At 35.3% G+C, this 72,089-nt stretch overlaps 1 protein-coding gene and 1 pseudogene across 3 annotated transcripts; both read right to left on the reverse strand.

Annotated features, from left to right (window-relative positions):
* Positions 1–1,038: 1,038 nt before the first annotated feature.
* On the reverse strand, positions 1,039–57,852 carry FAR1 (fatty acyl-CoA reductase 1). Of its 2 annotated transcripts, XM_079103756.1 has the most exons (12): positions 57,713–57,852; positions 33,160–33,354; positions 30,392–30,567; positions 24,754–24,933; positions 22,084–22,261; positions 21,113–21,157; positions 20,873–20,991; positions 19,925–19,992; positions 18,271–18,442; positions 10,441–10,570; positions 4,554–4,681; positions 1,039–3,903 (listed from the first exon to the last, which is right to left on the reverse strand). In XM_079103756.1, exons 2-12 carry the CDS (start codon positions 33,346–33,348, stop codon positions 3,741–3,743), a joined length of 1,548 nt encoding a protein of 515 aa, XP_078959882.1. In that variant the 5' UTR covers positions 33,349–33,354; positions 57,713–57,852; the 3' UTR covers positions 1,039–3,740. The 2 variants fall into 2 exon arrangements, with proteins under 2 accessions (XP_078959882.1, XP_078959883.1); XM_079103757.1 differs by lacking the exon at positions 57,713–57,852 and having other exon boundaries at positions 33,160–33,355.
* Positions 57,853–63,307: 5,455 nt separating this feature from the next.
* LOC306640196 (protein-L-isoaspartate O-methyltransferase domain-containing protein 1-like) lies at positions 63,308–65,402 on the reverse strand (annotated as a pseudogene). Its single transcript has one exon. The product of its transcript is annotated as a protein-L-isoaspartate O-methyltransferase domain-containing protein 1-like (transcript).
* Between the last annotated feature and the right edge of the window lie 6,687 nt (positions 65,403–72,089).

Raw genomic sequence — 72,089 nt, forward strand, 5'->3', positions numbered from 1 at the left:
AGAAAAAATATCTTAAGTATTTTGAAGAGAATAAATAGGAATAATTATATAGATTGATAATTTTAAACAATTTTAAGTAACTCTCTACCCTCTGTATAAAATTGTAAGTCTTAGAGATAATCTGTGATTGCTGGCTAAACACGAAACAATTATAGCCATATTCCTCTGAGTTACAGCACACAGTAAAGACATTTAACTCATACCACTTTCAGTTTTTCTAAGTAAATGCTTTTAGTCATCAACTTGCAAAAGAGCACATCAAACAATATTACTCAAGTTTTTCTTTAATTAAAAAACCAAAGGAATTGACAATTTTGCACAACTGCATTCAATTGACAAAAAGATGATTTGTTTAGGATTCTTAGGGGTAGCAGAGATGCTAAGACAAATTCATTCTATCACTGGAAAATTGTTAAGACAAAAAATATTAATTTAATTAAGAAAATATTTCAAAAGTCTATCACAGGATGTTAATTTAAACTCATTTATGTATCAAATTACACAGCATACATTCCTTTCTCTTGCAAAGAAAGTTTTTCTCAAAGCAGAGTAAATTAACATGAATGGTTTCAAGTTTTGGCTGGGAGTCGGCCTACAAGCGCATGCTTAGAAGGCCAATTTACACTCAGCTGAACCCCAGCCTGATGCACTTTCCCCTTCTTACCCCCAAAAGGTTCAGTCTGTATCATTGAGTAGTTCCTTATATGGAGTCAGATCAATTATTACAAATGTACCCAAACTAACAGGATATCATTCAATGTGAAGGAGAGTAGCTGGAGTCTAATGACACCCTGGTGGTCTCCTGGTTCTGTTTTTAGAAAAACAACCTCATTCTAGCTAATATACAAAAATAATACTTTAACAAAAAGTGTTCACTTGGCATATATGATTTCCCTAAAATGCTGTGTGAGCAACTACATCTTAGGATGTAAGAACTGCTAAGGACACCTAAAGAAGACAAGGAGTCGAAGAACTGCTTCCTGTAATCCTAACCACATTATCTCAGATAATTTTCAGAACATAAAAATACAATAAAACTATAATGGAAATAGAGGGAATCATTTATTACTTTTTGGTTTACAAACAAAGGCACCCAATAATGCTTCTATTTACTGCTTATAAAAGATTATCTGTTTACAATTAAAACAAAAATTACAAAACAAAAAAAATCCTGAATCAGTTCCTGCAGACAAACACAAAGAAAGGGGAGAAATGAGTCCCCCCCACCTTCCCTGCTTCCAAGCTTTATTACACAAATTCAAAGAATCTTAATTCTATGCCATCCTTAGGTCAAAGAACAACATATTTCCATGCTTCTCTGCACTGAGATGTAGGACATAGTGTTGCCAGATCCAATTTAAATAAAGTCACAATGACATAACAATTTAACACACATATCCCAGTTAAGAGTGAAAAATGGGAAACATCTAAAATGTTTTTGAATACAGTTTTATCAAATGAACTAAATGAAATAAATCTATTTTATAAACTGTCCTGTTAAATGAGTTTAAGAAAATACAAACAGAACTAAAAACATTGTCTACAAAATGATACAAAGAGAACAGATTTCTAAAATCTTTGAATCTGACTTAAATCCAAAATCTAGTTGATGGGGATTAACAATCTATATACTCTTTATACTAACAAAGTCCCAGGATGACATACTTAATTTATCCATTACCTGTCTTTTGACACAATTCCAAACAAACACACAAAATTAATACAGTGGCCTCAGCACCCTCCCAGTCATATTTAACTTAAATTATAAGAACAATAAAACAGGTCAGAAGACACACACTCCCTAAGCACTTCACAGGCCCGCCCAAGTTGCACCTGATGCTCTTGTTAGACACAAAGAAAATTCATCTAATTCTAGGTATATTTGGCAGAAGTACAAAACTCATACAAATGTTAGCATGTTTTCAATATGTTATGGAAATATATTTGGAGAGATGAAGTACTCAATGTAAATATGAGGGCCACCTTAAATCCAAGGCATCATTATTTATTCCGTTTTCACACTGTCATGGTCTCTCACACCTTATACAAGGTATGGTCCTGGACCAAAGACTTTAGTATCATTCCAAAGAATATATAGCTATTTACATACATTTTTTTTAAAATAATGTTTAAAAGTTTTACTACAGAAAATCTGGCTTCAACATGGAAGCATTTTTCTTTTTTAAGATTATACACCTGCATGGAAGAAGGTGATTTCCTTTACATTTAGTTTTCCACAATATCAAAATAAACTTCTTATACATTGCATTTAGATTGAAAAAGAAAATTGAGAAGCTATATGTAATGTTTTACTGTGAACTGACCCCCTTTAAATGTATTCACAATACATTGTTGATGATTTAAATATAGTACAACTTGATCAGCTTAATTAGAACAGTGTTATGCTGAACCATCTGTTAAACCAAATATATGTTAAAATAGTAAACTACTATTGCAATTTAAAGGGAATTACAATGTATCATTAAAATATACATCAATTTTCTTGCTATTACTTGTTTCTATAATGCATTTCTTTCTAAAGCTAAAACCACATGCAGAAAAAATAAATGATATCTTCAAACTCATTCAACAGTTTGCTACTTCATATGGTATGTAAATAAAGTCCTTTATTTAATTTTATACACATTTTGTATTATTTTCTTGAAGGAATTCAGCTTTCAAGGTCAAAATTAGTATGTGTTTACTTACACACAAGGATATTTTCTTGATGTTAGTACTAGCTGCAAATACATTGTTCCATAATAATGCGCTTTCAGATCTCATTTGAAAGGTAGTACAAGCCTTTTAAAAGTCCTATGATAAAATGGATAAAGGAAGGAGAACCAAAGTATGGTGAATCCTTCCCTACTCCCACCTCCAATAAAGTCTCAAAAAATCCTCTTGCTTCAATGTATGAACACAATCTCACAGGATTGATTTTTGTTTGATCGAAATGTGGACAAGAAAAAAAGTACTCCTATTCTTTTTGATACACAGTTTGAATGAATTTGTTTTTTGCTGTCCTTCAAATACACACAGCATATATTGATATGGATTTTCAAACCCATTTAGATTCAGTGGGTTTTTAGAATATACAGCCTTCTCATTATAAAGCAACTGCTTACTTATAGAAAAATGATATGCACTGAACATTTAATCAGAAAGAGAAAAAGAGAACATGTTTTCATGTTTGATACCATTCAATAACTTATAGGATGAAGTGAAAATAGTTTGGCTGTAGTCTTAACAAAACTAAAACCCACTTCAACTGATGAAAAAAAAAGAAATCAAACACTGAAGAATCAAATATCTACCAACTTAGCTAGTATTACTGTCCAAATAAATGCTATCCATTGCACTAAACAGTAGAAATTATAGGTTAAGAAATTATATGTTAAGGCATATTTTAATTAATATGTCCCAAAATTGCACAGTTATACTGGTCAGGGTTCCTATTTTCCTACCCTTGCCCTCACCCTATCCCTTTCTTTCCAGGGATCAAAATGTTAGGTCATGGTTTTGGTGGCTATTATATTTGAGCTGGCATACCACAGTGTGTTCACTAGGTTTTGTGAGCATAAACATTAAAATGTTACATAAAATGTACCATATTTTACTCCATACCCCAATCTAAGATGGTTTAATGTCTTGACAAAACGAGAGATGACTTTTGTACATTTTACATTTTGTGCATTTAGACCACCATATGCATAGATGTTCTAAAGCTAAATTCTTGGTCTTCAGTATCTCATAGTGCTGGATGCTCGAAAGTATGATAGAAACTTGTAACAAAGACTAACTACAAAGTACCAGATGTTTCTTGCCATTTGTGATCTTGCAATAAAAATGCGCCAGATCAGGATCACAAGGATAGTATTGAAACCATAACGAATGTTCCGTAACCTGAAAAACAAATGGAGAGATATTCTAGACAATATTTTCTACAATAAAACAAAGTACCCATGGGTTCAATCTGTAATACCACACACACAAAGCGGACATCCTTAAGTTAGAAAGTTAGCAGAATTCAAACTAACCTGACTATGAATAACCTGCATAGTAATAAATCAAAGTATTACCTCTATTAACTAGGAATATAGCAAAGACTTTTCATAATAGTCTATTTAGAATATAAACTTATTCAACGAATGTTACTGAGCATCCCTGTGTGCACATTACTGTCCTAGGCATGAAGAATATAACTGAAGGTAAAACAGATACATGCCTTGAACTTCTGGAGCTTCCTAATGATCTAAAAAGGCTTGCTCATTATATATACCATAGTATAGACAAAATACGATAAGCCTTTTTGACATCTTTAGTTGCTTTCAAGTTTTAAGTAAACTTATCCTTCATTCATAGTATATACATTGATGAAGGCAATAGGTTTCAATAGTTTAATGCCAAATCAGTACCGCTATTAGTTCCAACCCAAAGGTAAAAACTTTTCCTAAATATATTATTAATATATTTTAGATATACCAATTTACCAAAATATTTGTGTAATATTTCATAAGAAAGACAAGATGCAATCAAACCAATATAAAACTTACTTGTTCAAATGTTTTCTAGCTGCAGGAAGGCCAGACATTTCTTCATTCAATACATATTTCTTAGTTCCCATGCAATAGTTTTCTATATATTCTGCCCAATGTAATTGCCGTACATCAATATTGAAGGTCTATATTAACAATAAGTTATTTGTTATTTTCCTGAGTCATTTTTCTACAACTAGTCAAAAATTCACTTTTTCTAAAAAGCAATCCCAAATAACAAGATTACAAAATATTTAAACACAGTATTAATTTTTCCTATTGTTCAAATACATCTTTACATTCCTATTTTATTTCTAATTCTTTTCTATCTGCACTCTTTCTTCTCTTCCAATATATCCTTATGTACCACACAGATTAATTTTCCTAGAGAATACTTTTGACTTTAGAGAAAAAAAAAAACATGTTATGAAAGCTGGTTTAGGACTTTAGATAACATTTACTAGATTATTCAATTGAAAAGGACAGATAAATCCAGAAAAAGAATCTTCACAGAAATACTATTTCATGACAAAATAAGAGAGCTGTCTATTGCTCAGTGCTCCTAGCATGGAATGGAATAATTTCTTTGGAGTGACAGGGAGATTTTCCACTTCATACCATTACTTACCTAAAAGAAGGTAAGTTGGGAGGGGGAGTTTAAAATGCTACTATGAATTAATTACTAAAATATGAAAATACAGAAACACTGCACTAAGATGAAAGTCTTAACCTAGGAGAGAAGAATGGGTGTGGAAGTGGGTATATGATTGTCCCACAGGAAGAAAGAAAAAGAATGGAACAGAAGCGGTATGTAAGAAGACAAATGATGAAACATCAATACAGATTTAAAATAAAAATCCACCATATATACATACATATCTAGGCATCTGAGCATAAGTCCCAAAAAGGCCAGACAGATGACTATTGGATTACTTCTCACTAAAAACAATGGAAGTCAAAGACTGAGATGTTTTCCAAGTGCTCAAAGGAAAGTATAGCTAACATAAAAATCTTACACCAGTGGAAATATCCTTGAAAAACAAAGATGAAATAAAGATGTTTCCCAAAGAATAAAACCTGAAACAATATGACATGAGCAGAATACCCACAGTGAAGGAACTATACTAAAGAGGATTCTTCAGAACAGGAGAAAGATTCCAGATTGAGTCTACAAAGTCTGGAGATAGAAGAAACGAAGACCAGTAAAAGGGCAATTATTCTGGTAAATCATATAGTTACTGCATAGACTATGCTATAGTTTGAATGTGTCCCTCAAAAGCACATGGTGGGAACTTAATATCCAATGCCATGGTGTTGGGAGGTGGGGCTTAGAACAAGGTGATTAGATTATTAAGGTGCTACCCTAACGAACAGATTAATACTGACAATAAAAGAACTTGAGGCAGAAAATTTGAACTCTTGCCCTCTCTTTGCCCTTCCATCATTTGATGACACAAGAAGCAGGCCTTCACCAGATGCTAAGCCCCTTGATCCTAAGAATTCCCAGGCTCCAGAACCATACACCAACTTCTGTTTATGATAAATTACCCCCCTTGGGTATCCTGCTAGAGCAACAGAGACAGACTATAATAAAAATAATAACCTGTGAGACTTAACATAGAACTGAATGATGTAATAACAATAGCAGAAAGGCATTGGTCATTATCAGAGAAATGGTGCAAGTATCAATTTATAGTAGGCCTCGCTAAATTATGCAAAGATACTGTAATCTCTAGAGTAAACTACTAAAACAACTGAAAAAGAATATATTCTATGTAACTTATATGGGAAAACATGAAATTGTGGAAAAAATATAACCTAAAAAATGCAAAAAGGAAAAAAAGAACTTAGAACAGCTATGACACATAAAAAGTACTGAAAGATTTAAATAGAAAATTATCAAGAATTATGTTACCGACCGAGTTCTCCAATAAAGGGTCAAAAATCAGACTGGAAAAAAAAAAAAAAAAAAAAAAAAAAAAAAAAAAAAAACCTAAGTACAAGCTCCTTGTAAAAAACATTTAAAAAATAAGGACACAAACTGGTTGCACATAAAAGAATAAAGAAAGACATGCCATACATTTCTATACATTTCTACAAGTAATGTATGAGGATGCCCATTTGCCTAGGGCCTCTTCAGACTAAGGTGTTAGAGTGCATTTTTTGTTAATCTGGTAAGTAATAAATAAAAACTTAGTCTAGTTTTAATTTGACTTCCTCTATTATGAGAGGTTATCTTTTCAAATGGTTAACAATCGTCTTCTATAATTGTGCATCTTTAGCCCATTTTCAAAATATTTATTGACTCACCCCCCACTATTTCTACATAAGCATTTTATGTAGTAGAAAATGCATACTAAAATCATAGAGATACCACTATACACCAAAGTGGCTAAAATTAAAACTAAAATTTACACCAAGTGTTATGGAGAATGTGATTGACAGCACTTAAAATATAAACTAACAAACATTTTGGAAAACTCTATGGCCTTATCTACTAAATTGAACATACAAATGCCTTATCACCCAGCAATTCTATTTGTATATACACACCCTACACAAAGGTGTGCAGATGAGCATAAAGAATGTTCATAATCCAAAACTGAAAATATTTAAATGTCTATCAAAAGAAAAATGAAAAAAATACTGTATGACAGATACCACTGTAAAGTCAAAAATGGGTAAAACTAACATACAGTATTAGAATTCAAGAGTTATTACCTTTTGGAAGAGAGAGGAGGTAAAAATTGGGAAAGGGCATTAGGGACATCAAGGGGTGACAATATTCTAGTTTTTCACCTGGGTGCTTACTTGCTAGTAACCCATTAAGCAATATGAGTTATTATACATTGAGCATGGGGTGGAGGGAGGTGGAAAGTGGAGGAAGGAGAAAGTAAATGAGTCAACAAAAGCCACAAATTTTTTAACCTGAGAGTATCTCTAGGATCCTGATGACTCAGACCTCTTTGAAGGTTTTAGGCAGAGAGGAGGACTAACCATACAGCATATGTTATGTAAGTTAAGGAGTCTTAGAGAGAATACCCCTGCAAAATGATCAAAACCCATAAAGCTATATCCCTCAAAGCAAGGGTAAAAAAAAATTAAATTACCACATTCAGAATGAGCTCATGTCATACACAGACAGAACAGGCTATATTTACAGATGTTCAATACGGAATCTATTATTCACAGGTGGCTAGTTCAAACTGAGATATACCAGAGTACTAAATGCACACTGGGTTTCAAAGTCTCAACATGAAAAAAACAAAGCAAAATGGACTTTAAATAATTGGTAAATTTTTTGATATGTTCAAATGATACTTTTGATACACTGGGTTAAATCAAACTTTAAAGTTAAATGGGCCCTAAGATTCCATCTCACCCCAATTAGAATGGCGATTATCAAAAATACAAGCAACAGGTGTTGGCGAGGATGTGGGGAGAAAGGTACACTCATACATTGCTGGTGGGGCTGCAAATTAGTGCAGCCACTCTGGAAAGCAGTGTGGAGATTCCTTAGAAAACTTGGAATGGACCCTCCATTTGACCCAGCTATCCCACTCCTTGGCCTATACCCAAAGGATCTAAAATCAGCATACTACAGAGATACAGCCACATCAATGTTCATAGCTGCTCAATTCACAATAGCCAGACTATGGAACCAGCCTAGATGCCCTTCAATTGACGAGTGGATAAAGAAACTGTGGTATATATACACAATGGAATATTACTCAGCCATAAAGAATGACAAAATTATGGCATTTGCAGGCAAATGGATGAAATTGGAGAATATCATGCTAAGTGAGATAAGCCAATCTCAAAAAGACAAGGGACGAATGATATCGCTAATAAGTGGAGGATGACACATAATGGGGGGGAGGGAAGGGTTAGTGTTAGGGTTAGAGTTAGGGTTAGGGAGGGGGGCAAGTATGGAGGAAGAAAGTACTGTATAGAGGGTAAAGAGGGGTGGGAGGGGTGGGGGGAAGGGGAAAAAATAACAGAATGAATCAAACAACATTACTGTATGTGGATTTATGATTACACAAATGATATGCCTTTGCGCCATGTACAAACAGAGAGGCAACATGTATCCCATTTGTTTACAATAAAATAAAAAAAAAAAAAAAGTTAAATGGGAAGAAAAAGGAAGCTGACACTGAGTGAAAAAATAAAAAATAAAAAATTTCCTTTGGAAATGAACCAGCTCTATAGTCTATTTAAGACCTGAATTAGTTATGCTGAAATCTAAATACTTTATAGTGGCCCTGGCTTGTTAATGCTGCCTGGCTAGTTAGTGCCCATAGTCAAAAGGCTAGTGCAAAAATTTATTTTCAAAGGCAAATAAATTCTTATTATAAACTGCAGGTGCAACCTATGCCTCAAAAAATTCCAAAAGAAATTCTCAAGAAATATGAATTTACAGGAAAACATACAACAATGAAAAACAAAGAAACACGGTGCCATGAGTGAGATTCAGCTCAAACATAGTGGCAGAATCAGATACTGTCCATCCTTCAGGTTTGAATTATCAGGGAGAAAATTTAGAACAATTATGTTTAATATGTTCCAAGGAAAAAATTCTATAGGCTATTTAAGAAATATCTGTAAGATTAAAAGGTAAGTTGAGGGGCTGGAGTTGTAGCTCAGTGGTAGAGTACTTGCCTAGCATGTGTGAGGCACTGGGTTCAATTCTCAGCATCACATAAAAATAAATAAATAAAATAAATGTTTAAAAAATAAATAAAAAGTAAGTTGAACTTGTTAAAAAGGAAATATAAAAACTGAAACCCAAACTTCAAATAAATGGTTTAGACACAGCTGTGACTGCCACGGATTTTAAATAAATCATTTAGATTTCAGCCCAGAAACAAAATGTGAAATTACAGTTAAAAATCTGAAGGCATAATGATCTAACATATAATAGGAACTCTGGAAAAAGATAAGAGAATGGTGGTGTTTGAAGGCAATATTTGAAGAAACTACTGCTACATATTTTACCAACACTGCTAAAAGATACCATCTTCAGATTCAGGAAGCCCAACCAAAGCACCCAGACACATTCATGGTGAAACTGCAGAACATCAAATATAAAAGGAAAACCTGGACATGAGCCAGAAATAACAGATCTTTTATAAAGGAAGAGCAAATTACTGACATTTCAATAGCAATAACAGACTATAAAGAGTAAGTTACCTTTAATGTGCTGAGGCCATGGTACAAAACCTAGTAGTAAGCTAAGTAAGTGTTAACCTCTAACAATCCCCTACCTAAACTATATTATAGTATTCTAAATTTATTTCAGGCAAAAGAAATCATAAAGAAAATACCTGAGAGCAAAGCCACTAGTAAACAGTTAAAGATAAATAAAAACTAAATGAACTAAACATTTTCTAGTTATTGGGCTTAACTAGAGAACTAAAGTAATATACAAACATATGTGGTTGGAGGTGGTAATCACAATGAAAACATTGTAAGTTTAAATATATTATAAAGGAGAAGGCTACTGAAATTAATTATCTTAGACTATGTTAGCTATGCATGTTAAAACATCTAGGGCAACCTCAAAAAAACTTTGTAAGGGAAAACTTTTTTTGCTTTTGTTTGGTTTTCTTTAAACTCATACAACAGGGCATTTGGAGGAAAACACAAAGATCTCTTTGAACCCAATCTTAGAGAAAATGGACGATAACATTTCAATTATATTTTGAAAATACCATGCCATGCAACTCTTTAAAGCGAAACTTTTTGTCTCCTCACCAATAATTAGGATAGAAACTTTAATCAGATTGAACTCAAAGACTTTTGTGTTACATAATGTTATGGAAAATACCTGTTTTTCAGATTACTTAATAGTTCCATAATTGTTATGCTACTTACTTTCTAATATAAAACAGAAAATACTTGCCTTTTTATCTTCGGGGTTTAGTTGATTCATTAACATATTGACATTGTCAGTATTCCACACCCAAGAATTACTTGTGAAATATTCAAGAAACACCATAGCTTTGTGAAGACGAGTTATTGTTTTCATCATCCTGTATTACAAGAAAAATTGACAGATTTATATACTGCCTAGATTAGGAAAAATCCCATTACCACCCAGGGTACCAGTTTCCCCAATATATTATTAACATTAAAGTATAATCGTAATACGTAATTCAATAAGTGTATCAAACCAGCAGCGAATAAGAATATTTCTGCATCTTGGGAGAACATTTTGCAAATCCAAAATGAGAAAATTTATCTTTGGAAATAGCGGCAAATGATTTTGGCGTTGCTTAAATAGAGATCTGTGGATATACATAATTATTTCCTAACAGATGTGCAGTATACCTTTAAGGTCAAATTGTCTAAATAAAATATTAAAATAAATGGATCCAATTAATTTTCCTTCTTTTTCTTCCTTAAACTATACTTTTCAGATGCATTTCTTAAGATTCCCTATGAATTTATAATATACTGTTATAATCCCAACCCTTCAGCATCACTGAAGTATGCAGAAATATTCATTTGCCATTTAGTCAAAACTATTTAAAAATATATATACATATATATATACACACACAAAAACTTCCTCTTTAATACTGACTGGCTCAACTCTTGATCATCCGGATGTGCTGTGAAATCAATGACTCAGGCTGAAAACTTTCTGAAATATTCGCTCCTCGCCCCATAACCCACCAATGTCCCTCCATATAAAAATAAGGAAGTATAAACCTTTAAAAGGGGCAAAGGTTTTAATCTGTGTATCTGTTGTTTCATTTATTATTGCTCACTGTAAGTCATTGATATCATAACACTAATCTGAGCAGTAACAACTATAAAACATTAATTACCTATGGTAAATAACAAAAAGAAAGAACGTTTTGAAATAAAGTAAATCCCAACTTCCAAAGATAGAAAAATAATTTATGAAGAAATACTTTGAAATAAGTCCATTTATAGTCCCAAAATAAGGATTAGCATTATATGTAGTTTAGAAAGCTCCCAAATTAGGGCTTTAGAAATAGGGGATATGGAAGAAAACTGAAACATCAGAAATGGGGAAGAAAATCAAAACAGTATCATCAACTGAGCAATTTTTGTAACATTCGATACATTTAGTAAGAAACGTTATATCCAGAATACTGGAAAATGAGGCAATATGGACCATGTAAAGAAAAACTATTTCATCCAATAAAGTAATTCTAAAATAATACCTCCATTAAAAATAAAAAAAAAAAAATTAGGAAACATCAAAAGCTGTATCTGGACAGAAATAGTTCACATAGATAGAAAGCACTTGGGGTGAAGACAAAAGACATACTGCTTTTAGAAGAGATTAGGAAAATTTTTTAAAAAATATAGCTAAATCAATATTATCACAGCCAGTATAGTATACTTGAATTCTGTCTCTCTCTCTCTCTCTCTCTCTCTCTCTCTCTCTCTCTCTCACACACACACACACACACACACACACACACACACACACACACACTCGGTTAACATGGTTTTCCAACACATATTTTATTAAAAAATTTTTCTTCCTTACTTTTTTTTCAGTGATAATTCTCACCTTTTCTTATCTTTAGATTCATTCAAATGAATGAATTGTCCTACAATCAACCCCAGATTCAACCACTCCAAAAAAATTGTGGGGGGGAAAAAAAGGTTGGGGGGTTTTTGAAAGACCATATATAAGTGAAAATTTATAAAATATTTATCAGGCAATAAAAGTACTGGACTGAATACTATGGGGGATTAAAAAAAAAAACCTTAAAAAACTCTGCACTATTTACTCTTTGATTAAACATGTCACAGAGCAAATGCTTGTGACTACATTGCCATGAACATTATGAGTATTTATTTATTCTTTATTATGGCAACCTTCAAAATATAGTCAATCACAATCCTTTAAAGTAGGGTAAAATCTTAATGATACCTCATCTAGCACTTCTCAACCTTGGCTATAATAGAGAGTCAGAAATTCTCTGCTTGTGGCGGGGGTACTGTTCTGTGCTCTGTAAAATGCCTGGCAGCACCCATGGCTCTAGCATTAGATACTAGTAGCACACCCCAACCCTCATTGTGATAACTCAAAATAGCTCCAAATATTGTCAAATGTCCCCAGTTGAGAATCACACAGATGAAAAAAATAAGATTCAGAGAAGTTATGCTACACAGAGTTAAGTAACAAAAACCATAAAGCCATTTGTTCTAGATGCATTTTTAACAGTAATAAAATATTAATATATTGCAAGAGCTAAAATAAGTAATTAATACTGCTTCTATATGCAATAATGTCATGCATCCTGGGTCCCCACATTACAAGAATCCAAATGATGCATATCTGAGTTAGACTATAATTATATCAAGATATACAACAAGTCAGATTTTTATCTGGCTGACACTCAAAATAATGCAAATGAGTGAAATGGACACCATGAATGATATGTGAGTTTAATGTAGAATCAAGCACTATATTAAGGTCCTAATCAAGGTGTAAAGCTCAGTACCTTAGCTAAGTAAATATATGAAGAAATTAAATACTAAATTTTAAGACTTTTGTGCTTAACATTTATAAACTGCCTACATAAAAAACCTTTATGTTCTTTGTTGCTTTTAGACTATACATTCCCAGAAGTCAATGATCATTCCTGCTTTGATACTCAGCCTCACATTATTATCTCCCATCCTACCTGTTCATCTACAATGTCACCTAGACTATATTCCCATCAAGAGAAGGTAACACATAACCGAGGTAGAAGTTATATTGTGTGACTTCTGGGGCTAGGTCAGAAAAGGTAGTTAAGTTTTCTGCCTTGCTCACTGGAATACTCACCCTTGAAGCCTTCAGTCACCATGTACGCTGTCCAACTCCCCCAGAGGCTGCCACGTTGTGAGGAAGCTCAAACTAGTCCATGTGTAAAGACCACATGGAGAGACTCTCAAACTACATAGAGAAAAATGCCTGGCCACCCCAATTGTTTCTGCACCCTTTTTCCTCTTTACTATTCTCTCCACAGTATACCTGCCTCGGTCCTCGTCTGAATGCAACCATTTGAAAGATCTTGAGCTAGAACCACCCAGCCAAGTCCTTCTAGAAATCCTGATCTAAAGAAATCATGACCCCCCCCCCCAAAAAAAAGAAATTATGACAAATAATTTGTTTTAAGACACTAAGTTTGTTGTGATGAATGATGCATTGTGTATTCCCCACACTCTTAGCACTACTGGGAGTGTGGGGGAGGGGTGTTATAATAAAAATCTAAAACATGCAGGCAGTATTGGCTTTATAATCAGGTAGTTGAAGAAATTGGTAAGGCCCTTGAGGAGACTGTTATTGAAATCTGAAAAGATCAGGAAAGAATGTTAGCAGAAGCTTTAAAGAGATCTGAGAAGACTGTTGGTAAGGGCTTAAAATGAGGAAAATGGGGGCTGGGACTGTAGTTCAGTAGTAGAGTAGTTGCTTAGCATGCACAAGGCCCCGGTTTCAATCCCTGGCAACAAAAACAAACAAACAAACAAACAAAAACCCCAGTTGTGTGTGAGGGATATTGTTGGAAGTTGAAAGAAAAAAACCAAAACTGTCACCTGTGATAATATGGAAGATAATAGAAACTATACCTAATAAAAATCAACCTAATCAAGACTTCCTGAAAGAGGATAAAGATGATCTTTAAAAATGAACTGTTTGAATGAAATTTGGAGATAATGTAAAATACCAGTCAGGGAAATGATTTTTGAGCATAGATCACATCCAGGCTAGGAATGTAAGATTCTTTTGAAGACTTTAAAACTACCTAAAATAGCTCAAAGAATATTTCAGACAGACAAAAGAACATTAGTTCTTAAAGACATGTGGCACAGAAACTCTACTCTTTGAAATGCAGGATGTAAGATCTAAAGGTGTTGTCCCATAGCAACTTCCTAGGAGACCCAGATTGAAAGGGTTTGTCTTAAACCGATCTGCAAATATAGTTTTGGTCTAATGGAGTGGACTGCTCTAAAACAGATACAATGAAAACCCACACAATCTTTAAAGCAATCACATCAATTTATATGTAAAGGGACAGAGAGTACAAAATGAAAAGAGGTGTCTGTATCAAGGGTTAGTAAACAAGGGCCTACACAACAAATCTTGCCTATTACCTGTTTTTGTAAATAAAAATAGGGTCATTCATTTATATACTGTCTATGGCTGCTTTCATTCCTTTTTATTTATTTAGTTTTGGTAGCAAGGATTGAACCCAGGGGAACTTAACCACTTGAGCAACATCCCCAGTCCTTTTTTTTGAGACAGGGTCTCCTCCCTAAGTCGCTTAGAGCCTCACTTAGTTGCTGAGGCTGGCTTTGAACTTGAGATCCTCCTGCCTCAGCTTTCCAAGCCACTGGGATTACAGGCATATGACAACAAGCCTGGTTGCTTTCATTCTTTAACAGCAGAGTTGAGTAGTATCACTCTGCGAAACCACATGGCCTACAAAGCCTAAGATAATTATTGCCTGGCCCTTTTCAGAAAAGTCTGATCACTTTAAGACAAGCCTTTCTCAATCTTGGGTGCTGTTATGGTTTGGATGTGAGGTAAAGTTCGTAGGAGAAATGATTGGGTGGTAAGAGTCTTAACCCAATCAGTGATTTAATCCCCTGATAGGGATTAACTGAGTGGTAACTGAAGTGGTAGGGTGTGGCTGGAGCAAGTTGTTTATTGGGGGCATGGCTATGAGGCATATATTTGCATCTGGTGAGTGGAGTCTCTCTCTGCTTTCTGATCATGATGTGAGCTGCTTCCCTCCATCATACTCTCCTGCCATGATGTTCTGCCTCACCTCAAGCTCCAAGGAATGGAGCCAGACTTCTATGGACTAAGACCTCTGAAAGCTGAGCCCTTAAATAAACTTTTCCTCCTCTATAATTTTGCTGGTAGGATCTTTTAGTCACAGTAGCGAAAAACACTAACTAAAACAGGTGTCCTAGGAAGTCGCTATAGGACAACACTTAAGATCTTAAATCCTTCCCTTTTACATCCTGTCTTTCAAACAGCAGAGTTTCTGTGACACATCTGTGTCACCCTGCCCAGGATGCCTAAATTTTTAATAGGCAAGAAGAAGGGTAAGTAGGCTATTCAGTTTCACACACAGGTCATTTCTGTGGCAAAAGGATGACAAGATGACTGAGCCAAGAGCCTCCAGGAAGTCCCAGAGTAGCACAGAACCCTAATTAAGAAACTATCAACAAATTTCCTACTGGAATTCAGAACTGTTATGAACAGCATTTGCTGCATGCCTTCTTTCTCTCTTTTGAAGAATACTGTCTGAAACCATTATCCAATGCTGCCTCTTCATCATATGTTGGGTGTATGAGTAGCTAGTAACTCACTTTAGTACACAGGTTTTCAGATAAACACTTGAAATATACTTGAGGAGCTATATCTATAATACCACTCCTGAAAAGCCTTATCTGCAACAGGATCAGACTTAAATGACAAAATCCTGGCTTCGAGCTGATGTCACAAGGATCTTGGAAAGTGGCAACTCTATTTTCCATGTGGATGGAATATGAATTGTTTTGGCAAAAAGGTTAACTATAGCAAACTACATTTTCCAAAAATGTCTGCAACTTTTATCTCATTTGTTCATTTACAGCATGATCCTGACCATTCTCTGTGTCCCCTTACCTTAAATCTAGGAAGAGCTCTCTTGTGACTAAAAGAATGAGGCAAAAGTGATAATGCATGACTTTCTTAGGTAGATCAGAAGAGGCATTGTAGCATCCACCTTTCTAGCTGAACTATCTTCCCCTCAAAGCCTTTAGCAGTCATATAGTAAGTTTAATTCCCCAAAGGCTACCATCAGGTCTTGCAAAGAGACTACATGTAGAGATCCTGATACCATAGGAAGAGATGGTGACCCCTGGTCCTGAGGTACTCCGCTGTTCCCCATTACACTTAACTTTTTCAGCTCTATCTGACCACAACCACATGAAAGTCCCTAAGTCAACCCCAACCAGCTAATTTCCTGCCCAAATTCCTGATCCTGAGAGAAATAATACATTGAAAAAGAAGTAGTATGTCTATTGCTATTTTAAGCCTCTAAATTTTAGATGACTTCTTATATAGCAACATCTCCTTTGAATCACTTAGTAAATTTTGGCTATTCATTCTTCAAATTTACTGAGCCCCATTTCTCTGTGTGAGGCATTGTGATATATTTAACTTGTTTTATTTTTTTTTAACTGGTTGTGATTTTTCTGCCATGTTTAAAACATGCACTGCCATCATTCACTAATTTTTGCCTGCTTTTTTAAGACATGAAAAATATGCTATCAGTGGCAAATATTCCACTTTGCAGATCTCTGTAGAAAAACTTGGTAATATTTTCTTTAAAGCTGTTCAACACCTCTCACATATCTCAATAATCAAACATATAGGGTTAGGAACATCATGGACAAGAGAATCCACAGAAAGTCCCTACAATTAACTCAGATCCTGATACACTATAACTGGCAGATACCTCACTTTTAGTTTTTGAGCAGCTGATGGAAGTTCTGGAATCAGCATCTTCTTTATACATAATTACTCAAATCCTGAACTCTCCAATCAAAGGCTCCACTGTAATGCCAATGTAGTTAAAAATAAATAAATATTTTTGTAGTACATTTCACTATAATTGTGTGGTAATGACAGCAGAACTTTGTTTGTTGGATTTCAATTAAAAAAACAGGAAAGAAGAAAGAAAAGGCTATTAAAACTATAAGAAAAAAAATTTCCATTTGTCATTAACTTTTTAAAAAACTATATATATATCATTCCCAACCTGGAAAATTAGTCAAAAACTGTAATTACCATATTATAAGCTGAATGGGCAGCTGAGATATTTCAAGTAATTAGATTTTTGGAAGCATCCTATATTTTTCATATAAAACTGCACCATCCATTTAAAGCAAAACATTTTACCCTTAATACCCTGTGAAAACTCACCCCTAGGTTTTTAAGGGGGAGAGGAAAAGGGCTCAATTTCAGCTTATAATAACAATGACAACCCTGATGTAGGACATTTCCTATTTCTTTGGGATTTTGGAGGATCAATGACCCAATAAAATGAGATCTGTAGTTAGTGTCCCCAAATATCTCCAATTGCTAAAAAATGTCCTAGCATCTTGATTGTGATTGTGATTAATTTAGGTTAGTAATTCTAAAGGTAAAGCTCATGCTAGCGACTTTTTGTCTCTCCAGCAAGCTTCCACCACCTTACCAATACATAGTGTATTTACTGCTATTCTTCTTACCACGGTTTCTGACCTGTCAACCTGAGTGCAAGATCGAGCAATAATGCAGGTACTGTATGTCTGACACCCTTCCAATAATGAAGCAATAGGTTGTTGGAATAGAACTTAACATTGGGGTGCCTGTATACTTGGTTTAAAGGATTCATCTTGAAGGAATGATTTAGATAATATCCTGTAGGAAAAATAAGCGTCAAAGCATTTTGAATATTATTTCTTATTCAGAAAAGTACCTAAAGTTAGACCTAGAATTCAACACATGACAATAATTTATCATCCAAACAAGTTAGAGTGACTTAAAACACTACCTTTGTTTTTCTGACAAAGTCTTAAATTCAAGTCTTCTCATTCACAAAAGGCCATTAAGCCTTATCATAAGCTTAAACAGATACAGAGTTAATATGCATTTTAGTGTAAGCATGGGTTGTTTAACAGTCAGAGGAACAGATAAGACAGAGCTAGTCACCATTACCTTGGGCTTCTTCCAGTCATCCTGAGGTAGATATCATACAGGAATGCTGGGGCCTTATGGCTTACAGCAATCCAGTAATGATATAAAAGGTGATTGGAGGTTAGATTTACATTGGGCCGTCTGAAGGCCTGTTCGAGAGGATTCCTCTTGAAAGTGGAAATTACATGGTATTCTGAGGAAGAAAAGTTGTGTAACAGCTTTGATAATAACCATGTAATGAAGTTTTGAAAAAAAAAATGTTTTTACAATGCAATATTTTACCAAAGATGTCAGAATTCGTTCATTTAAAAAAACTTTTCTACTCTCTATAGTAACTAAGAGAATATGGGTATTAGACTTCTGAACTTGAATGGGTTAAAAACTGCCACTATTTATAAATTTTAATTAGATGAATGAATTTTTGCTAGAATTTACTCTTGAAGATCTTTTTAATGTTTTACCTATGTCAGTTTACAATGTCACTTTCTATATTTCACCTCTCACGATAGCTTCTTTCTTTCTGTTCCTCTTTCCAGATTCTTATTACTGTACTTACTTAAAAAAAAAAGGAAAATCATCATCCTTTGCTTATGAATAATTAAGTTGTTCAAATTAACATACATCAAACAAGTTTAAAACAACCCAAAAATAACCTCTGCTGCAATTTAATTAGGATACTCAATGTCAACACAATCAAACTTGGTATCATCTATGTTAAGACTTTAATTTATGAAACTGCATATTGAGATATTCACTAAAAAAAAGCTCAATGTGATTTTTTTCACTAAATTTTATAAAACAAAGGAAGTATATAAAAAATTCTCATGTAAAATGTTTCAGTATTCTCAAAAGAACAGTACTTAAATTAAACATCATAAAATTAAAATCATCCTAGTTTTTTCTTATAAGATCTAATGGTCAATTTTTAAACTTAAATAAAAATGGGAAAGAAAAGTCCTAGGACAAATGCCATGAAAGATGTACTTTTTCCATTTTCTTTTTGCAAAGTAGCAAAAGTTATTCAATGGTAAAATAAGACCCATTACTAAATTAATGCCATAAATATGTTTTACTTTAAATTTGAAATCATCAACCAACATTTTAAAATGATTCCATTTCAATAGGCTTTACCCAGTATTCCTATTTTAGAACTAGTAACATATCAAACACACTATTTGCTGTGGATCTGTGAATTTAAATACATTAATAAATGTTATTAGAAAATATTCTGGCAAAATTTATCCTACTTCCTAAATCTTTCATTTATTATTCTGGGGACCACTTAATATACCAGCTCTTGTAAGCAGGAGTGATACTGCCTATGGATCAGCAACATCAGGACTGTGGGTACTCAGAAGGATGAAAAAAAGCACTATTCCCATGCCACAGGTTATCTATAAGGGTTGCTGCAGATGGCAACAGAAAAACAGCAAGGGTCAGAGACAAGGGTAGGGTGGATGGGAATATACAGCAGGATATTTTTACATTTCAAAACACTATTGAGGATGGACCACAAGGCAGTACTGGCAGGTATTACTTCTAAAATGGCAATTAAAATAAGAACAAATTGGTAACTCAATGTCCTTAATGCCTCATGGACATTCTAATAATAAAAACTCAGTGAACATTTTAAGTTAAGATATATTCTAACATTCAAAAACAGATAAAATCATACCAACTTCACCCCAGTGGAAAGGATTAGTGCTGCCTGTTGTACAATTATACACCATGATGTTTCTTGGTCTGCAATGACAAAGATATAAGTAATGAAACATAAAAATAAGCCAAATTTATCCTACTTAAATCTTACATGATATTAAAGTAGCAATCTATAAGGACAATATATGAATTATGTAAAAAAATTATCCCTAAGGATTTTTTTAATGTCTGATGACCAAACTCTTATCTTTCTTCTCCCCCCCAAATTATAATTTTCTCTTCACATTTTTCTTCCTTATATTAACTAGAGTGTTTTTAAAAGTAAGAAAAACCAACAACAATCTCTGTTCTTCTGTCTCCTAATTTTCAGAGGTTCAAGTTGAAAAAAATTATGGATTAAGTTCCCTTTTGCCAAAAATAACATGTTCATATATAATCATCTCTCTCCCTCCTTTATGAATATAAAATACTGACTTCAAAAATAAAGGCAGTTATATGGTTAGAAAAATTAAGTTCATGGAAAGTTAAAAGTTTAAATGTTACCTATAAATGCTATCATTACTTTTTAAAAGAATGCTCCCAGATTGAATAAAGCTGTTCTAGGGTACCATGTTTAATATATGTATGTAAACCACTCTCTATAAATTCCAACTATTTATATTTCAAGTTTTCGTTTGAATTAAAAAAAAAAAAAGATCACCCTTGGGGAGGGCTCTTTTCTTTTTAAAATCCCTAACAAACTTGTATACTCTGTAGGTATACATAAGAATTAGCATTAGTTTTTCATTGCTACTGATGGATCTACTTGCTATGCCTGGGATATACCAACCCTTAAAGTTGACAGTAACATCGCCTATATATTGCTATGGCAATATAAGGACTAAAGGATTAACATTAGTCAGTAGCTCTGTTTTCCCTTCTCAGTTACTATATATTAAATAAGCAACATTGTCACCTCATATACCTATTAACTCCGGAATACCAGGCTGCCGCAAGACTCGTGTTGACAACTACATCTACAGGAACAAGATCTGCAAGGGCATTGTTGGAGGCACGCATTGTTCGAAGAATTCCTTTCCCTGCCTTTGTTGAAATTAAAAATAACACCTTAAGATATATAAGCTGAAATGTATATATTTTAAAAGATATACACACACACAGAAAAAATACATGGACTATTAAATAAACCAAAAAGTTTACTTACCGCAATAAAGAGTCCACTTGGTCCATTAAAGTTATCAATCCATCCCTATTGCCAAAAATTAAAAAAAAAAAGGGGGGGGAGAGCTTAGAAATATTATGAAACTAGAGATTTATTATTTGAAATCTACAACTCCAAATGTATGTATGTAATTTTCTTTCAAAAATTAAATAGTCTGTATTATAGTCCAGAATATTGATCCCAGTCCTAAATAGAAGTAGTCTTCTTCTGGAATCATAAATGACCAAGTAAAAATATTTGTAAGGGGTCACATACTCTTCTTTTAACTTTCTGCAAAGGAAATTTTATAAAATGCAGTGTATAGCGTCAATTATGTTTGTTAAATTAAGCCTACTTCAGCCTCATTTTATGCTATTTACTAATGCAGCATCCTGATTGAGGGAAAATGGCAAGTTCTTCTCAACTTTACTGAACAAGAGATTAACAAAGTAACAAAAGAGATGTTATTACTTGCTATTACACAGATCTAGGATTTTCCAAAATCAGTTTATCTATTGGTTTATATTTCTGCTTTTTCTTATTCCAGGGATTTAAATACCAAAATACCTTGTTTCTTTTTAACAGCAAGTTATCACAGAAATTTCTTGTATCTTTCCTAACTTTGTGATCTATATAGGAAGTGGGTCTACTACCATTTGGAAGGTCTGCCTCTTTTTAGTACTAAAAAGGAAACGAAATTATGGTCTTCTTTAAGCAAGACAATGCCATAGCTTTTGATTTAATTTTCAATTAGGATTCTTAAAATATTAATCTACATTTATATATATATATATTCATGTTAGAAATAAAAGTACCAATAATATCTCTTCCTATGAAAAGGAAACAGTTTTGCCAAGGTAAACCAGGTTCAGTAAATAATGCCTACTTTTAAATCAAACTGCCAACTCCTTTTACACAAATATGACTTAAAATTCTCAATTCCAATAATTTATACAAGATTTCTAACAACTTACTGGAAAAGGTTCTTTCCAACTGGCACCAACAATTGACGGCCTTACAATTGCCACATTTAGCTTTGCTCCTTCTTGTTGCACAACATACTCTGCCAATGCTTTCGTGTATATGTATGTGTTAGGTCTGTCTCCTATCAGTTTTGGTGTGATATCATTTACTAGACCATCATCCATCCATCTGGTGAAAAAGAAATTGCATACAAAAATATTTCCAGGTATTTTAATTTAGAATAGAAAAATTACTTAATTGAACTTTGTACATTCAAAAGATAAAGGAAGAAGTTAAGTTTTGGTTTCGTTAAACATCATCTACAGGTCCACGGTCCTTATCTGCAACTTCTACATCCAAAAAAGCCTGAAAAGCAAGAGTTCTTTCATAAATCATATGGTAGATAGCAAAAGTTAATGTGAACTTCTTTATGGTCTTTTAAAAATATTATTTAAATATCTATATAAATCACATGTATTCAACCAGAGATGTCTGCTACCTGACACCAAACTAAGGTAATTCCATATCACACAACAAATAAAAAATTTGCATTTCTTTTCTAAAGTCCAAATAAATTCCAAACTTTTCAGATTTTATGAATTTTAGATCTGTATAAAACTACCTAACAGACCAACAAATATAGATTTGTGATTCACATATACTTACGAAAGCTCTAGTAATCTAGATATTCAAAGTAAAGCACTGAAATTGTACATTCTCATAAGTAAGACTAACAAATACTAGGATAATCCATAAATGAAAATATATTGAAGCGTGTTATAAAAATTCTGTTAGTGACATACTATGAAGTCACAAAATTCGCTATCTCAGTTCCATTGAAGGAATGGTCTACTTTAATTATCTGTAAAAGGAGGGTGATGGACTAGGTAATGTCTATAAGTCTTTCCTAGTCTAAATTTCTGATTCTCATATGTTATATGCCATTTTTGGATACTTTGTCCACATTCGTCTATGATATATATATATATATATATATATATATATATATGCTTATATATATATATATAAGCAGACTCAATATACTGTCACAATGAAATGATACCAATACAAATTATAAGGAAGCATAGAGTGGAGATCAAGATAATATTCTTCTGTATACAAGTACTTTTTTATATATGAAAGAAAAAGAACATTAATTAAATTGAAGGGAAACTGGTATCCAACTTAAGAAAACTTCTACAATGAAGGTGACTTTTAAAACTGGAAGGGATAGGGTGGGTGTGGTGGTGCATGCCTGTAATCCCAGCAGTTAGGGAGGCTGAGGCAGGAGGATCCCAGTCTCAGCAACTAGCAAGGCCTTAAGAACTCAGTGAATAAAATCTATCTCAAAATAAAAAAAAATAAATAAATAAAAAATTAAATAAAACTAAAATGGCTCAGGAATGTGGCTCAGTGGTAAAGCACTCCTGGGTTTAATCCCTAGTACTGAAAAAAAAAAAAAAAAACTTGGAAGGAATAGTTGATAGATGGCAAAAAAGAATTAACATACCAATGCTAAGAGAAAAAGTAATTTGATTCATTAACTTCCACATTCAACTTTTCTCTTATAAGTGTAAGAGGATAATAAACACTTTTGACTATTGACCTGTGAACAAAATGAAGTATACATCTGGAACCAACTGAGAAACTAAGTCATAAAATAGAAGTCAGGGAATTTTCTAATGGGTATCATGGTAACCTCTCATATTTACTAATTTCTTTCAATAGATACAATCTATCTGTTCCTTATAATGATTAGCAGGAAAACTTTTTTTAAAAATTGCACCTGAATGCTTATTTTGGGAGAAAGCAGGACATAGTAGTAATTAATTTGTCAAACGTCAACAGAAGGGCTGGGGTTGTGGCTCAGTGGCAGAGTGCTTGCCAAGCACATGTGAAGCACTGGGTTTGATCCTCAGCATCACATAAAATATAAATAAATAAGTTACAAAAAGAAGATATGATTTTTTAAAAAAGGCAACAGAATGTTCAGGAAGAAAGGAGACTAAGAGGAGACAGAACAACAAAGAAAATAAGTCCATAGAGATATTAAATGAAGCTTTTTTTTTTTTTTTTACTCTGAACCTGTGTTTCACTTGATGAGAAAGCATAGGCTAAAGGAATGAGAACTGGGCTATGGTATACACATACTTGACTTAATCCCTATTGATCAAATACTCATATTATTCATGTCCGAACTGCTGACAGGATCCTAATCCTCGGAAAGACAACCAGTGACACTTAGGAGTATGAATTAAAAGGATTATGACTCCTTTCATTCCCTAATAATTAAAGACCCTCTACAGATACACTCCATTGTGGTGGAAGCAGAATCCGTAATCCTTGAATAAATTAGACCCTTCCTACGGAGCAGGCAATCAGTCTCCACAGGAACTTTTTGGTTGCTAGAATTATAGGAAAACGGAGCCCCTAGTATCTTAATTTGTTCAGAGATTACATTTATAACTGGTAAAAGTGAAAAGTCCTACACTAACTTCACAACAACATCCAGACATAAATCTGTACAATAAAAAGAACATAGCAGACATGCAATAATTTGTTGAATAAAGAAAGAGATCAATGTGTGCACATATGTACAGAGAGGGAATAAAGAAAAATAGACAACTTAGATAATAAAGCTTTGGGATAAAAGCAATGTATACAATTTCAAATGAACATACTCTAAAGAATCAATCAGCTTCTTGGGATCTACAGGAGGTGGATAGACTACTTCATCAATATGCTTTCGATTACAGTAGGCATATGCTGTTGACACATGCATAAACACTTCCAGGTTCTTCATTTGTTGTGCAAGAAGAATAAGCTGTCGTGTAGCAATCACATTTAACTGCACAGCATCTCTGTAAAAGAAAGTGACAATGAAAAATTGGAAACCTAATTTACTTATTTTTCCCTTTTACAAAAATCATTTTCTCAGGCTGGGATATAGCTCAGTTGGTAGAGTGCTTGCCTGGCACGCACAAAGCCCTGGGTTCAATCCCCAACACTGCCAAAAAAAAAAAAAAAATTCTCATTAGAAAGGCAGAGACACAGGTTTCCATGTTTCTGATTCCTTTCAATTTACCCTTCAATTCTGACTTTGTGTTGTAATTCAAAAGTACATTCACTGTAGCAGCCGTTTAAAAAGAAATTTTCTGACTATAAAATAAATAAGTAAATAAAACAAACAGATTTGAAAGTACAAATTTTAAGAACTAATTACCTAGAAATAAAATCAGATAACTTCAGTCTTTAGCTTTTATGTACATATTTTGAAGTCATTATAGACTTCTTTTGAATTCTGATTTCTAGAAGTATAATCTTTCACAATATGGATGTTTCACAAGGAGAATTAGGATGATTAAGGAATTATAAAAAACTCAGAAATATTAAATTATAAAATCAATTAAGAATACATTTATTTCCCCTTCTGTAGAAATAATAAAAACACCTTTTTAAGACCACTTACAAAAATCTAAGGAATATTAAAATAAAACTGTTAAAAGAGGCATATGCAAGAATCAAAATGACCTGTATATTCCCTTCTTGGAATTTATGTGAAGCAAATAATTCCACAAAAGCAAAGTACATACGTAGAAAAGCAATAAATGAAGCATCATCTACTAATAACGAAAGCCTAGAGTCCCAAAATAGTCACGATGAATGAAATGCTTCAATAAAGTTGGTACTTTATCACAATGAAAGAATAGCCATTAAATAATTATGTAAAGGCCCTAAATGAAAAATCTCCATAAATAATACAAGAATGCATACATTATGACATGAAGCAGGATTAAAAGCAAAGCTATGGAATAAGACAGAGTTCAAATGCTGGCTTGGTTACCTATCAGCTAAGATGCAACTCAAGAACTCAGGTTGTTTACTCACCTACAAATGGCAACAATAATGAAATCTACCTATTACACTGTATAAAATGAAATCAAACATACAGCTTGCAAGCACTTAGTATTTTTCTTAACACAGTCCTAAAACAGGCAATCAATGAATATTAATATAGTGAAATGGTGGTTAGGTTTTGTTTCCCATTCAATTTTGTTTATAGTTTTTTTTTAATCACTCATGGAGATATAACAGTGATTATAACAATGTAATGTATTTGTGAAAAATCACTGAGAGTAGATTTTAAGTGTTTTCACCAAAATTAGCTCATATATATATATACATATATATATATATATACATATATATATTTATTTATTTCAGGAAGTTATATCGTTATATCCAATAGACATATACAATTTTGTCAATTAAAAAATAATAATAAAGGGAGAAAAGGTTGAAATAATACCAGTGAATGGCAGGATACTACACTTTGATAACATTATAAATTGATACAACTGATTGAAAATAAATTAAAACAAAGTGCCAAAAACTGTAGAAATATTTATTAATCAAGTTAGTCTATTTTTCAGAGGAAAAACATTTTAATCTTAATTTTTCAAAACAAAAAGAAATTTAAATTTCATTTTTATGTAAAGTACTGCATAAACTGTCACATATAAACATGACAGAATATCAAGTCATCAAGTCACCATATAATAACAAAAAAGGTAAGAAAATATTTTTTCTGTATTAAAAAGTAAAATTAGAAAATCTACATTTATAAGTATGCAAAATAATATATTCAGACAGATCAAAAGGAAACTTTTAAAAAAATGAAAATAGCTTTTAGTACTTTCCAAAATGTTTACACTGTATTTAGAAAGGAAAATATCCAACTATTCTTTTAAAAGGTCAGGAGACATCATAGATAGAATCTAATTCCATGTGACTGCAGTGATTGGATGTCTATCTTGTTTGCAGAGCAATGGGGACGAGGAAGGTACTGTTTGGGGAGAGGTACACAGAAAGTATTTTGTTACAAGTTCCTGAGGACAGGACAAGTTCTGGGTCACCAGGAACAAGGATTAGCTCATGAAGAGAAAAAACAAAACCAAAAACTCTTGTGTGTCTCATTTTTTCTTTAAATTTAATAGTATATGAGGATCCTACCAAAAACCCTGTAAGAAAAAAAAATTTAATAAAATCGGGCTGGGGTCTTATAATCACAGGTATATTTTTTTCTTTTCTTATTCCAAGTGAGGGGGGAAAAATCTGTTCAAATTGAAATCCAGCAAGACATTTCACAGAGAAGATACTATTTACAAGACTAACAGAGAATGTGCTATTTTCTTGTGCATTTGCAAAACAATGGGAGTAGGGAGAGTAATGTTTCAGGAAAATACACAAGGGATATTCTGTTACAGGTTTCTGAGGTTTCTGATGGTGACAGAGTTTCTGGGTCACTGAAAATAAGGAACTTGAGAGGCACACTACTGTGCCTTGACTCCCCCAACCCCATCTGAAGAACACAAATGTAAAGTCTTTCTGGGCCCACATAAGTTAGCTCTTGGTATCTCTGCCAAGCTAGTTAAACTCCTTCTATTTTACCTCAATCCAATTTCTATTCCCTTGAATTTCAGGCTGAGACCCTGATGTGTTAGACCAGAAAGCATTTGGTACTAAACAAAATAATTTTCTCATTATGTTTTGGTTATATGAAGCCATAAATGCATCTTGAGATAGGCTTTTGGAAGAGGGGTAGGAAATGAGCAAGTCTTTGTAACTGTAGTCCTTCATTAATGTAGACATAAAAAATAACTTGAAAAAAGGAAAAGGATAAAGAAAAATTTCAGCTTGAACTACCAACAAACTTTCTTACTCATCTGTCTTCTACAGCCATCCTGGGTTCTTTAGGCTATTTAAGAGTACTTCTAAAGACCAGGGCTCTCATCCTTAGCAGAACATACACTTGAAAGTTTATTAAAAATGACTCCTGGACCTCATACTCACACACTTTGAAGGTCTGAAATGAGGTCTAAGAAACTACATTTTAAATAAGTTACCCAGACCATTTGACACTTCTCTCTTCCACTCTTTCACCTGGAGAAAATATTGCTTATTTAAGATTTTGAAATGGCCCTTATTTTTTTTTTTTTTTAACTTTAATACAGACACTATGTTCAGGAATTGAAGAATTCATCTTAGGGTAGAGGACCCAGGCATATGTACTTTTAAAAATGTTTTCAAAGCTGATTCTGAAAGCAGTGATTCTAAAAGTATAATACAAGATCTGATTGATACTAAATATCCCTAATGATCTTGCTAAAACTGGGATTCTAGGGTGCTATTTTATAACTAAAGGATCAGAACTGGTTAAGTGCATTCCAGGAATCTGCATTTTAACACATTCAGGAATCCTAATACATTCTGAAGTTTGAGAATCAATTACCCTTACACCCAACAGTTTCTTGATCTTTTCTAATCATCAAATATACTCCTGTTTATTTCAGAAAATCTATTTCCAGATTTATACCCTGAACTTATCACCTAGAATTACTCCAGTTTTGAAATCTTGTATTATGAATTTTCCCCTAACCACATGTTGTGTCCATCCATCTCTTAGAAGTATATATTATCCTCATCCTGGTCTTCAGATTCTTGGCATTTCTCTATTCTCAACTCTACTGGATCTCTCCCACCAAGGAATACCAGACCCCATAACCAACTACTTCAGTAACTCTCTTCATTATCTTCAATATCATTTCTCCCCTTACCTTTTGTATTTCTTTATAATTCCTAATACGGCTATCAATTTTTCCCATTCATATCCGAAAAGAAATAAGCTCTACCTCCTCTCAACTTTCATAGCACTTAATGCACGTTATTTACTATCTCCATATTTTCTATATTGTTATGGTTATTTAAGCATACTATATTTCTTCTATTAGACTATATGGACTTTGTGAATAGAATCTATGTGTACCTTTTCTTGCTTTTCTCCCCAAGATACTGGGCATAATATGTTGTAGTAAAACCTGAATTCCCCATTCCCCTTGGCAGTGAAAGATTTATGCTATTTTGTACTGGTGGATTAACTTAATGAATGGTTATGAAAAGTAAATGTTTTGTAAGTAGCTATTACAGCCCAACCTCCAGTATATTAAAAATGTCTAGCCCATATTTAATACTGTCTTATCACCATTTAGATACTAACATCCACTGAAACTGCTTCAGAGAAACAAGAACTTCGATGTAATGACTAGGGCTTGGTCAATGAACATTCATGACTTGACAAGGAACAGAAAAACAATGCCTCATTTAACTTTATGAAAAAAAGAACACATCTTCCCAGAAATATTTTCTCAATTTTATCGTTAAGGAAACAGAGGCTCAAGAAAGTTAACACCTTTCCCAAATGTATCAATTAATAAACAACAAAGTCAAGATTAGAACTAAGGTACGACAGTCCAAAGCTCTTGCTCTCTCTTCATTATAATACTGCTTCAACTACCCCAAGTGTAAAATGGAGTTGCCTATGATATTACAGAGGGTAAAATTAGATAGAATAAAATAATGAATAAGAAAATACTCTGAAAACTACAAAGTGCTACAAGCAAAAATGTAAGGAAGTATTACAGTGTCTTCAAATGGAATACAGGAATAAAGCTTTGGTAGTGAATGCTCATATTATGTAATGCTTATTAAGGTTTATACTTCTATATTCCATAAAGATAATATGAGGTATAATGTCAAAACCTTTGTAATTAAGAACTTAATTTAAAAACAATGTTAAAGAGAAAACCTTCAAATACTTTTGAAACCTAAAAAGAAAGTCACACCATTTTACCTGGTATGAAAGACTATACAATTAGATTAAAATTATAAAAACTGTATTTTGGGACATACCATCAAAAACAATGCTCTAAGAACCATTATTTGAAATGGATATTCTTTTAGATTTTCTGAAATAGCAAACACTCAGAATGTTCTTCTTTTCTTGAAACAGACATCCTAAAGCCCAATGTATCTTGAACTTAATGTTATCAAAGAAGTATTTTTAAAATGACAACAAGGTGTGACTTAAATTTATAAGCCATTCTATCATATTCCACAAAACTCAAGTCTAATTTAATTTTCAGATATAAGTTTATGAAAGAATTACAGGAAGCAGAGGCAAATACTAAGTTTTTAAGGCTAATACTCTTACTCAAGGTTAACTTTTTTCTATCTCCTACTCCATTTCTTGCCTTTTCCTGTCTCATGTTTAAATTCACAGCAACTTCTAACAAAATACAGCAGTTATCCTATGTTTTAAAACTGATAACAAGGAGGGAGTTCTTTTGACGTTCCGTAAAACACTGAAAGTCACTCTTGACATATGGCAAGCAGTTTCAAATGACTTTTAAAAATGACTTGGCAAAGTAGAATTAAAATTAAATCTTTTGAGTATACTTAAGTTCAAATACCTGTCCTTACCTTAAATTTTCATTAAACCTTACTGTAGCTGCACAGTGGAATATAATATTGGTAGAATCTATGATGACTTCTTTATCTTCTTCACTTAGAGCCAGTTTAGGTTGGGTGAGTTCGCTGTTGATTGCTATAATTTTCTCTCTAAAATCTGGATTTTCATCTCTCAATCTGTCAAAGAGCTATCAAAAGGGGAAAAGATTTATTTTGGGGTAGTATTTTTCCACTTTCTAAGACCCATTATAAATCCTTTTCCCCACCAACAGCATTTTAAATATTTTAAAAATAAATTAAACAATTCCTAAATTTGCTATTCTTTCAGAAAACACTGTATGAGGCCCACATATTATCCACATTTTAATGATATGAAATCTGAGACTCAAGGAAGTCAAGCAGTTTGCCAAGGACATAGTGCTGATAATTTACAGAGTTGACTATGAACTGTTTGTACTTTGGCTAATTATATTACATTATTCCTCAGAATAGACTTAAGCAATACAGATATAAGGACAATGTTTTAAAATTATCAATTTTCTAAAATTCAGACCTTAATTTATCACTTTATTTTATTTGGGTTTTATTCTCTTCAGTAGAGTAAAACACCATGATTCATATTCTACCTTACAATCTGAGAACAAATTATTTAATAGAAAAAAGAAGTAAACAAGTTAAAGGGGCAAAACATTTTGGGAAGCAAATATGTATACCAGAAACTGGACAAATTTGGAAAGTTTTATATATATATATATATATATGAGACATCACACACACATGCACATATATATATTATCACACATATATGTGATTCAAACTGGAAATTCAATTCTTAAATAAAACCAAAGAAATAATTTTTGCTAGATAACCTATTTGACCAAAAGATAATTATAGGGTAAGGAAAGGCACATTCATTTGAGTCAAGTTTGAATTTTTTATCCTAGGCTTGATAAGAGTGACAATGCCACTACTGTCCAGATCACTGCTCTACCACATTATGACTTGCCACTGCATTTACAGTCTTTGCTTTAGGTTTAAGAAAGATTCCTAACCTGGGAAGAAAGTCTTTGTAACATATGTGATCACTTTCACCTTCCTAAATAAACAATTTTAGATTTAACAGTCTTCCCCTTTACCACTCCCAGTTTCTCAAATATTAATGTACTCTTAGAATTAAAAAAAATATTTACTAAGTATTTCACATGGGCCAGGTACCTTCTGTATACTAAGAAAACAAGAAAGCAAGACTATTATTCCCTCAAAAACTTTTAGAGTCTAATAGTAAAATCTAGACAGGTAAATGGACAATTAAAATATTCTTTTATAATTAGTAAAACAGGAGTAACAAAACAGTGTTATGAGACTGCATAGGAGAAATTACTAATCCAGTTTAAGACCACATACAACTTTCAGGAGACATGTAAGCTGAACCTGAAGGATAAATGTAATGCCGAAATGTGTGCTGGGGAAGAGAGGGAGGAGTGAGAGAGAGGGAAGGTCCTGAGCATATAAAGTAGAAGAACAGTGTTCCAGAATAGGATGAACAAATTGATATATTTTAGAGGGATTTAGGAGATAACACAAACTGAATTTGACCAATGACTAGATTTGAGGGATAAGGATTATAAACTCCAGGAGGAGTCTGATAGTCTTATAAAGCCTTCAATGACTCCTTTTTCTCATAGGTTTTAAGGAAGTAATGGATTCCCAAAAGGGTTCAGTAAAGAATCAAAAAGAGCAAAACTGGCTAAGGGAGACCAATGTATACTAATTTAAATAATTAAAAAGTATAAGAATAATTTTTAAGAAGGAATCTTATATCCCAGAGTTTTAAAAAAGTAAAAAGCAACATAATGAGGAGTACCTACTGCATAGTGTCAAAGAAATAATAATGAGAAAGGATAATTAGTTTCAATCCAACAAAACATCTTACAGATTTATGAGGTTCATTCAAAGTGAAAAGTCTGACTGGTAGCTATGGAGGCGTTTCCTGCAGTTTGGTGGGGTTTTTTTTTTGTTTTTGTTTTTTGTTTGTTTCTTTAATTAAACAGGACTAAAAAACTTTAGGTATTCAGATGAGGGTTGTTCTTGTTCCAAAATAAATGCATTTTTAAATGGCAACTGCATTTTGTAATATGCCTATAGTGAGGTTCCTTACCAAAACTGGGCTTAGAACTTTTCAATTTAATGTCATTATTAATGTCAGATAAACTTCCTTCATTGAGACAATTCACAATTTCTGATTCTGAAATAATTTTATTCTAGTTCATTTCAGTTTTTCTTAGCAATAGTTTTCTAAAGGTTAAAAATGTCTGACATATTCTATATGATGACTCTGTCATCTTTCCATGGGAGTATCTGACTTCTCCACTTTCTAATACTGTTTTAAGAAGCAATTCTGGTAGTTATAAATTTTAAAGTATTACCAAAGCACAGTGTCTCATAGCATAGTAGGTAGTTCAAACCTACCTAATTATTATTATCTGAAGACTACTTAAAGTATTTAGTAATTACAAATAAACTGCTTCAAAAGTTCTAAAGTCATACTTTAACTATCTACTATAAAGGTAATTTGAAACTTGTTAAAAAATTTTGCTCATCACAGGTGAAAGCTTTTTCCCATACTGATTCATAAGTCATAAGCAATTTATTGCTATCTATAGGAAATTAAGGCATTTTTTTCTTCTACTAATTTTTTTCAGGATACTGTGGATATATACTAAGCTAGTGACACTCACCACACTTTTTCTCCCCTCCACATGATCATTCTCCACACTTACCTTGCCACTAAGGACTTCCTCCACTCGTTCTTGGGGTGTCTGTCCAGCTTTCTGCCTCACCAAAACGTATACTGAATTGACCTTAGGACAAGACCTTAGCAACTTTTCCAGAAGCACCTTTCCTAGGAAACCAGTAGCTCCCGTGAGGAGGACATTCTTGCCTTCATAGTATTCTGGGATTGAAACCATTTTGACCTTAAGAAAAACATAACAAGGAAGCATTAGTTCAAGGATATATGTCCATTCTTAGTAGAAAATCTCTTAGTATTCACATAAATATTTTTAAAAACAAGCAAAAATCAAAACTGAACATTTGTAAGAGAGGACTACTCTAACCTCTGGTTAACTGTAGTAAGGTGAAAAGAAGAACAGACCCCAGCATGTTCTAACCTTGTGTTTTTCTCCTGAATGACCTCAGATAATTCATTCACCTGTTTTGGGCCTAAATTTCTTTAGTACAGTTGGTACTAGATGATCTCTAAAGATTCCTTCTAGCAATCAGAACCCAAATCTCTATATATTCTCTGTTAAAATTTTAAATATAACTGAATGGTGTTTCTCTGTTCCCCAAGGAATTTGTAACACCAAAGGTCAGCAATAAGACTCAACTGCCCAACTTGTATGACACTGCTAGATTTACCTTGAAACAAGAAGAGGTAATACCAAATCCTTCCTCCTATGTGTCTCTTAGTGACAGGAGAGCCAAAAAGGCACTTAAATTTCCCTTTTTAAAAAAGTCATAGTAAGAAAAACATTGGCTAACTTATCCTTTCTACCCAAATTCCACTGAAACAGTAGAAAAAAGATAACACTAAGATAATGAATAAACAAAAGAACCATGATGAGTAAAGACAAAAACAAGGTGAAGGTTTCAAACATAAAGCTAAAACATATTGAAAACAATGCTCCGTACTGTTTAGAAACACACACATATAGGATATGCCTGAGGAGTATGAAACAATCAGAGAAGCAGCTTTGATTATATTTATGTCTTCTTTAGAATGTGGATATATGTACTATACATCCTCATTTTTCATAATTAAAAAAAAAAGGCTGGGGTTGTAGCTCAGTGGTAGAATGCTTGCCTATCATGGGTGAGGCACAGGGTTCGATTCTCAGCACTGCATATCAATAAATAAATAAAGGCTCATCAACTATTAAAATATTTTAAAAAATAAATAAAAACCCAGGAAGCCAATATCAGTCACCAAAACCAAACACCATAGTCCTTCATAAATAAGTACACCAAAGATCATTAGGTACTTTAAAAATACATACAAAACAACCAAAATAAAAATCAACAGAAAACTAAAAAGGAAACTGAAATAATGAAAAATTTAAAGAGAATTTAAATTCTTATAAATATCCTCTAACCCATTTATAAGAATACATAAAATAATAACTACCATGAAAAAGAAACAAAGACTATGAAAGCAATGAAAATCAGCAATTCAGATAGAGGCAGAAAATCCAATAAATAAACTATTAGAATTACCCAGTGAATTTAACAAGGTCACCAGATACAAGTTTTGTTTGGGGGGTAAAAATCTATTTCTAGACACACCCACACTTATACATACATATATATATATATACACACACACATATACACACACACACACACACACTTATTTACACGTACACATGTACCAACAGATAATGAAGTAAGAAAAATTCCACTATGCCACTTATCATCAAAAATACCAATATTATAGGAAATACTAAATTTTGACAAAGATCAGAGAAATTAGAACCTTCATGTGCTGCTAGTGGGAACATAAAATAGTTCAGCTGCTATAGAAAACAGTTTGGCATTTCTTTAAAAAGTTAAAACATAAAACTATATGACCCACCAATTCTACTCCTAGATACATACCGCAAAGAATCAAAAACAAGTACTCAAACAAGTTGACACAAGTTATAGCAGTACCATTCCTAAAAGTTCAAATAGCACAAACGCTCTGCATGTCAATCAGCAAATAAATATACAATCTGTCACATACACACACACACAAAAATCCATTATTCAGCTCTAAAAAATAATTACTGACACATACAACATGGATGAGCTTCAAAAACATATCAAGGGTGGAAGTCAGACACAAATGGTCATATATTGTTTGATTCCATTTATATGAAATATTCAGAATAGATAAATCCACAAAGACAGAATGCAGACTGATGGCAGCCAGGGGGCTGGAAGTAAGTAGTACAGTAGGGAGTGGAGAGAAGCTGCGTAAGGAGCTTAGTTTTACAATGATAGAAACGTTTTCAAACTAATGGAGTGGTGGATGCAGGACACTGTGACTGTACTACTGATTTGTTCCCTTTAATGGTGCTAGGCATTAATATGCCTCCTTCAAAATTCTTGGCCTTGTCATAGCATTGACAAGTGGGTCCTTTAGGAGGTCATTAGACCATGAGGGCTCAAAAGTAACTGAAAGTCTCATTTATGCTAGAGGAAGCGCAGACAAGTACATTCCTTAGGAACAGTGGTATTGAACTATTGGAGCTAAATATTCCCTTATCATTTGATCTAGTAATTCCACTTTTAATTCTATACCCACCCAGCTGAGTACATACATACATACATATATACAAATATATACACACATACCAGAAGACTAACAAATACGGTTATAGCAACATTTTTCTTATTGACCCAAAATTAAAGCAACCCAAGTGTTTGTCAACAGTTCAGTATATGAACTACAGTACGTTCACATGATGGAATATTTTAAAACAACAAAAAGGAAGGAACTATTGCTATAAACAACATGGATGGATCTCACAAAAAGAACACTGGATCAATGAGGTCAGGTATAAATGTCATTTACATAAAGTTCAAAAATAGATAAAACTCATCTATGGTTAGAAGTCAAATGACAGTTACCTAGCAGGGTGGAAAAGGTAGTAACCTGAAGGAAATGTGAAGGCTTCTGGGATACTGGTAATGTTCTATTTCTTGATCCAGATGGCTCACTTTAAAATATTCAACAAATTGTCCATTTCTTAATGTAGGTTGTATTTCAATAAATATTTACTTAAAAAAAATAAAAAGAGGGTCAACATATTCTTGGTCTGCCTAAAACACGACATATATGCTATTATATATGCTACCCCAGCTTAATTTTATATAGAGTTCCCTTTCTCAAAAGTGTCACAATTTGCATAATAAATTACATGGTTATCCTAGTTGTAAGCTGCTTCAGGTCTGAGACTATTTCAAGATTTCAATGACTGAAGCCTAACTAGAACTATAAAGTATAATAACCTTATATGGGAAATATGTAGAATTCTGCATCAATATACCAGAACAATCTGGTAAGTATTAATGACAGCTACCTACTAAATAAATGTTAGTATCCTGAGAACAGAATCAGTTATATCTAATTCTCTAAGCTTTAAGTTGGACACAGTGGCACACTGTGCTATAGTCCCAGCTACTCAGGGATTTGAGGCTGTAGGATCACGAATTCAAGTCCAACCTGGGAAAAATGGTGTGACACAACATATGGGAAGTGGGGAACAGGGAAAGAAGAAATGAGAAGCAATTCCATGAAACAACCAGGTAAAATAAGAACAAAGTATTACATAAGGCTCATTAATGATGAGAAAAATATACAATAAAGCGAAGAAAGGCAAACACATATTAAGCACAAACTGTTACCTTTCATGCCTTCAGAACTACTTTCCACAAATCTCCAATAACTTTTCTTGCCTAATGTTACTGAACACGTCTGTATGCAGAGTCAAACTTAAACCGGTATCTTCCAACTAAACCCCACATTTACAGAAAGCATAAAAGTAAGATGAAGGCATCAACCTACAGATAAGGACTTGAATGCACCATTCTAGCAAAGAAGTTCAAAGGAAATGTAGGGACTGGAAGAGATGATTCTAAAGGCTGTACCCATTTCTAAAGTTGTATGATTCACTACAAGAGGAAACCCAGCCTTCTTCATGAGGCCTTCTGGTTTTAACTAAAAGCATACAATACAAAAGAATTTGCTTCACAGAAATTTTTAACATGAAATAAGGTGAATTCTAGTTGAGGAATCCTTAAAGAATGCCAGTGCAATATTAACTGATTTAGGCAGACTCTTGAACAGACATAATTCAAAGGCAACTAGACCAGGTTTCCCTGAGGACCATTTCCAAAGGCAGACAACCAGAGGAAGAAAAGACAGAGGTCCACTGTCAGACTTAGAACTGGACTCATAATCACTTAGGTGGACTTAATTATAACCACCATCAATTTGGAAAAAAAAAAAAAAAAAAAAGAAGACATCAATCTCAGGTTAAGAAATGAGCACATATCAAAGATCAGGGGATTTACTTCCAATCCTAACCAACTGTAAGACTTTCCTTGACAGAATCATTCATTGGAACTGATGTGAGTGAGCTATACCATTAACATGCACTGAATATGTTTGTGTCTTTCCACGTTAGAATTTATTTTAGAAAATTCATCAGCTTTAATTCATTGAATACACATGGTTTCATTTTACAGCAAGTTCTTTTATTCTATTCCAATCTATTTTATTCTATAACACTCAAGTCACACATCACACTTCACACTATGATATATACAGGTTATATTACAGAAAGGAGGGGAAGGGACCATTCCAAGTGTAAAGGCAGAAAGCAGATACAATGCAAGAGTCACTGCAGGTGACTAGATAAGGATTTAACAACCCAGTACCCAGAGCTGTCAAGGTGAGGGCAGGAGAAAGAGTGCTGAGTTGAAATCAGGAACAGGAAAAGAATCTTTGTTGTGGTGATCCTCTTAAGGCTCATGACAAGTGACTAGGAAAGAGGTTAGTGTCCTTTCATGCCACAGTTCAATGTACCTCTACTTTTATGAGTCTTAGGGGATTATATCTGGTGTGATTCATAATTTCATATGTCTGGAATTTCTATTGATTTGATATGTGCAAGTGTCCATGTTCTTCTAATTTAATTTGATAAGTTTACAAGTACTAATTTTTTCTTGGAATGAATAAATTATTCATCAGTTTGTGTCTTATGGTTGTACTGGGCAAATGCTGGTTATTTACTTACACAAGCAAGTAGAGTTATTCTACCTTGACACATACTCAAAATGGAGCAACTCATGGCAAAATGCTAGTTAATACAATGGAGTAACTCAGGGCTAGGCACAGCCTGAAAACTGCTATTCCATACAACATGGAATAATGTGGCATTGGGCAGAGACTACTCTCCACAGGAACATTAGAAACAAAAACCCCAGGGCAATGGTTGTAATAAGGTAAAAGACAAGAAGCTCTGTAGCCTTGCTTAAGAGCAATAAATTCGAACACATTTCTACAAATATTTATATCAATGTAATCCTATGAATACAATCACTGAATTTTGAGCTATTAGAAACTAAATACCATTTCAGTACTAAGTGAAACATCAGACTTTGCTTATAAATCACTTCGTATTAAGCAAGGTGATCCTTAGTTCAAGCAAAGGCTTTCTAACACCCAAGTGCCAAGCCCTGAGGTTCTTAGTCTAGCAAGCCAGGGGTGGAAGCCAGGCTTACCCATTTACACCTTGGGGTTAAGTTTAGTTATCGGTTTCATTTTATAGCTTCTTCATCTCTAAGACAGAGATAATAGAACCATTCACTTGTCCTCTACCTCATACCATTGATGTGTCAATTAAATGTAGCAAATTAAAGAGTAGGCACACAATTACATTTCCTTATTAATTTTCCTGTTATGTCCATGGCAGAGATTCTCAGTATGGTCCTTCAAAAATCAAACTGATCAATAACGTTTCAGAATAGTCTAAACATTTTTAATGGTTTATTTTTCTAAAAAGGATAACTTATTTATGAATGTAAATTTTTAGACTAGGAAAAAAAATTACTGAAGTAGTACCAAAAGTTATTCCCTCTCTGAACTAGACACTATAATATTCATATGCACATATACTCGCTTTTTAATTTGAGGGAAAAAAAATCAATGATTTTAGCAAAGGCAAGCTTATACCACACAAATGAAGGCCTCACAAATCAATCTATAAGCCATTCATACATAATGTCTGAAGTAAGAGTTAATAAGCCTTCAGATACTCATAAGTTAGAAGAAAATCAAGGCTGTCTCATGACAGCTTTAGGACGTACAATGTACACAGGTAATCCCTTTGCCCTGGCTATTCTAAAACTTGCAGATGATAATACAGAACAACTAGAGACATCATAACACTACTAGTACTAGAAAAGGGTGCAATCACTTTGGAAAACTAATGATATTCACCAAGAACATATGCATACTCTGTACAATCTTGTAATTTCTTCGAAGTCAGGAATACTTAACCAAAAAATAAATATACAAGGGTACTGAAAGTCTTGAACAATAAGGTTCAAAGACGTAACATCTCAGAAGTGAAAAAATACCTCAAATATCCACCAACAGTAAAATGTGTAAATGATATTCCATAAATTCTACATAGAATCCTCAAATATTAGCCAAAGAAATCAGATGCAAAAATAAATCTTATGTGACTCCAATTATATAAAATTCAAATAGATACAAAACTAATCTAGGTGTCAGTAGTCAAGACAGTGGTTATCTTGAGGGGAAGGGAAGGGACACAAAATGGGTTTTCTGGGGATCTAATATTTTATATTCCTTGAACTGAGTATGATTACCTGATTGATTTTGGTTTATAATATTCAATGATTAAGCTGTACCTGGGAACTTCTCTGCACTAGAATTCAAAGAAGTTTATTTTTAAGGGGATTTTTCCTATATAATGAAAAGGTGTTGTGTTTTGAATGCTGTTTCCTAGGTTTTGTCTTCATTTATAAATACTACAAAGCAGCAATCTCCAATTTAAGAATCATAGTTGAGTTCAAGGTAGGCTTCCAGATGACCACATTTAAAAGAAACACTGGTCCATCTTCAGAGTAAAATGGAAGAAACATATTCCAATAAAATGGAGGTTTCAAAACATTCTTTGCAAGCTGCAAACCTAATACCTGTTCAGTTTGGGAAACTTCCACCTGAAAGGTAGGCATGGGTGTTGTTGGCAACTTTTAGTCAGGTTTACCATGAGAATTAGAGCACGATGATCAGAAAATTCCGAAAAGTTTGCAGTTTGACCAGAAAAGCACAGGCAAAATTGGGGCCAAAGGTGTGGTTGTTGAAGAGATTAGCACCACTAAAAAGAAACCAAGAACTTCATACCAAAGCAACAGGAAAGATGCCTTGAGGGCATCTCAGGAATCAGCAAGACCACATCCATCACAGTTTCAAGAGTGTAAAAATGTAAACTCATTTGAAAGATTTTGCTTTGAGGACAGCACGCCTGCACAGGGCCAACTTATGAAGTGTTTACCCAAGATTTTTTTTGCCATGCTCAGGTGTCCAGGCACTCTGAGACTTCTGTAGTCACAGTCGAAGCAGGCCCAAGTACTACTTTTGCTAGCAGTAAGCCCTGGCATGCCCATGTAGTCCTTGGTCCATGTGGTGCTGGTTCTGCAGGCATGAAGAATGCCAAGAATTACAGGGTCATGGATAAAGGCTTCTACCAAGACTTCAAAGGACTGCAAGGCCAGGCAATGTGTCAAGATTAGAATTCCTGCAGGTACTCCCTGGGAGGGCAATACATGAAACTGTAAGAGTAAAGCCAAAAGTGCAATGGAGACCCCAAGAAGTTAGAGATGCCAGGAATATGGAATGTCTACCAAGGAAAGCCGTAGGCAATGAGCAGAGTCAGTCTGAGAGGACATGTGGGCTGCAACCAGCAAGAAAGACCACAGGGGTGAGGCTGCTCCAGTTTTTTGGTGCCCACACCTTGCCACCACATGCCCCCAGATGCCACCAGACATAGAGTTACAAAATTTGAATTTGCTCTGCTGGGTTTATGTCTTGCTTTGGTTCCATCCCTCATTCTATGCCCCCATTCCTCCCTTTTGGGATGGGAATGGTGTTTATTCTATACCACTGTATGTTGGAAGCACTGTAACTTGTTTCTGATTTTTCACAGGCACTCATAGCTAAGAATTGCCTTGAGTCACAGAGGAGACTTTGTATATTCTTGGAGACTGACAGAATGCCTTTTGTATTATGAGATGGACCTAAGTCTCTGGGGGCCAGGGGCAGATATATAAAGCCACATCTAAAAAGACCCTATTCCAGGTCTTTCAAACACAAAATCCCATACCTACAAATATTACCAGTTCAATCTAGTACCAAGTTCATGAGACACTACTCACCCCCACATCTCCTTAGAAATGGTAATTTGTATACTCTCCTTAGGAGGTCTTTTAGAGTAGGTAAGCCCCTCTACTAGTACCTCACAAGCATTAATGTGCAGACAAAATGACCTGGAGATTTTGTTTAAAATGCAGATTCTAATTCCATAGGTCTGTAGTGGGTCTGAGATCCTCCGCTTCTCAAAGCTCTTAAGTAATGCTGGAACCTTGCTTAAGTATACTCACTCCCAGCGCTAGCACACCACTAATGCCTTGTGTTCCTGAACACTAAGGCTATTTAATAATGTTTTACTTAAGACAAATGAAAAGAACAGAGAAAATATCAAGACTATTCCCTTTATCTCTCATTCATACTCCACATGTACACACACATCCCTGTACATTATGTACCCATGGTCTCTGACCCAAAACATGATGTTTTAAAAGGCTATAATTGGCCTGTAAAGGAAACACATCATATCAAAGACAAAGGGCCAATTTCTGTAACAAAGAGCATCTACACTTTAATAAGACTAGCAACCAATTAGGTAAGCAAAAGACATAAATAGAAAGTAAACATTAAAAAAAAAATGGTTCTTGAAAAATTTTTAAAAGATGCTCAAACTTACTCATGAAAATGTAAATAAAAAAGGTCCATTTTTCAATTATCAGACTTGTGAAGACTAAAAAAATGATTTAAAAAAAAAGTGTACAAAGAAAGTAGACACTCAATCTTCATGAAGATGGCAGTTAAGCAATATCTACCAAAACTTAAATGCCCATTACCTTTGACCCTGAAATGCTATTTCTAAAAATTTATTTTGCAGCTATTCTTATGTATGTAAAATGATGTATTCATTGCAGCAATGACTGCAAAAGATTGAAAACCTAATTGTCCAATAATAGAGAAACAGGTAAACAAATTGGCATATTCCTATAATGGTACACTCTATTTAAAAAGAGTGAACTGGCATAACAAATATTGATACAAAATAACACTCAAGACAAATTTTAAAAACCAAGATGCAATGCACTATATGCTGTACCCCTTTTATGAAAAACTGGGTACCTGCAAAACAGAGATGAGGGACATTTACTTTTCACTACATATCCTTTCACACATTATGTCCATGTATTATCTATTTTTAAAAATCATTATTTTTTGTAAAATAGAAAAACCAGGTATCAGAAAGTCCCAAAAACAATTTTTGAAAGAACTAATATCCTCCTCAAATTAGTCACTCTCTACCCATCTTTTGTCTTAAAACAATTACAAATTCACATTTATTTTAAAAAATAAACAAATCTTCTTTTTTTTTTTTGGTACTAGGGATTGAACTCAGGGTTGCTTTATCACTGAGCTACATTCCCAGACTTTTTATTTTGAGATCTAAGACAGGGTTCCACCAAGTTGCTTAGGGTGTCACTAAGTTGCTGAGATGGGTCTTGAACTTGCATCTCCTGTCTCAGCCTCCCAAGTCACTGGGATTACAGACATATGCCATGGCACCTGGCTCAACAAATCTATTTAAGTGACAATAAGACCTATTATCTTTCTTCTGCTAATTGTCACTACTAAATTTGCTCCATTTCTTTATTAGATTGAAAAATATTTTAGATTAATAATCAGGTAATTACTTATATATGAAACTGTGGATGAACAGGCTTAGTTTCCTGAATGGGATGTGGGAAAAAAAAAAAATCCCCCCTTCAGGATAATGTTGATCTCAGAATTAGATATAACTCTACTATTTCCTGAAAGATTCGCCTCTCCCATTTCAGGGTAATGTTGAGATATGACTCTCTACTATTTCCTGAAAGATTCACCTTTTCCACAATGTTTACCATGTTCACAAAGGAGTAAAGGTACACAGAACTACCAAAAATATTACCATAGTTTTTACGAGAGTCCTAGGTTAGAGGCCCAACTCTGGCAGTCACAGCAAATCAGATCCAACTACTCACCTCAAGAGCCAAATGGAAAAGTAATGGTGAAAAGCAGGAAAGCAACTTTAATCAATTCAGCCACACTGGGAAGACAAAGGCACCAGAGTCCAGTGCCTTCAGAAGTTCTTACATGAACTCCCAGATTATATAGTCAAGGGGAGCCAACAATAAGCATATCAAGCAGTCTTGCTTAAACTGTGGTCTGACTGAACATTATCTCGGGATTGGTTAAACTTTATGGCAATACTAAGAAAGTTATTTATCTGGGGGGATAATTCCAACTCATTGCAAGATGTTTATCAATGAGACCTATTGCTCCTAGAATCCAAGGTGACTGATTCAGAGTAAAGGAGACAAACGTAAAATGGAGGCAGAGATGTCAAGTTTTCTACATTTGTAGCTCCAAGTGAGAGGTCAATGTTTTTAGCAATAGCAGCCTCTAAGTTCCTGTTACACAGTAAAGTCTACATTGACTCTACCTATATGCATCTTTCTGCATTGTTATTTATTGTGCATACTCAGTAATTGACAAACCATCTTTGTAATAACTGTTTTGTTTTACCTGTTATAAATTACTTTAGGGAAACTAAGCACTGAATCTAAAAGTCTCAAAATGAACATATGATCATTCAATACAACTTTCTATAAATTTCTACCATCTACAGCTATACCTGAAAGTAGAACCTATTTAGTTTTCAGTTAAGACTGAATCCTCTGGGCCTTAAGCATGAAAAAGTTCAAAGTCAAGGCCTACCAGGGACAAAGCAAATGGACAAAGAAAATATTTCATTAATCTTTTATTTTTAACTCCAATTAGGTGCAATTCCTGTGTTTAAAAAAGCCACACGCTAAGCTATGTTGTCATTAACTCAATTCTGTTTATCTCATTCTCTTATACTTCTCAGCTGGAAGACCAATTGGTAGAAGTACTGAAGGAAATTCAAATCTAAATTATAATTTAATACCTCCTTAGATTGATGCCTTACATAAAATTTAAAAACCTAATATATAAAATGTAGAAAAATAAAATGTGGATAAAATAAAAGGGCAAAATAATTATAAAATATTATTAACCAGGAGTTGGCAAAAGATTCTGTAAAGGGCCAAGTAGTGCATATTTTCAGTTTTGTGGGTCATTGCTCAGTAGCAACTTTTCCACTTTGCTCCTATAGCCCAAAAGCAGCTGCTACTGGTTTGAAAATGGTTTGTCCCCACCAAAATTCCTGCTGGGCTTTAATTCTCATTATGAGTTATTAAAAGGGTGGAAACCTAATCCCACCTAAGGTGTTTACAGGAAGGGCTTTGGAAGGTGATAAGGATGAGAGCCTAAGGGTAGAACTCCCACGACTGAATATTGGCTTTGTAAGGAAAGAGAGGATGCGGATACAAACAGACACACAGTGTATCTTTGTCATGTGATGTCCTGCACTGCCTTAGGACTCTGTCAACAAGGAGGCCATCACCAGATGCAACCCCTTCAGATCTGTAAAGCTAAATAAATTTTGGTTTTTTTTTTTTTTTTTTTTTTTTTTTTTAATAAAGTGACCCAGTCTCGGGTGTTTCATTGTGGTAAATTAAAATAGACTAATAAGACAGTAGCCACAGACAATAAATACATACACATGACTATGTTCCAATAAAATGAAAAATCAAGAAGCCAAACTGCCAATTCTTTTTTTAAGTATGATTTCCAGTATTCCACAAACATTCAGAAAAAAAAAGTATAAATTAGAAAAACATCAATGGGAAAGCAATACAGTCTAAAAATACAATGTCTAAGATTTTACTGCTATGATCTATAAAGAGGGCCTTACATATGAAGACACAATCAAATAGGCTAGGCATGTGACAACAGTGGCAAAGATTGGAGCTGCAGGGAACAAAGACTTCCAGCAAAGAAGGCCAAAGAGGCAAGGAAGAATGTCCCTATAGGTTCAGTTTCCCTATAAGTTTCAAGGGCAGCATGGCCCTGCTGACACCTTGATTTCCTACCCATGGCCTTCAGATCTGTGAGACAACACATTTCTGTTGTCCCAAGGAGCCAAGTTTATGCAAATGTTATGTCAGCCCTAGGAAACTAAGAGGACAAATATAGTAACTACAATTAAGATATAAAGCAAAAGGCTTCTAAAAGATGATGCATTCGCTTTCATGTCGTAATATATCATGGATTCATTCCAACACATATGAAGAAAGCTGCAATCACAAAAATGTAACACTTATGGATTGAATGGCTTTTTCAACATGGGTACAGGAAAGAATGGCAGGAAAAAAGTTTTACATGCCAAAGAAGAAAGATCAAAAGAAGGTAAATGTTCAGATTGCAGAACAAATCATTGAAGTCTATGTACCCATACCCACTGTATCTTTCTGTTCTAGTTATCACTATATAATAATCATTCTAAAACTGTCTTACAACAACACAGTCATTTAATTCTTTAACAATTTCTGCAGATCAAGAATTTGCAAAGGGCTCCACTAAGCAATTCTGGTTGAATAGTTCCAACTCTTTTCACCTCTCCCAATAAGGTAGTTTGGGTTTCCTTATAAAGAATGGTAACCTCAGGCAAGTCAGACGGCACACAATGCTGTCTAGTGGCTTAAAGACCAGAAAATTCTAGTGAGCTAGGTAGAAGCTCTCCAAACTTTTCCGACCTAGACCTAGCCTAGCCTGGAAGTCACACAATATAATTTCCATCACATTCTGTTGCCTAAACAGGTGGTATAAAAACAGCTCCAATTCAAGGAAAAATAAAGCCCATCTCAGGACATGCAAGCACCCTAATAGTTTTTAAATGCTAGAACTATATCCACAAATTATGGTTCTGTGTCTGAGACTAGGGTTAGTCAATTTTTTGTTTTGTTTTGTTTTGTTGCAGTTCAGTGTATGTGCAAAAAATATAGAAAGGAAGATAGAACTCTAATGCCTTGAATTCTGGGAACCAGTGTTCACACCCCCTGTAGGACTGCCATCACTGTCAACTACCTTTAGAGCAACAACTTTGGGGCTGGGGATGTAGCTTAGTGGTAAAGCCCTTTCCTAGTATGTATGAGGCCCTGGGTTAGATTCTTAGCACCAAGGGTAGGGCAGGGGAGTGGGGGACTGCAGCTTTTCCCAGTGACTCCTATGCCACAGTGCAAACCAACCTTTGATACACCATAGTCATATGCTCTCCCACAATGCAAACTAATGCCAGTACCCCCAAAACCAAAAGATTGTGGACTCAATGCAAAAAAGTACAAAGTATGGCCCAAGAGGGACTTACAACCCTCATGGCTCCATGAAGACAGGAGACTTATCAGCATTACCTCTCCCCATTTCTTCAAGGGGTCTTGAGAGTGATCGATCAGCAGTCTCAGGAACCTTTCCTCAGTAGCCAAATATGTCAAAGGATAAAACTACAACAATTTAGTTTAACAATATCAGTTGGTTTCAATTTCTATTCTACAATGAAACACTTTATTACATAAAACAGAATAATTATTCCAATGAGCTAAGCAGATGTTAGACAGAAAAAAGCTAACGAAAGCAGAAATAAACAAAAACAGAAAAGAAGATTGGTTATTTTAAAGTTATTTTTCTTGTTAAGTGAGGACAGGTGAACAGAACTAGAATAATAACTAATTGGTTAACATCAGGTTACTTCAAGTTACCTTTTATTGTATTACAAATTAAAGAAGAGGGAGCTTTATTATCATACCAATTGAAACAAGCCTATTTGGAAAATTTGCTGCTACTGCTTTAATTCTGATTTCTCAGAAAGTCAGACAAACAGCTTAGTTTCAGTTTGGTGATGTGAAAGTTTTACATGAGTGACTCCATTTTGATTTTTAGCCTGGTCTGTTAGGGCCTAGTACAGGACTTCAGTTCAAACAATGGTGTCCTGTTATTTATATTTAACAGATAGGATTAGGATACAACAGTTATTCCTCAACATATATTTTTAGTCAGTCAATTCTTTTTTAAAATATGGCCCAATGGACCTCCTACTTTCAAATATTTTGTCTACCAAATAATCTCATTTATTGAATAATAAATTCATTTTCCCATGTTCAATTAACTGTGAAATTTAATCAGAAGTTACCACTTGAAGGTGATATGCTTCTAGCCAAAAGCACAATTCATTTTAGTTGTACTATGAAAGAAGCCTCTAGGTTAAGAACATACTAGAAGATTTTCTATAACTCCTATCTGAAAGCATAGTGAAAACCAATGGTCTAGATAGCCTAGTCAGTGTTTTTTCTACTATATCTTGGTTACTCTAGAACCTTTTTTTAAAGATAAAATTATATATATTTATCATATACAATGTGATGTTTTTAAACATATGTAGATTATGAATGGAATCTTTTGTGTTTTAAGACTCAACATAAACAAAAACTTCCTCCAAAAGTAAGCTATATGCAACAAATAAAAATCCAAAATGTAAACTCATTTTGGATAACTATTTACTGTAGTCAAGCTGATAGGAATAGTGAGTCCTTTTTCAACAATTAAGGCTTATCAGCATTTTTCCACAAACAAAAGAATAGCTCTAGCATCTTAGTTAACATTTCCTTTTTCAATAAAAGATGCTAGTGTCCAACTCTGTTGTAAGCACCCATTGAATTAAATATAATGGTTACTCTGTTTGCCTGTACAGGCATTGATATAGCAATATTTAACTCTGTGTCCTATTTTCCCCAATGTCTAAGGTACTTTTAGGTAGTAAGAAACGCAATAGGTTCAACTAGTTCTTAAGCCATTACCCAAGTATTTTATATAGTGCTGTTGCTACATAACCATGGCACTTTTACAAGAACTAAAATGCTTCTAGGATTTTATTATGTCGAAAATTTTTAGACATTAAGGAAAATCAACACAAAAGTGATGTAAAAATCAAATACAAAGACATTTTAAAGTCAAGTTCTACTCCAGAGAGGAAATGTAAAATTCTATGGTATTAAAATTATCTGACCAGAAACTTAAAAATTGTCAGTAATATCATTTTTCTTGGTTCTAAGTTCAAGGCCTGTACCACTAGGAAATTTCCTTACTGTAAAGCCTGTAAAAGAATGGCTCTGTTCTTCACACGTAGCTTGGCAATATGGAACAATAAATAGGAAGAAATATCCAAAATTTTTAAAAGTGTAAATAGTTCTAGCAATTAGTTATTAAGACAGGGACAAGGGGAAGTGTCTCATTTCACTGTGTGGAAAAACATGTATTTAATTGCATTCTAGGAAGAAGATAAGTTTTGAAAAAGTATTTGCTATCACATGATTCTTTTTTAGATAACTATTATTCTATATTCACTCCTTACCTTAATAAAAATGTTTTCATATTAAGACAAGAAATTTTTGTTCTAGAATTTCCAGACTCAAAGAAATAAAACACAAGGTACACTAATATTTTAAGTATTTTACCAAAGATAGGGCTTTTCAAATTTTTTCAACTCTGCGGAAGAAACTGAAATATCCTATTTTGCTTAAAAATTCATAAAAGTTGTGCTTTCTCTATAATATACCTGAGGATTAATATAAAAATATTTCAAATTACTGAGTAAAACTGATGTTACAGGAAAATGTACCATGTTTACCCTGAACACTACAGGCAGACTACATAAAGGTTTACCCAAAAACTGACTCTGGTAATTTACTAATTATGTATCGTGTACATCTAATTAAAAGCAACCAAATACTATTTATGGATACTAATACTTTTCAAAACAAGGTGGTAGAAATGGGTATTTTGCTGATTACAGAAGTGGTTAAGACTCAGACTGAGGGACTGAGGCCCTGGGTTGGAACCCCAGCACACCCCCCTTACACTTACACACACACACACACACACACACAGACTCAGTCTGATTATCATAGCAAATGACTTGCAACTCTCAGAAGCAGAAAACTGCTCTGAAGTCACTTCTTCATATGTATGTTGTATTTTCTATTTCTCACATGCCATTTTCTTACTCTGCCTTGGAAATGTGTTTTCAAGGCTGATCATGAAAGCAGGTTTCAGTCCTCCAAGGCAGTATCTATGGTAAATGGGGTTAGGAAATCCTATACTTTATACCCAACCAGATTAGCAAAGTACATTAGCATATCAAGGATTACAAAATATCCCCAGGTAAAGAGACCCACTGACCTCTAAACTCTGTCCTTCACAAATGTCCCAGTACAGAGGGGAAACAATACTCATGAAGAGCTTATAATCACCATCTCAGCCTTCTAAGGTAATGACTTTCTAAAAATGGGTCAAACCTTTCAATGGACTACAAATGATTTAGAAACTATGACCTTCCTTTGACCCATAAGGCTACTTATAAATAAAATATTAAGCCAGTTATCAAGAATTGCAAAAATTAACATACTATTAGAATGTAACAAAGACTTCAATTTGTAATCAACTATAAGTCTAGTTACTGCAACTAAGAAAGACTAATATGTCTACCACATATTCACACTCAAAACTGTAATCCCAAGATTTTCAAGAGATACACTATCAGTTAAGTTGTCCTTACTTGGTCATGGTTTTCAATTATCATTATTCTTGCTTCTTATTGAGATTTTGTTGATTACTTTTTTAACCTTTATTTATTTTTATGTGGTGCTGAGGACTGAACCCAGTGCCTTAATTAAAAATAACCATGAGTTTGACTTTATTAAACCTGAAGAGAACAAAATGTACAATTGCATCAGTAAATTTCTCAATGGTCTAAACTCTAAGATAAGTATACTTTATGTGATTCAATTAGGAACCATCCATATCCCTAACTGGTGAAAATGTCCCCCCAAATTACTTGTACCTTGATTAACTGTTCTTATTCCACTAAAAAGTAGAAATTATTCAACTAAAATACAACCCAGCTAAAGGGCTGGGATTAGAAAAGCTTGAGAGTCACTGTTTTAAGGGTCCTCAACCTGGCTATTAGGTCACTAATGAGGGGGCAAGGCTTCTTCTCCCTGGCCACACCAACCAAATGTGGTAGAACTCAGGAGCGCAAGAAGTGTTGACTTCTTTGAACTTGGATGTCAATGATCTCTCCAGTCTCTAGTTTTGAGTGAGAAGGAAGCACTACAAGGAATGTCTTAATAAGTCCCAAAACAAACCCTCTTAGAAAAATCTTTTCTTATTTTAGCTTTAAAACATTGCAACTTTCATAGACACAGCATACAACTAAATGTTGTATCATAAAAACCATGAGGGAAGTGTCTGACGGCTTTCTGGGTTTTCAGTGTTTTCAGCTGTGGAACTAACTGAATTAAGATTTTTCCTAATAAGTCTTGTATCCATTATACTAAAGATGGGGTGAAAATATATCTTGCAAACATTAGACTATAAAAATTTAGAATTCTTAAGTCAATTTATCAAACTCACAGTGCTTAAAAACCCTTGTTGTAAAGGACATTTTTTTCTCTGAGATACTGAGATCCAGAATGAAAAGATAATGAAAATAAATAAGCACAAAAGACATTACAGAAATCTGATAAAATAATGAATAACTACATCGTTGGGATTATCATAACCAAGTGACCTGGGGCAAGTCAATTCACCTCTCTGGTCACTCCTTGAATCCACTGAAGAGGAGCCAGATCATTGATTGTTAAATCATCTTCTTGCTCTCGAGGTCTGTATTTTTTCTAGTATGCATTAATTGTTTCCTAGTCATACATTAGATATTTAGGGAATTATTAACTCCAACAAGTCACAAAGGTTATCACTTTAAAACACTGCACCTAATATTTACTATCTTCAAACACTTATGCATTGCTCTACAAATGTCCCATTACCAGCTAATTCACCTGGTTCCTATTTCTTGAGGATTCTTATCAAGTTTTTTAAACCACATATTTTCAAGATATTTATTTAAGACTTTCTTTCAAACTAAGTGGCTGATGAATGTTTATGGTCTCAGGGCTGGATGAAGAACCAATTCTTTGTAAATCAAAAACTCTGCATTACTTCTAGGAGTTATTTCAACACAGATGTGAACTTCAAAATACTTTAACAGATCTTTTCCTCCACAGATCTTAAATGCTTAAGGTAAGTCAAAGAACTTTCTTCCTTTTATCTTTGGGGACAGGGAGTAGAGGGTGATGATGTATTTATTCTTCTCTCTCCCTCTCAGTACTGGGGATTGAATCCAGTGGTACTAATGAGCTACATTCCCAGTCCTTTTCAACTTTATCTTGAGATAGGGTGGGCCTAGAACTTGTAAGCCTCCTACCTCAGCTCCTGAGTAGCTGGGATTATAGGCATCCATCACCATGCCTGGTCATTTGTTCACTTTTATATCATATATTTTACTTATTATTAATTCAGGATGGATATTTGCCATGATATAAAGTACCACACGTCTATTCCAAAATCTTCTGTAAAATCATTCCTACTTATTTATTAAACTAGCTTATTTTTCCCCAAGAATCCAATTAAGAATTAATCTAATTTTTTGAAGTTAGGCAACTGCATGATAAACTTCATGATTTTATCATTTCTGTTAAAAAAAAAATCACTTGTGAAAGGTGATCACAACACATAAAATATTCAGTTGAATTTTAACAGTATGCTTTTTACCCTCATATTAAAGAATGAATTATTAAACCAGGATCTATAGATCCTGAAGGATATTTAAATGGGCTCTAGGAGTTTTAAGTAAGTCCCTACAATTACAAGAAAAATTCAGTGTGTATGTATACTTTTCTAAAGAGACAGGACAGGACCTTGAGGAGATGTTCAGAGAGGTTCATAAACTTTAAGAATTGTTGAATATACTTCAAGGTTTTGTCAGGTGTGGTAGCACACACCTATAATCCCAGTGGCTAGGGAGGCTGAGGCAGAAGGATCTCAAGAACAAAGCCAGCCTCAGCAACTCAGTAAGACCCTGAGCAACTTAGTGAGCCCCTGTATCAAAATAAAAAATAAAAAGGGCTGAGGATGTGGTTCGGTGGGTGGTTAAGTGCCCTTGCATTCAAACCCCAGTACCAAAAAAAAAAAAAAAAAAAAAAAAATTCACCTGCTGTCGGAACACCTCAGAATAAAGATATCATGGTACAAACTCCCTAAACACAAGGATATCTCATGAGATTCCAACATTTCTAAGAATTCCACAGAACGCAGCAATGATCTAAGTAGATATTTTAAAATAATCTTAAAATTGTCAAATGGTTAACATGCATACAAAGAGGCACCATTTTCTCAAAGTGACATATCTGAAAGTTGAAGTGCACACCCATAAATATTCTAGCCAGAGTGAATCCACAGCACTTGCTCTACAACTAAGATACACTCCCAGTCTCTCAAGCCCTTTTTTATTGAATATGCATGATCTTTTATTAACTCTTAACATTCATCCATTCATTCACTCACTAAAGATTTAATGGGTACCTACTTTCTAAGATATCTTCTTGGTAAATATAGGATAGCAAAAATATTTCACTCTAGCGGCTGGGGTTGTGGCTCAGTGGTGGAGCACTTGCCTAGCACGAGTGAGACACTGGATTCGATCCTCAGCACCACATAAAAATAAATAAGCAAAATAAAGGTATTGTGTCCATCTAAAAAAAAGTTTTTTTCACTCTAATAAGTTAAGAAAAGTGTCAGGGAGGAGACAGATGCATGTAATCCCAATGACTCAAGAGGCTGAGATAGGAGGATCACACATTCAAGACCAGCCTCAGTAACTTAGTAAGGCCCTAAGGAACTTAGCAAGACCCTATCTCAAAATAAAAAATAATAATAATAAAAAGGGCTGGGGATGTATGTGGCTCAGTGATAAAGCACCTGAGTTCAATCCCCAAAACAAAAAAAAAAAAAACAAAAAAAAAAACAAAGTCAGAGAGGGAAGAAGACAGGGAGTTGAAAAGGAGTTGAAGGGATGACGAGAAAAGAAAAGAAAAAAAACAGTACAAGCAACATAGTTTTCAAAAAAGGTACTATACCTGAAACATCCACATTTTAATTAGAAAGAGGGCACAATGTTTGTTCAAGCACAACTGGTCTAAAAGTTCCCCACCCCCACTTCCATCTAACAGATGAGGAAACTAAAGACCAAAGAGAGGAAGTGACTTGCCAAGAGTTATATGCCAAGTTGCTAACCAAAATTGAAACGCAAATCTGCTGATTCACCATCTAATATGAAATATCTACATCACAACACTTTCTACAGCACAATATTAAAGAGAATGAGTTATTTTGTCATGCAATTTTACTACATACTTCGATTTTATATTATACCATAGTTTAAAAGAAAGTAATGGAAAAGTAAAGCGGGGAGACTGGGTAGAAAATAAACAAATTGGTTAAGATGGTTAAGAATGCAAATTACAGACATCTACAATACTTACTCAATTTTGAGACTCATTTGACTTTAAGACCACTTCATAAACATTTTAAAATAAAGGCAATTAAAATAAATCTTCGTTTCAAAAAACACTAGAATGTGAAAACATACATCTTTAAAGCAAGACAACGTAATATATGTACCCTATAAGACACATTAATATCGCCCTCATTTGAGGTAATGTAAGAAGGCACAAACACTTGGAGCAAAAGTCCCATTTCCTAGGGTAACAGTTAAATACCTAAGGCTATGTGGCTTTTTTCACCCAATTGTAAGTAAAGAAGTCCTTCTTGTTATTTGTCTCATATGCAAGAATTTTGGAGACAAAGCAAAGGCTGAATCTCCAACCTCTGGAGAATTATCAACTTCTCTAAACCTCATTCTTCTCATCTGTAAAATAGGACATATACACGTGAGAGAATTGAGAATTATGTTATTTATTTAAGGAATATATTATTTATGTTATTTATTTAAGGAATATAATACAGTGCCTAAATAAAATATGAATCACATTGTTTTCTCCCACAATCCCCATGGGCCAAATAAAATTAAATTAAAAACTAGACTGATTTATAGGACTCCTCCCTCTTCATTTAATCAATCTGCATGCTCTAGGGCAAATCCTTCTAGTTTGCTTAGGAATAATTCCTTGGTTTAAAAAAAAAAAAAAAACTAATTTTTTTTAAAAATTTATCTTTCTCCTTCAAATTGAGGAAACAATGATGAATTTTTAACTATTTAGGTCAATCAGTTAAACGTAAATTCAGCACTTTTATACTGCCTTACTGAACTGAAACTCTAGGCCCATGACAAACTCACTAAGAGAGGAACTACAGAAACAGTGTTTGGGACCAAGGACAGATATGAATGTCAAAAGAAACGGTTAAGATGACTCAATTCTATGAGTGGATTGTTTTCTTTTAGCCTTAAATTCATTTATTGAACTCTAAGAAACAAATGTTTAGGAGTCAAAAGCATACCTCTATGATATGAGTACTTTGCTAACCTCATCCCTCAGATTAAGCAAATGCCTTCTTCTGGTAGGTATAGTTTCAGTTCCCCCTGGTGACAATTAAGTCATGTCCAAGATGGGAACAGGCTACCAAAGTAGCCTACCATGGAGTAGGTACTGAAATAACACCATTTTTCCTCTCATTCCAAGTTCAGACCTACATACTACATATTCCCTATTAGTTCATTTCTACTGAACAGTTTTTATGTCCTAAAAAATTATCACTTTTAAAAATTTGGAATTATACAAAAGTATAAGCATTTTTAAACCACTCAAGATCTTTTCAGTCAAAGATTAAAGCAATACAAGGGGCCCTACTATCATCTTTTCTACAAATTGGATCATAACTATGATCATGCCAAATATTTAAAGTTGCCAATAAGATGATTACTTGCCCCTATCTTAATGTCTTCATCCTCACTAACTTGGGACTAAATTTACATTTCTTTTTTCCATTACTTAACTCAATAGTTTCTTGTTATTGTTCTTCTGAGCCTCTCAGCTAGACATTTTGTTGCTGAACATCTACTTCTTTCTTAAAATTTTGTCTTAGGTTTCACTCAATAGCATATTCCTTGGTATCTACAAAAATCTCCAAGAAATCTTTTACTTTCTTCACTGGCTCTTCTTCTGTAACAATCTCTTAAAAAATGGCTCAGGCCAAACCTCTGAATTTTCTTGTCAACTGTGAATCCCTAGCACTTAGCACAGTGCCTGGCATCAATGCTCAATTAACATTGATACTTATTTGCTGTGTGACCTTAGGCAAGTTTAATCTCTCTGAACCTCAGGCTCCCCCACCTATAATTTTTAGATGACCCAAAGAAGATGATACTTAGAAACCTCAAAACAAAGTAATGCCCAATAAATTTTGCTTTTACTATCAATATCATCTACTGTAAGACTCAAAAACATTTCTAAACATATGTGGTTGATTATCAAATTTACCTCTCAATAATTCAACTTATTTTTACTACATTCTCTTATTTAAAAAAAAAATTGTGTGCACTTTACTGTCTATCTTCAATCCATCAATTAGACATCACACAGAACCATCATTTATCAACAAAGCTGCAAAAAGAGGTTTGATTCCCAAACCCCTAAATGTTCATACAAATATTCAATTATCCCTAAAAACTATTTTTTAATTTGTACTTCTTTTCCATAGTTGCTTACACTATGTCCAAACTGGACTGGCATTCTTGGGTCTTCTAATAACTCACATCTCAACTCCCATTCAAGTGATGACTCAAAACTCACATTTCTCAGGAAACCTTCCCTGATAAACTCCACACCACTAGGATTACTTCTGTGTTCCAAATGGCCTCAACACTTGGTATTCTGTTACACTAAGGGTAAAATGCAGTCATAGTGAATAGTGTTACCAAAAAATAACTTCCACAAAAATTATTTCTACATCCCAAAGAATGATCCATTAGTTACAATGCTTCTGTGGATCTGATGAACAAAGAAACATCCCATAAGACAACTGCTCTCTTTGGGTTTTGTCCTTGACACTGTAACTCTTCATGATCCTTTGCCCTATCCTCAAACAAAAATTATCCCTCTCACTTAAATCCAGTGGAAATGTGGTAGTGGGCCAACTTTGTTCCTACTATCTTTTCTCTGCCCGCACCCCAACCTCTGCTCACACACTACAAATATACATCCCCCAAATTTCAAACAGAAAGGCAGTAGAAGAGATAGACACAAACTATGTCTTCCTTTCCTGAAAAGAATCTGGAACTTACTTAGCTATAAAACTTCTCAAGCTGAAAAACTTCCCAACAAGCATAATACATCTCCAAATTTCACTACATCGAAGACGATGATCCTGTAAGAATAACAGGGCTGTACTTACACATTCATTATTGTGTTATTACTGTAAAAGATCTTGCATCATTTTAATGCTGTATTACACATGCCCACAAATACAACTGAGAAACTCCCCTGTAGGGCAGATATTCCAAGAGTATTTTCTGATGTTGCCTTTAAACTAACACATTCCATTTTTTTTTTTTTTTTTTTAGTGTAAAGAATTAAGCATTTCCTCACAGCTGTTCAATCAAAAAGCAAACAATATTGGTGTCCATTACTTTTGAGAAGGTAAGTTTGTACACTGCTGAGGTAAAACAATTAGATGGATTGTCAGTGACAGTGGGAAGAAGGATGGGGAGGCAGAAGGATTATCAGCCTCAAAAGTCAGATAAGAAGTCAGTACTCGGTCTCCTGTGAAAAGTGAATGAACCTGTGAACCTGGCTTCTTCGGCTCTCCAGACTGTTCTTGCTCAACTATTCATAAAAGATTCACAGCCTTCAGCTACCTCGCATAAATCTAGCTCATGTTCATGTGACCCTTGTGTACTTTCTAACAGGCCAAATAACGCCTTGTCAAACATTCTCCATCCACATCTCACCTAAAACCTCTCCCCTCATCGCCTTCCAGTTTCAAAGGTGCACTCCTTACTCGAGATCCACGTGTCCCCATTGGTCCAGAGACCTCAACCTTCAAAACCCAAACCTGTTCCCCTTTCGCTTCCAGTTGATTTCCCCCAACCCCTGTCGCTGCCTTCTTCCAAGAGGCCAACCACGCTTCCCAGTCCCACGCTTTCTCCCTGGACACCCTTTTCTTAGCATCACCCGTTTCCCATCACTTTCTTCCTCTCCGGACCCGAAATCCTTCAATCACAGGCCTCCTTTTGCCGCCACCTTCCTTCGAGCACTCCAGCCCGCTCCCCCGTTAACTACCCGCCCCACCTTCGCCATCTCGACGCGGCCTCCCACCCCAGGCGACGCCCCCAGCTCCGCGCTGCCCACCAGGCCCCTCCCTACATCGCCCTGGCGGTCCCGAGAGGGCGGCGGCCGGGCCACGCTGCACAGAGACCATCCCGACTGACGCGGGCGCCCCGGCTCCCGGAGGACGCGGGTGGGGGTGGGGGCGGGACAGGCCAGCGGCCCCACCTCGACCCAGCCTGCGTCCCGGCTCCCGCAGCCGCTGCCCGGGCCAGGCGGGGAGGAGCCAGCAGCCCGGCCCTCCCGCGGAGCCTCTGCTGCTCACCTAGACGCAGAGACTCGGGCCTCGCTTTCCGCCGGCAGTCCCGCGATGGCTGCGCCGCCGCCGCGCTCTCCTCACTCGCGTTTCCACCGCCCCCGACCGGCTGCTGAAGAGCGGACGGACAGCGGCACGCCCATTGGCTGCGGCCCGCACTCGCGTCACCCGCCCCGACCGCACCTCGGGATGTGACTGGGTAGCGCGGCGCCCCTTTTCTACGTCTGCTCTCGATTGGCTCTCGAGAACACCCTCACCGCACACCCTCCTCCCCTGGCTCAGCCCTCTACCCCCCACCAGGTTTCCATCCGGGCGGGAGGGGGCCGGGAGCGAACGCCAGCGGGACGCGAACGGCCAATGGGGGCGCCGAGAGAGGACCCGGAGGTGGGCGCCGCGGCGGCCGGCCGGCGGGGAGAAGCTCAGCCAATGGGCGCGCGCCCCACATCCCAGGCTCGACAGCGCCCCCTTGCAGCTCGCGTCTGTGCGGGTCGCGCCCAGGGCCACGCCCGGCTGCGGGTGGTGCGGAGGGGCGCCCACGCGAAAAGCGAGGAGCACGCGGGGAAGCCGGCGCGGGAGGCCGTGGGCAGCCATTGTGGCGTGCTTCAGCTCAGGCTACGTGGTGTCTGCCGTGCCTTTTGGTGGGGCCTGATGGCCCTCCAGCCAGTGCTGAGGGTGAAGGACCGTCTCCGACAACTACCCGCTTGGTTTGAGTCCTTGAGAGCGAAGCCCTGCTCTGTGGACCCCTGAACCTCTGCAGGTTGCCTAGTAGGGAGGGCATCAAGCCTACCCAGGTCTGGTCCAGCCCCACGGTACTGTAGGTCAAATCATTCCACCTACCACTTTCTCCAAGCTCATACCGTACACAACTTAGGGATGATGAGAGAAGTTGGAATAATGATTATCTCTGAAGAACGGGGGCCTGTTGGGTGGAAAAGGGCACGAATGAATCTAATAGGTGTTGGAAACGCCCTTTTTCTTGGTCTAGGTGGTAGTTACATGGGTGTGTGTATGTGTAGAAATTAATCGAACTGTACACTTAAGGTTAGTGCACTCTACGCGTGTGGGTTATAATTCGCCTCTTAGTGAAGGGATCGTTAGAATTGTATTAAACAGTCCCCACTAGGAGTTAGCCGTCAATCAAAAGCCACAAACCAAAAGGAAAAAAAATAGCATCTGTGAGAAGTAAAAATGATTTAAAACTCCTGGCACAGTGAGTAGCACACATTGCTTAGAACTTTAAGGATAGGCCAGATGTTGATTTTTCTTTAGGGCTTGAGAGCTTGTTACACCAGTGCCTGGTACACCAGCGGGTGGCCAAACAGGAATCAGACAAAAGCTGCCGAAGCAAGCTTTATTGGATTTTGGCTCTAGGGCGAAATTCCCAGCCCTCAGAGGTAAAGGTCAAGGTGGAAAGCCGGATATCGCAAGTGGCCCCTGCTGCCCAGGGTCTTTATAGGCCAGAATAGGCGGGGGTCCTGCTGAGTGATAGGTGGACGTAAGGGTCAGTGGGGTTTATCTGTCTTCATTTGGTCGCTCTGGCTTGCTGCCCGATGCCTTGCTTTCCGCGCTTGCAGTGGGTCGCTTGTTGTCCTGCTCCCTCCCATGCAGCTGCTTAAATCCGACCTAACACCTGGCACTAACCCTAACACAAAGTCTGCCAAAAGTACTGCACCCAGTTGAAAACTACAAGAGCTTACTGAGCTTCCTTCTCTGTGGCCTACCTAAACTCTGAGCCCGGGGAAAAAACTTGAAAAATTTGAAAGCATGGCTTCTACCCACCAAGGACTCACAGTCTCAACACCAACTCTATTTCTGGAAGGGGACACAGAAAACAAATCTAACACATTTACTTACCTTCAGGGAGTATGCATTCTATCTACCATGTTAGGCAAGACAATTGAGTGGGCCTAGAACCCACTCAGTCCAGTAGCCAGATTCTGAAATAGCCAGGATCAGGTGAAACATTTCCTGAAGTGGATCTGTTATGCTTCCCCGAAACAAACAAAAACTCTGGCCCATGCCAGGCTTGGTGGTGTGCACCTGTATCCAGTTACCCAGGAGACTGGCTTAAGGAGTTAAGGAGTTGGAGGCCAGCCTAGGCAACATAGCAAGACCTAATCTAAAAAAAAAAAAAAAAAAAAAAAAAAAAACTAGGCTAAATTCTTGACTGTGGAAGGACAACCAGAATACAATAAAGATTACAGTATTAATTCTTTAGTCATTAATTTGTTCAATTCAGATAAATGCCTCATTTCTTAACTAGGTGCTTAAAGCTAGATATGGCAGTTTTTTTTCCCACAGAGCATTGAATGTAATGAGACAATTCCAATATAATTCAGTATGAGAGAATACATAGAGAATCTAACACAGTTTAGAGAATTTAGAAGCATATTCTTAGAAGACATGGAGCCAAGTTAACCATTGCTATGGTTTATCAACATACTATATGCAATTAGACACTATTGCCAGAAAATACTTTCTTCACAATTTTTTTTTGTTTTTGAAAATAATCTGCATATAAGTGCAAACATGAATACTTAGTTCTGAAGAAAACGTGGAGTTACCTAAATAGTTGTTTAATGACTACATTCTGACTTTTAAAAATAGCTTTAGAGGTGAGAATGTATAGGCATTTTATTTGATTCAAATCAATGTGTATGTAATAGATACCTCCAGCAAAGACCTCCACAGATAGGCAGAAGACAAACAAAAGAAAGGATCACTCTTCAAGATGGTACAAACCCATGAATAGAATACGTTATTTGGCCAGAATTCCTATAATGCACCATTATTCTTAAATTCAAAAATTCATATAGCTACAACAAATGAGCAATTAATAGTCTTTACAAAAGACAATGACAGAATTTGGCCACAGAGTTTTCCCTAGAAAATGTAATAACACTGCTGTAGTGTGAATTTGGATTGTCCCACTAAGGATATATAAAGGCTTGGTCCTCATCCTGGCTGTGTTGAAAGGTGCTATAACCTTTAAGTGGTGACTCCTAGTCAGAGGACTGTGGTTTTTGGGGACAACTTGACCTTCAAGTGGATTGTAGAACATCAATCTTTTCCTCTGCTTGCTTCTCAGCCATGGTAAAGTGAGTGGCTTGCTTCAGCACATTCTCCCTGCAATGTTATGCTACTTACCACAAGCCCAAAAAGAATAGGTTTACCTGACCATGACACATGAGGTTTGCGTCCTGCTGGTCTTTTGTGCTGTCATCTTAAACATAGTTCTGGTGAGTTCTTCATTGTATTCCCCACAAAAACCTTATTCATCTAGTCATCTGGATTTTTTGGGAAAGGAAATTGAGGTTCAATGAGACAATATGATAAAGTCACACAGGTATTAGGTGGCAGAAGTGGGATTGAAATGTAGGTCTACTTAATGGCAAATACCATAATTTTTCTCCTGTGCTCCATTTGCCACCTCCAAAACAAAATCAAGTCATTATGTCTTGTCCTAATACATATTTGTATTCCCCTCTGTGAGTAGCACAGAATCTTACTGTGTCACTCATAAAATTCAACAAATTAACAATTATTACATCATGCTTTATCTTTATAGATTCCATGACAATTTGAAAGTAGCTATTGCACATTAAAAATGCTTTGTTGTTCTTGTTGTTTTTTACAACACTGGAGGGAATGCAGCTCTCTTTGTAGGTTCAGTGGAGATCCCATCACAGAATGTATCAGAGATATACGCTCTGATAGCAGTTTCAGGCAACTTCACTTAAGTGAACTAAATTCCAATTAGGGCAGTTATTCTCTGCAATTCATTTGGTGATCGCTACCTTGCTGTACACCCAATTATGACATCTGGAATTGGTCTGCTTTACAGACTGTTAGTAAAACCACTAACAACAACAAAAATGCCCTATCAAGTTTCTGACATTTCTACTAGCACATCAATTTCCAGTCTGAGCAAGTATGCACAGGTTCCTGTGGCTTCATTTCCACATCTATGAAAGGAGAATGAAACCCAGTATCTGCCTTGGGTGTTTCAGAGATCTGTGGAATAAGTTTGGGTTTTCAGGTGGAAGGAAGTGATCTGATTCTCAGATGTCCTACAGGCTTAATCTAAGTGGAGCAACAATGAACTGTGTTCCTGACTCCTCTGTAGCACTCTTTGTTCTCATGCTGACTTCCTGATTCTCACCTGTTTTTTCTACATCTTGTTGGTTGATATAGGTGTCCCAGTGTTACCTAGCTCACAGATCTTGAAAGGAAGACAGTACATATAGCATTTGTAACTTTTTTTATATACCATCTATCAATTTTCCAGTCATGATTGTGAAAAGAAGAAACTATCTTGCTGCCCAATTTCTTTCCACATCTGATCAGATGGTCATTGTTTTGCCCACCTTTTGTGGGTAGCATTTTCATGATTTGAACTTCATTTGGGGAATTGAATATAGAACCCTGAGACCTGAGAATTCTTCTTTTCTTTTTATTTCTTAAGGATTTACTCTCTTTGTATATGAGTCAGAAGAGAGCTGCTGCACATTCCCTAAAATGAGAATCACTAGTTTGCCATCTTTAGTCTGTTGTAGCATGTCCAAGGTGTAAGCCACAGACTCCAACCCACCTATTTCCTGTTCTTTGAGTGGAGGTTTTTAGGAACAGTGCCTGAAGTCTCTAAAGTCAGCACCAGCACACCCTGGAACTTCTAGGGTGAGGCCTCCTCGCTGACATATTTGCTAACAAAGGCCCAGAGCTGGGAGAAACTCAAGCAGCCAACCACACCTATGTGTAAAAAAAATTGTTAGTGTCTACAAAGGTATGACTCTTTAAGGAAATAAAATATATTTGATTTGATTGCTAATCTCTTATTGTCCAAAATAGAGAACAATGCACAGATTGTAGTTTCTCTATAAGCAATGCCCCATTTAATCCCTCCACTTGTAGATTTTTTTTCTAATGAAATAGATAATAGTTGACTTGAGAAGAATAGAGGCTAGTATTAAGGATCCTGATTCTAGAACTGAACTCCTGGGTTTAGAATCTCAATACTACCATTTACTACTTATGTGACCTTAAGCAAATGGAAATGACAATAATTCTACCTATTTCATAGGGGTGTTAATGAAGCTGGATATTTTAAAGCACTTAGAGTCATTTCTGGCACATGTTAAACCCTATCTAAAGTATTTCTATATTGTTCGGGGGAGGTGGTAACTGGAGATTGAACCCAGGGGTGCTCTACCACTGAACCACATTGCCAGACCTTTTTATTTTTCATTATTTTTTTGAAAGTATCTAATTTTATCAAAGAAACAGAAAAATATGGGAAGAAGTTAAATGCACATGGTGTAGGGCCCAAAGATTACACTAATTCTGAACCAGATTTCCAATACAAATGTGTCTACATACAATTTCTGTGAATATTTCTTAACCTAGAAACAATCCAAAGCAAATGTAGGCATGTTTATCCCTATCTTGTAAAGTTAAATATACAGATGGGTTAGAAGTCCCATTTGTTAAAGTGCATCAACTGACCACATCTGCTCTGGCCCTGCTACTTGGAGCTATCTGAGAAAGTGGTATCACTCATGCTTATTTATTCACTTTCTCTGTGCTACTAGAGTCGGACAGGATGGTAGACTTTTTTTTTTTTTTTTTTTTTTAACCGAATACTCTCTACAGTGAACTACAGAAAAAACAATCCTAAATATACTACCTTTAAAAATGCTACAGAGTTAAGATAACCTCATTGTTTTAAAATACTGAATATGTAAAGGATCCATACAAATTGAGTTGTATTAAGTATATACTTTCTACTTTAATATTCACTTGCTGTGCTCTTAAAATCTCTGAGAGAAGCAGGTATTTTCCCCATGTCTTTCGGCAATAAATTCAAAAGTAAAAGCTGCAGAGCTATAAAATTTCATGAAATTTGTGGGGTTTTTTTTAAAGCTAAATTACTCAATATCTTGTATTATTATTATTGCACTCATATATTGCCCGGAATATATCTACAGCAACTCAGCAACAGTGATTGCAACAAATGTAAGGTAAATAGGTCTACAAAGCATTTGATTTCCTTATTAAGTAAGAAAGTTTTCATAGAGGAAATGCAAACAACTGCAATTCAAATCAGATTATATATGCTTAACAATTACTTAAACCTTATATAAAATTAAATCTAACCCTCACCACTACGAATCTGTAGGGAATCAGAAAAGGATTTATATTAACAAGTCTTGACTATTGCTGCATTCCACTTTGAAATCACTCTGAGTTAAAACAGCATTTTCCCAAGATTTAAAGAAAAATAGATTTTATAAAAGATTTTTTTCATCACTGAATACATCATTTTTGTTACTAACAGAAGTCATATTTTTCCACTATGATTCACTCAGATGAAACAAATAATTCCCTTTTAACTCCTAATAAATACTACATTTTCAAGACTAAAGGAATCATCAGTAGGCATTCTTCTTGATTTAAGTTATTTGTCTCTAAAATATGTCAAGTAAGCTTTCAAAGACTCATGATTTTTTCCCTCAGTAAATTCTGTGGTGGCTCCTCTGGCTTCATGGCTTCACTATGATCTTTCTTGTCCTCTTCTTTGTAATCTTCTTCCATTTTTTCATCCTCCTCACTGTCTAAAGGCTGAGGAATAAGCTGATTACCCACAAATACATAAGTGTTGATTCTCTGTTTAACTTTCTTTTTCTCTTGGGTGGAGCCCTTTGAGGAATTCCCTTGGCCTGCATCTCATCATTTATGAAATTTCTAAGGGTGCGTCGAATGTAAATACGAGCCAAGTCCTGTAGATTCCTAACAGCACAGGGAGGCAGTCCCACAGAATCTGGCTTGCCATTATCATTCTTACTTGGTTGTACAAGTGGAGCAAATGAAACGGCAAGAATATTTTTACTTTCCCAAGTATTTTGTCCAGTTCGCATAATCTGTTAACTGATCCTCAATAGGCATAACTAGTATGCCTCCAACTTTTAGTAATATTTTCATGGTCTTTCTGAACTCCAGCTCCGCAATAAATTCCATCGTACTGATGACTGTCAGATGCTATCTGGAGGCAATTACCAACCACAAATGCAGGTTCACAGAACTCAAATTTATCAAAGCTATCACTATTTTTGATGCAGCTCTCCAGTTTTTCCTTGGCATATTCCGCCACATCTGAATGAAGCTCAATCCCATGATTTATTACAAAAGGACCTAAAATTAAGCCCACCATTGTACTTAAATATCCGGTTCCACTTCCCAGGTTAAGAAAAGATAATCCTGGTTGAAGTTTCAATGCTTCCATAACTTCAGAATAAATGCAAGTGCTGACAAGTGTATGTTTCCAAGCTTCCAGGCTAAGTCTTTGTAAGTATTGTCTCTGTAGCCTTCCAAATAGTAATTTCCACGATCAATTGCTCTGAAGGCTTGCTCCACTCATTCATACTGAGCTTCTTTAAGGTTATCAATTAAGTCATCATTATCTTCCCCAGCACTCACAGCTCCTCCCATGATAGCATTCAAATCAAATCATAAATTTTAAAATGTAACAGAATCAGTAGAAATGGTTTCCAATAACGTAGTGAGGTTTGTTTTCTTTTTAATACTGCACTTGATTTCCAAAAATAAACTGATCCTGTGGCGCGGCGGTAGGTCCTGCCTGCCACAGGGGCGTGTGAACCAGGCACTAGGACTCTGCAAGTTCCGAGGCAGCGGGCCGCCGCCACCGCCGCCGCCGGGGGAGGGGCCTTTATTTTTCATTTTGAGATAGGGTTGCTGAGGGTCTCGCTAAGTTGGCGACGCTAGCCTTGAACTTGTGATCCTCCTGCTTCAATCTCCTGAGTAGCTGAGATTAAAGGCAGGTGCCATCACACCTGGTGTTATTTGTTAAATCTTAAGAAAAAAAAAAAAAAGTGAAATGCTTTCCAGAACCAATAATGTCTGTCTTTTATTTTTGTAACACACCAGACACTTTATAAATATTATTTTAAACCTCAGAACAAGGTAGGTATTAATATCTCCATTTTACTAATGAAGATATAAAAGATAGGGGAATTTGGTTAAATTGCCTAGCATCACATAATTGAGTAGTAGAGTTGGAAATTCTAACCCAGTTGTGTCTAATTCCAAACATTTGCCTTTCTCCTGTTCCCCATCGCCTTCTAAAATGCCTTATCTATCCATCCATTGTTCTCATGACTCCACTCTAAATGCTGTACATTTATTTATAGCCACTCTATTTTAGAACTGCTCTTAAGAGTTACTTTGTCCATACCCTCTCCTTCCACAGATAAGCAGATTGACAGCATAAGAAGTTAAGCAATTCTCCCAAGGCTACCTAATTACTTAATAACTATTAAGTAGCCATTGACTACCAGCCAACCATTTGCTGGTAAAGAAAGGAATAAACATTTATATTGCTTATCACGGTGCCTTTCACATAGTAATCAATCAACATTAGCTTTTTTTAATCTCGTACTTACCTAGCTATTCATTCAATAAGTATTTATTAGGCATTTCTTAGATTATAAAAATTAGCAACATATGATTTCTCTTGAAGTTCACACTAGCTGTCCAATATGAGAGCCACTAGCCACATATGGCTTCTGAACACTTGAAATGAGGCCGTTCCAGAATGGGATGTACTATAAGTATAAAAAAACACACAGATGATTTACTAAAAATAAATAAGGGAGAAATATCTCATTAATAAAACTGTATTAGTTTAATGTTGAAATTATAGTATTTGGGAAATGTTCAGTTAAGTAAAATATGTTATTAAAGAGATTTTCATTCATTTCTTTTTTTAACCCCTCTGCTACCCAGATGTAGTCTTGCTAAGTTCTCAGGCTGGCTGTGGACTTGTAGACCTCCCTGCCTCAGCCTCCTGAGTAGTTGGGACCAGGAGCACACACTACCACATCTGACTTCTTTTTTACTTTTTAAAATGTGGCTTCTAGACAAGATAAAATTTTATGTTGTTTTTGTTATGCTTCTATTGGACAACATTGGCCAATGGCAAAAAAGGAGAAATGATAAAATATAAGCTTTACAAGAAGTCAGTAGAAAGCTCTGTGGGAGCACAGAGGAGCAGCTATATAGGGGATTCAAGGAAGGCTTCAGAAGTTGTAATTTTGATTTGATCCATTTATCAATGGATGAGTAAGAATGTTACTACATGAGTATTTCCTAGGTGGAAGTTGAGCATGCAGAATGTTCCATAAACATGAAAGAGTAAACAAGAAGTTAAAATGTGATAAATAACTTAGTTTTTTTTTTCAAGATTAAGGTAAAAGACAAAGGTACTTGATGAGAGTATTAACAGATGAAATTGGAAAAATAAATTGAAATAGATTATAATAAGTTATGCAAACCATACAATATTGATATTTTTATAAGGATAACTTGTTTTATTTGCACTTTTGAAAGATAACATTAGCAGCCATATGAAAGTTGAAATGAATGAAGGAAAAAGACTTGGAGTGGGAAGATGGGTAACAAGGATAGGTTTAGATGGCCATAATTTTGGGCAGTGGTAGTTGTGGGGGTCTCTCAGCCACATCCCATGTGGATAAGAAAAGAGTTAATTGCCAGAGGATGATGTTGGCTGTAAATCAATCAATTAACCATAAACTTATCTAATCAATAAACACACACGAGCCAATCTCTTTTTAAATAAGAGGGTATGACAAGTCTGGCCATACCAGCGTGGCCTCTAACAACATGGAGTAGTCCAACTCTCTTTTATTTATAGACACAGGTAAAGGGGCCCAGAACAGGAGGAGCTTCTTCTGTGATGAACAGGACAGGGTGGAGTTAGGGGGGCCATTTTCTCATGGAAACTAGATAGGGAATTGTCTGATTCTGCTAGATAAGGATGGCTTCCCACAGGTAGTGGCAGTGAAGAGGAACATAGGGTCACAAAAGACATCTCAGAAGTAGAACTGGTGAGAACTGCTAACTTATGTAAGGGAAGTAAAGTAGAGAGGGGGAATTAAGAGAGAAACCAAGTGACGATTTCCTTTTATTCATTGAACAAATATTTTCTTTTTGGGGGGTACCAGGGATTGAACTCAGGGGCACTCAACCATTTAGTAATATTCCCAGCCCTTATTTGTATTTTATTTAGAGACAGGGTCTCCCTGAGTTGCTTAGCACCTCACTAAGTTGCTGAAGCTGGCTTTGAACTCGAGATCCTCCTGAAGGCCTACTTATGTATCAGGTAGTTGAGTATTAGTGCTTAATGGAACCTTGGTGATAATGTCTTAATGTTGTGTGATTAAGTTTAAAACATTTACTAAAGCTGGTGGCACATTCCTGTAATCCCGCTGAGGCAGGAGGATCACAAATTCAAGGCAATCTTCAGGAACTTAGTGAGACACTTTCTCAAAATAAAAAATAAGAACAAAAGGACTGGGGATGAAGCTCAGTGGTAAAGTGCCCCTGGATTCAATGCCCAGTACCAAAATAAATTTACTAGGGATCAGAAAAGAAAAATAAATGACCAAATCCATATTTATTAATCCATTAATGAAACTTTTCTTTTACTTCTATGTCATATTCTTGAGGACTATAAAAGTTAAAAGCCTTTTACTATTTTGAGAGTGAGAGGTTCCTCATCTAATTAATAGCCAGGTAAAGCAGGAATCTAGTTCTGAGGAGAAAAGTCAATTCAAGACCAATAGATATAAAGACTGATAATATAATAATTTAGGGAAGGATGTGAACAGACAAGAACTCCTTTATAAACTGCCTGTAAACTAATACATCACACTTTGAAGAGCAGTTTTGCAATATGTATTAAAATTGTGCCTTGCATAGGATTCCACTATTGAACTTCGGTATCTCCGAACCTCATAAGGTTTGGAGGTCCAGCATCTCAAGCAAGTGTGGGAAGGAAATTATGACTGCTTCTAACTATCTTTTTTTTTTTTTTTTTTTTTTAAATAAATTTTCCTGAAGTGGAAAAGAAATTGAGTTTTACTAAAATTTTGCATAAGAATTGAAACTGGCTATGTTAGTCAGTTTTCTGTTACCATAAGAAAATACCTGAAATAATAGACTTAAAAAGAGGATGGGCTGGGAGTGTGTGTAGCTCAGTATAGAGCATTTGTTGAACATGTGTGAGGCCCTGGGTTTGATCTCTGGCAGCACACATAAACACACACCAAAAAAGTCATGAAAAAGAGAAATGATTTATTTTGCCTCACAGTTTTGGAAGTTTCAGTCCATGACTGATTGGCCTATCACTTTGGACCTGTGGTAAAACAATATTTCAGGGTGGGAAGCATGTGGCAAACGAAACTGCTCACTTCATGGCTGTAGAGAATCAAAAAAGGGGAAGAGGAGGGCCAGAGTTTCAAGGGCACACTCCCAATGATCTTACTTCCTTTCATTAAGCTCTAGCTTGTAAAGGTTCCACCACCTCCCAATAGCACCATGGGTTAGGGACCAATCCTTTAGCACCTAGGCCTTTGAGGGATAGTCAAGATCCAAATTATAGCACCAGAACCTTCATTCAGTTTGTATATTAGATATCATATGAATGTTGACAACTCTCAAATTTAAACATCCAGGGTTTCCTCTCCCTAGGAAGATGAGTACATTGGAAATACGGAAAGATAAGGAAGTTAATAAATAATTTATAATAGAATAGATGAATCAAGAGATAGCAGTATATGAATATTATTGGAAGTTATCAAACTAAAATGATAGACTTATATCTTGAGATACCAGAAACATATCTTCCCTCCCTGCCATTCCCTTGAGGTGCCATTCTGTTCCCTCAATGAGAGTAGGCTTCCCACAGAGCCAAGTACTGATCTTAGTGTGAGAGATAGCAGCATGGGAGTGGGAGTTGGGTGTGGAATGGTTGAGAAGAGTCGGGCAGACAGGGACTTTACTGCTAAGGAAAGCGTGTCAGAGGCTGAACCATGAGGCATAAAATTAGTGAAACAAAGAACCTAAAACAAAGTTCAATGATAAGGCTGAGAGGCAGTATAACAGGAAGTGGGAGCCTAAACTTTAGGATGGGGTAAAGGGGGTTTACTCTCTCCATTTCTTTAAAGTCAAAGTGTGTATTTACTGTAGTAATCACACACATAAAAAATGTGTAATAAAATTTGAAGAATGAAGAGGAAACAAATTGTCAGCAAACTTAATTTTTGTTCTGGCCTACACAAGATGGCCTGCATGCCTTGTAGGTATTTACTAACTCATTGTAGCTGTCAACAGAGGTTCAGGTGAGTTTTGAGTGGTGAAGTTCTCAGTTACAGTAGTTATTAAAAATTATTGACATCCAGATTAGAGTTGTGTTGGCCAGAAGAACTGGAAGTTCAAAGCAAAGTCCTAGAAATTGTAAAAATAAAGTGAGAAAAGGAGGAACCAATACTTGAAATAAAAATAAAATGCAAATTTTTCATCTCTGAGAAGGAAAGTGGCAATTCAGGTTACACAGGCCTTCAAATACAGCATGACAAGGAAAAACACAAGAAAAGTACACAGAGATTAAAGGAAATTAGTCATTCAGATGCAGAATAGTTCTTTTCTTTCAACATGTTAAAAAACCTGGTCAAGGTGAGGTTCTAGAGTCCTTGTTTATTATGCTCTAATTTTTCAAGAATATATCACAGCTTTTACTTAATAAAAACATTAGCGGAAAGGGAATGTTATATTAAAAAATGTATTTGCTGTACTAGGTGTTGAACCCAGGGGCTCTCTATCTCAGAACTACCTCCCTAGCCCTTTGTTTATTTTTAAATTTTGAATCAGGGTCTTACTAAGTTGCCCAGGCTGGCATTGAACTTAGGATTCTCTTGCCTCAGCTGCCCAACTTGCTGGGATTACAGGTGTGGGCCATGACACTCGACAGAAGTCATTTTTAAAAATTGCAGTAATTGCTATTCATATTCTTCAAGAAAGTAAAAGAAATAAAAATGCCAAGATATTAGAAATAGGCTTAATCGTATATAACAAGTATAACATTGCTGGGGGTGTTCCTGAAAGAGCTGGCTCCTTCAAGGACTAACAGGCTAGAACAATAATAGGGAATAAAAACGTAAGGGAATAGGGAGGTAGGGAGGTGTTGGAAATCGCAGCAGATTTTGGGGTGTAAAGCCTGAGCCATGGTGATCTAGAAAGTTGACTTTGGACCCAAGGATGAGCAGATTCTCACTGAAAGTCTCAATGACTAAAACTTTTTAGGTTGGTACAATTGATCGGATTGCCAGTTGATTGATTTTACAATTAAGAAGCATATCTTTCTAGGGACAGGATGTTTATGTGCCCTCTTCAATGCCTTCCTTTTCCCAGGACCATACTCCCTTACAACTCAATTTCAAAGGTCACTGGGTAAGCTGGGAATTTCTGTCAAAGGAGATGATTAGGCAGGAGGCATTTTTTTAGCTTATGGTGAGACCTGGGGAAATATTTCTAACCAATAGCAGAATATTTCTCTTAATGCAAGATACTCTACCAAAACTTATTTTTCTGAACCTGCTTAAAAATGTTTTTATTTATTTGGGATAATTTTAAATGAACTAAAAAGTTGCAAAGGCATGCCAGAGAGTTCCCGTATACCTTTTACCCGACTTTCCCCCATGTTTGCATCTTACACAATGGTTGTGTAGTTGTCAAAAATAAGTTATTATTATTGATGCAATACAATTAACTCTGGGCTTTATTTAGATTTCATTAGCTTTTCCACTGATGACCTTTTCCTGTTTAAGGATTCAGTCCACAATCCTACATTGTATTTAGCCTTCATGTTTCCTTAATCTCCTCTAATCTTAAACAATTTCTCAGTCTTCTTGTTTTTTGTGACTTTGACAGTTTAGGGGAGTATCAATCAGATATTTTGTAGACTGTCCTTCAGTTGGAATTTTTCTGCTGTTTTTCTCACGAGTATACTGGAGTTATGAATTTTGGGGGAAATTACAACAAGGGGAGTGCTTTTTTCATCACCTTCTGTTGGGGCACATGTTATTAGCATGACTTTTGACTGAGGATGTTAATCTTACCCACTTGCTTAGGGTGGTGTCTGCCGGTTTTCTCCACTGTAAAGTTATTGCCCCTTCCCCATATTCAATTCTTTGGAAGTGAGTCACAAAGTTCAGCCCACATTGAAGGGGAGAGGAGTTAAGATCTACCTTCTGGAGCAGCAATTACTTGCAAATACTACTTTGAATTTTTCTATAAGGAAATTTTGTTCCTCTTCCTACTTGTATATATCTTTATTCATTCATTCACTCACCCATTAATCAGTATTTTATACCATATATACTATTTGACTTAAAATAGAATATTGACATTATTTATTTTGTCACTCAAATTGCTCCAGATTTGACCATTGAGAGCTCTTTCAGGTTGACTCCTGTGTCTTTAGAAATGTATTTAGAAGCAAAGATTTAGGTG

Source organism: Sciurus vulgaris, assembly GCF_902686455.1.
Source record: "Sciurus vulgaris genome assembly, chromosome: 11".
NCBI classification, from domain to species: Eukaryota; Metazoa; Chordata; class Mammalia; order Rodentia; family Sciuridae; genus Sciurus; species Sciurus vulgaris.

Excerpts from the sequence above, each read along its gene's own strand:
- FAR1 (XM_079103756.1), bottom strand. The coding sequence starts at position 33,348 with ATGGTTTCAATCCCAGAATACTATGAAGGCAAGAATGTCCTCCTCACG. Across the intron at positions 24,934-30,391 it reads AGGTTTAATGAAAATTTAAG|AGATGCTGTGCAGTTAAATG; the intron begins GTAAGGACAGGT and ends TTTCTTTTACAG. Across the intron at positions 18,443-19,924 it reads TTTCCACTGGGGTGAAGTTG|AATACCATGTAATTTCCACT; the intron begins GTATGATTTTAT and ends TTTCTTCCTCAG.